Genomic DNA, 72,089 nt, shown 5'->3' with positions numbered 1-72,089 from the left:
AGATGATAGAGCTACAAATACAAGCCAACCAAGACAAGCAACAACATTACGGACAAAAATCAGTAGAAGAGCACAAAGCGTATGAATGAATGGGCTCTAGTCATCCACAACCCACATTACATGTGGAGTGCCTCGAGGCTCCATTCTATCCCCTGTCCTCTTTAAGATCTATATTGAGCCACTGGGTCCCATCATTGCAAGTCATGGTCTTAAGTATCACCAAACTGTAGATGTAGGTGACAATTAATCTGGGTATGTCATCTCACTCAGTTGATACTGAAGCTTGAATTGCAGATATAAGAACATGGATGGATGACAGTTGGGTAACTGGACAAGATGGAAACTATCATCATAGGACATCAGAATCAAATTGATAAACTGAAGGACCTGAAAAACAACCAAGCCCAAAGTCAATCCATAGCACCTTTCAAGACAGTTAATAACCTGGTTATCACAATTGATAGTAATCTCACAATGGAAGAACAAGTCCTACTTCTACCCCCTCTGCTCCATCAAGAGACTCAAGCCTCACCCTAATGAAAAAGACCTGCAGATGGTCACTCACTGTCATGTCCAAACTTGACTATAGCTACTCACTCCTTTTTAGATTGACAAACAACCAGATCAATTGTTTCCAGGCAATTTGAGTACTGCAGTTAGAACTAACAGAAACCTGCTCAGACACAACCACATCAGTTGTACCCTGAGAGAACTTCACTGGCTATCAATCAGATAGCAAATTAAGTTTAAAGTCCTCTCTACAATCTATAAGGCAACACACGTGCTAGTACTGTACCAATATACTATATACTATACCAGACTACTCAGATCAACCAATAACACACAGCTCAGTTGTCCTCTATTAAAATCCTCCAGGATTGGAAACATTTTCGGCAGAAGAGCCCAGACTTTGGAACAACCTCAATATCAACATCAGGAAAGCCCTCACCTTCAACGCTTTCAAGAAATCACTTAAGGCCCACCTCTTTTGTGAAGCATTTGGGCACTCGTCTCACATGCTTACCATATTGACCCCCGCTGGGAAACACTTAGGTAGTCAGCACACTAAAAAAAAACATTGAATAAATGAATATGAAAAATAAATGATGAATTATTTTATTTATTTATAAAATGTTTTACCGGAAAGTAATACATTGAGAGTTACTTCTCGTTTTCAGGTATGTCCTGGGCACAGAGTTATGATGACAAATACATGGTTACATTATATCCAAGACATTGCATGCACAGTTAGAGATAATATATATTATAGGCGTGTGTAACAGTTACTGACTCGATTAAAATGTGAGCCAGCTTTAGTTTTGAAAGAACTTAGACTGGTGGCGGCTGTGAGAGTCTCCGGTAGACTGTTCCAGTTGTGAGGTGCACGGTAAGACAAGGAGGAGCGGCTGGATACTTTGTTGAGTCAATTAGCTCTGGACTTCATAACCAATCTGATTCCATGTCAACCTGACACTTAAGTTCAGTCCTGGTTTTCTATCTGTAATTCCACACCATTCGAGTCCATATTATAATAGCAATAAATACCTGTGGAGTATTGGGGGAAAGGGGGGGTCAGAAAGCTCTGATAAGGGAAATCAGAGCTTGTTAGTGTCAAATGATATTTAAGTCAATGGCAATTAATGTCTATCAAGCTCCAAATCCCCTATCGGAGCTTCAGACACCCCCATGGAGTCTGAGAAAGCCCGAAACAGACTTTAATGACATCATGACATGGAGCCAGGTTACTTCTTCACATGGCTTTCTTTAACACACAGAGAGAGACACCTGTCTCCACTGCAGCCCAACACTTCTGGACCTGTTTGGACCAGGGGTGGTCAACTCCAGTCCTCAAGAGCTACCAGAGCTACAATCTACAAGAGCTATCAGGTTTTCAGGATATTCCTGCTTCAGCACAGGTGACTCAATCAATGGCTCAGCCGAAGACTGCACCACCTGTGCGGAAACTGGGATATCCTGAAAACCTGACCTGTTTGTAGCTCTTTTGAGGACTGGAGTGGGCCACCCCCTGGTCGGGATTGAGATATACGTGTATAAGTCTGACTTTTGTTTACAGGATTGGAACTGGGGGTCCCCCAGTGAAACCACGCTATATTCAGCTGGGGGAACCCCGCGGTTGCCGGGATACTCACCGGTGAAATAACCGGTATCGCTTATTCATTTTGAAAGGGGATTTGAATGTCCATCCAACAGGAAACGGCAACCTATGATGTTACGGCTACCTATTAGCTCCAGATTTATCGCCTGCTTTCTTTCCCTTGTAGGGGGATTGTTGCATTAAAGCCGGAACCACCCTTAACATGCAATCCTAATAAGGCATTAAAAAACTTGGGGAAGCTGAATTCAGTTTAGGGGATCAAGAGGCTGACGGTGACCCTGGTATCATCCAGCTGTTGTATCCCCCAAAATACAGGTGCTGAACGCTGGCTACTTTCCTAGCCCAGCTGCCAGTCTAACTCCATCGGAAGTCCCTGTAAAGTTAGCCCTATTCACGGCTGTACACACTACAAAGCACTGCTTTGCTTTGGGTTCATTCCTGGAATATCTCGCTTCCTGACACCTGTAAACCACACAGGAAGAATGGGAGCGACAGTAAACAAATAGGCAGGGGTGTGCGTTGGCTCCTGGTAAGGGGAGATGGCCTATGCAGATTAACCTCAAGAGTAACATGTTTTTAGGCAGAGATGTGCAAAGTTGAGGACGTTTGCTTTGCAAATGTCTGTGCGGATTTGTAAAAGAAATGTGCAAACGCTGGCTTTGCATTTCCTTCACCACAACGATCTTCCTCAATTACTTCATAAACTTCTTCAGAGTTTGGGGGGGAAAATCAATAAAATGTTGTGAACGTCGACCACCTCCCTCCCCCCCCCCCCGCCCCCGCCCCCTCTGCCCCCCAGGTTTATGAAATGTGGCTGGATTTTAAGCCCTGGAAAGGATGTGCCCACCTTGATAAAAGATGCTGAGACATCTTGAACATGCATCTCCTTATCAAGGGGCATTGTGTTGAAATGGAACTTCTCTAGTAACTTGTGTGTCTGTGCGCAACTTGGGGACTGTGCAAAGGGAGGGATTGTTTGCTGCATCAGAGGTGTCAGACAGGACGCATATTGTAAATACAATCTGTCGTCCCTTTACTGCCAAAGGGGAATGCAATGTGGCACCTATGGAGTGTGTAGTGCCCTCTGCCAGTAATAGCTGCTGCCCATGATGCCAGCACTACTCTTCAGCTCCACTGCACACATTCATTAACACACACTGATACACTTACAGATCCGCTGGTACACACTGATATACATACACAATGCCGCTGGTAAACACGGCCCAAACCTAGACACACTCTTATATACAATGATATACTGACAGGTTTGCAGATGTACAGAGATACACGTAGACACATTCTTATATCCCGAGGGAAATGTAAACCTAACATTTTTTGCTTATATAAGCTATTCTCCGGATTATAATGGAATGTACCAAATGTTGTACTTCTAACTGACAACTCTGACTGATATAAACATTTGTAAGAATTTGTGTCAAGTATAAGAACCTTTAACAAGCTACTAAGATCAGTGTTTTTAAACCTTTTTTTTGGTTCAGGAACCCTATAATTGTATTGTGAAATTATGGGGAACCCAAACCCTCTCTAATTGCGCGTCTGAGATCAGATGCATTGTAAGGAACCCCAACCCTCTCTAATATTGCGTCTGAGATCAGATGCATTGTAAGGAACCCTGACCCTCTCTAATAGCGCCTCTGAGATCAGATGCATTGTAAGGAACCCCAACCCTTTCTAATAGCGCGTCTGAGATCAGATGCATTGTAAGGAACCCCAACCCTCTCTAATAGCGCGTCTGAGATCAGATGCATTGTAAGGAACCCCAACCCTCTCTAATATCGCGTCTGAGATCAGATGCATTGTAAGGAACCCCAACCCTCTCTAATAGCTCCTCTGAGATCAGATGCATTGTAAGGAACCCCAACCCTCTCTAATATTGCGTCTGAGATCAGATGCATTGTAAGGAACCCTGACCCTCTCTAATAGCGCCTCTGAGATCAGATGCATTGTAAGGAACCCCAACCCTTTCTAATAGCGCGTCTGAGATCAGATGCATTGTAAGGAACCACAACCCTCTCTAATATCGCGTCTGAGATCAGATGCATTGTAAGGAACCCCCACCCTCTCTAATAGCGCCTCTGAGATCAGATGCATTGTAAGGAACCCCAACCCTCTCTAATAGCGCGTCTGAGATAAGATGCATTGTAAATTCTTCTGTATTTGGTGCAATTTTCAATTGCCTGAAACTTGCAGGGAACCCAAGGGTATTTCGGAACCTCTGTCGCAAAACACTGAGCTACTTGCATTTGACTCGGACAAAAGCAAATTTAATAAAATAAATTTGACTGAGCACCAAAATGTGAATGTTACATACTTCCTTCATCACCCTCAATATTTCAGGCTGGTTTAGGATACAGGACCTGTGTGTTTGCCCATTTACACAATTCCCCAAGCTACCTTTAGTGCTGGAACAGCAAGAAAAGCATTTGCTCATGCGTCTGCCTGTATGGGAGTTGAATGCCTTAGCAAATAATGGGTTAATTCCAACTGTGCTTGAAAATGCAGGATGGGGTAGGATTGAACTGAATGAATGTAAAGCTTCCTGTACACACAATTGCAGCAATTGGATACCCTGCCACAGCCTCTGAAGCAGTCCTAGTGATATGGGGTTTATTGGGGGCTGCTTTATGTCAATGTGATACATTGTAAACCTTGGAGCAGAGACCTTTTCACCTGTTGTACCAATGTTTGTATGTTACATTTTTTATCGGGAATAACTGATAATGCTATTGGGAGACACTGGAGAGATGGATCGTGTTCATTCCACTTCCCTTAAAATATTTATCAGATGCGTAAACCCTTGCCTGGTTTTCGGAGTTTGGAGGAAGGCTCCGTGTAATGAGGACCGAGGATTCCACAATGGAGTGTTTGCAGCTCTGCAGAAAAAAAAGTTAAGGTCTCAGATACTTACAGTATACTCAGCACTCCATAGTAAAAATGTCACCGTTTACAACAAACACACTGATGTTATGTGACCCCAGATAAGAAAATAAAAATGTGTCTCTGTCTCTATTTCTCCCCCAATATAGTGCAGAATAAATGAGTACTTCAGTATTAAGTGATGCCAGAAGAATTATCTCCATCTATAAAGGCATATACGTACATAAAGCTTGGCCCCCTGCAGATGCACTTACCAGTACACCCTCCTACTGTCTCTGTACGTTTTTCCTACCTACCAATTAGATTGTAAGCTCTTCGGGGCAGGGACTCCTTTTCCTAGATGTTACTTTTATATCTGAAGCACTTATTCCCATGATCTGTTATTTGTATTATTTCTCTCTCTCTCTCTCTCTCTCTCTCTCTCTCTCTCTCTCTCTCTCTCTCTCTCTCTCTCTCTCTCTCTCTCTCTCTCTCTCTCTCTCTCTCTCTCTCGCTCTATATATATATACTTAGATTGTACACTCTTCAGGGCAGGGACTCCCTTTCGTAATGTTTCATGTTATATTATTATGTCACGTGTATTACTGCTGGGAAGCGCTATGTACCTGGATGGCACTATATAAATAAACATATATATAGCAAAAAGTGGCACTGTGTGCTCATTTGCATTTTATTTCCCAGAATCCCTTGCTGCAGTGGAAGTGCTGTGTGCTGGGTGATAATGGGGAAAGGCGGGGTTGCAGACCTGCCTAAGACATGCAGATGAGTTGTATTTACATTTATATATATATATACAGTATATATACAAAACAAAACGTAAGTGCTCGTTTAGTGAATCCAATATGTTAAATCTTAGAGTGATGTATAGGCCCCAAAGTAAGGTATGGTATTATGATATACGTGCTACTAATAATGTAAAGACATAATAGACAAAAATGCAGATAGAAACAAATGTGAATGTGCTAAGATAACTAATAAAAAATGAGAAATGTATTAAAATAAAGTTAAAATGCCCACATAAATGTCCATAATAAAAATGAAAATAAAAGAATATACAGTACAGTGCCGTGACGTCTCCGCAGCGTCTCAGGGGGATGAACCGCACCCACAAAATGATCTAGCAGATAAAAGAGAAGTGCGTGCCACATAGCATAAATCTGTGCAGACATTTTATTCTCTTAAGAATAGGTGGTGTAAAATAGCACACTAACGCATGTAGCACTCCAGGATAGGAAAGAATAAAGATAAATGTATTACATCATAAGATACAAACAATAAAAAACATTGATCTAATTTAAAAAAAATATACATATATATTATTGTTTCTATCTTATGATGTAATAAATGTACCTTTATATTTTTCTACATACATACATACCAGCAATATTACACCGTTAGGAAGCAATGCCCTGCAAACTAGAGTTCGTTGAACGCTCATGAAGTTATGTGGGACTAGTTAGTTGCAGTGTGTCCCCCCCCCTTGTAGAATTAAACATATAACAGCATCCTGTCACCTGGGTTCCCCCCCACACCCACCCCACGACAGGCTGTTTGTTGTCTCCCTAACACCTCCCCCCTACACCTCCTCCTCACACAATACACACTTCCTCTGCTCAGTGCATTTTCTTTTTTTAGGGGGGGGGGGGGCTTTTGTTACCTTCGCAGCTTTTGATAGAACAGGGCAGCTGAATGGGACAGGAAGGAAAGTGTGAAGTGACACATTTTTTACAAGCGGAGGGAGGGCGGGATTAGGGGATCTGACTGCGCTGAGAGAGCTGGAAAAAAAGATGTCAACCTGGCAAAGAAATTATGCCGGGGAATTTGCAACATGAGACATTTCTTTCTCTCTTTTTTTTTTTTTTTTAAGCCACAATTTCACGTGCATCCGTCGCCCAAAGAATGAATATGATGTAATATAAAGTGGGTATGAGCGTATGACTACACACTTCAACGCCCCCATGCATCCTTTCGTTAACCCCTATCCTGCCTCCTTTTGATTTGCACAGGGGCTATAAAGATACAGTTCCACAGAGGACCAATAACTAATGACAGTTGGATGTTTAATCTTAATTGGTTTGACTATGGTCTGGAGCTTTTTTGTCTGTCACATTTTAGAAAGGTTTAGGCTGTTCAAAGCAAATTATTATTATTGTTATTTGTATTCTTGTTATCAGGATTTACTCGTCAAGCGCCAGCATATTCCACAGCGAGGTACAATGGGATAGGAGAGTTGCTCTTTTCAAAATTAAATTCATTCATTTTGACCAACAGAGTGGAACTGTATGTTTATAAATAAATAAAAAGTAGTGGTACTTCAGGTTTGTAAATAGAAAAGTGCTGGTTCTTCATAATCCCCAGTGCCCTCACTCGTAAAAGCCAATCCAATCGGCACTTTAAAAAAAAAAAAAAAATGTTTTCATACACGCAGCCTTTGATTACCTTTGTTGAAAACTAATTACCTAAACTGCCGATTGATTAGTTCTCACGTGATTGATCAGCAGAGATCCTGCTTCCCAGGGTTCACTAAATGGCTGTCTTTCAGTTTCAATGAATCCTTCAGTCAGTGCATCTCAGCAGCTACAATGTATCCTTATATTACTAAGGTAACATTATCTATTGTTACAGTTTGCAGCTCAAACGGCTGGGAATATTGGCAACAAATGATCAGAAACAGGAAAGTGTTACAAAGATCTTGCACCCACCGGGGAAGTGTTAAAACCTGCTATAGAAATCAAAGGATGCTCAGTATATTAAAACTCATTAAAAATGGTATTGAGAGTTGAATAAAAAATTTTTTTAGTAAGTATCTAATACTACAGAACTGATTTATTTAAAATCACGTAGAATATTGCATGGATTGCTCCTTTAAACACTGGTGTGAGTGCACCTACAATGTATACAGGGGACAGAGAGATGGGGATTAGAAGCTTAGAACATTTGTCATCAGTCTCACTCCTGTTTAGCATTGGATGTTTCATATACTTCAGTCTCACAGGTAGAAATCAGTGCTTTTCCATGACAAAATACCATTCTCTTGCACAGATCCCCACTGGTTCGGGTCCTGGAAAGCTGACACTAAGCATGATGTGGCGTGTGCATGAGGAGGACAATAACAGAGGGAAGGTTAATGAGGCATCACAGGGGCAATTGCTAGGAAATTGCTATACAGTACCTGGAATTTGAACATTTGCGATCAGTTAAATCAGAATGTACCATAAATCTTTAAGAGGTGGCTCAAGTGTCCTCAGGGGGGAGGGGGGAGACAATTACACAAGGCTGGGTGGAGCAAAGCAATCATTTCTATTGCTCTTCTATCTATCGCTCACACCCAGTTCTCAGGTGATATGTACAAGAAAACACTTGTGAAGGGTGGATAATCCTTTCCTAATTAAGACACTGCGCAATAATCACTGAATACACTTCTCTTTGCTTTTGTATCCTTGATTCTGAAATGCATTTCAGGCCCCTATTGCAGTGAATTGGTGGATATTACTAGTGGTTGACAAATCACCCAAAAATCTTCTCGCCGAACCAAAAAATCTACACGCCACCTAGTCCCGCCCCCAATCCCGCCCTGCTTGGTGTCGGCCATGAGGAGGTCGCCACTGGGTCAAATCCAGTTGCCACAGGCCTATATTTTAATGGATTTGTCGAACACTGGATATTACACATGAGGAAGCAGAACTGAAGATTCCCCCCCACAGTTCAGTTCAATTCAATTCAATTCAATTGCAGGTAGAATAACGTGCGCCACCTGCAGCAGCCAATCAGTGTGTGGAACACAGAGTGTCATAGCAACGCTCCCCTCATTCAGTGGCTCGCCTGTAATGATGCTGGATGGCAGCCATATTGATTTAATAGACGTGACCATGCACCCTTGCACACATTTTTTTCTTTCTCAGGAACCAGAGGCGGGGGACCCCAGCAGATAATAAAATAAAGCACATTTCGGTACTAAGGGATCCCTCAAGTCTGATTCTGAAAAAAAAACTCATTGAGTAGGGGGGACTGCTTAAAAAAAAACATTTTCTTACTGAAAAACATACTACTGTAACGAACAAGAAGTTTGTATGATTTCCAATAAGAAAACACCAGTTGCATACCAATGATGTAGAAAGATATAATGAAAAAAACACATAGAGAGTGTGCGGAAATTGCAGCTCCACTAAATGGTTCCATAGCCCCTCCATGCTGTGTCTGGTGGGTAAAATGTTTGTTAATATATTCTAAAGCCATGTTTACTAAGCAGCGCTGTTTGACGAGACACCTCCTGCCCGTTCACTTGAATGGGCCGTAATATGGGGCACTGGGAGGTGTATTGCGGAACAGCACTGTTTAGTATATATGGCGCATAGTGCTTTTTGGCTCTGTGTAAATCTGGTAAAGCTTATGTTGGCTCTTATATAATAGCTTGACATGAGTAACACATTCTCCTATCCTGTTTCAGAATGTAAGATAGGTGTTTAAAGTTAAACCCTTTGGTAATAATGACAAAATAACAGATACCTGGGATAACAAGCAAAGCCATAAGTCCCTATTTGTTTTCAGATGTTACCCACTGTTGCTGGGTAGACTATAAGGCCATATGTCCCTTCTGGGTCTGTCACTCTGGTTGGATGTGCCAGGTGGAATTACTTTCTTTCCCGTCTGTCTGTGTCTTTCAATTAGACCGACCCGAACCAGCAGCCTCATTGTGCCATAAAGGGCCCCTTCTGTCTCTATGTTACTATACCATGCTGCAATGGGAGGAACAGAATTGGGGGCAGGGGCCCATTCTGGTTCTGTGTCACTATAACACATTACAGTGGGAGGAACATTCTGGAGGGGCTGTGGAGCCATTCTGTCACTTTGTCATCATAACACACTGCAGTGGGAGGGACAATCTCAATGGGTCATGAGGACTCCCTTCTGGCGCTGTGATACTAAGTCACCTTAGTTGGTCGGAGGCACCGGCTAAATGGGTTATTTCTTAAACTGTGATAGTGCCAATCAGGAAAAGAAGAGATCCAGCGCTCCACGGATTTCTGATTTATTGTGCCACAATCTTTTTTATTCAGAAATCCGTGGATCGCTGGATCCCTTCTTTTCCTCAGTTTACTTTGGAGTTTATGGCAGGTACTTCCTTGAACCAGCAGCACCAGTAAATTGTATGCATCCTTCTCTTTTTTGTGGAGTGCAGCCTTAACCCCTCTTACAATAGTGCCAATCAGGGCACTATCCCACAGAAACTCACTCATTAACTTCATTAGGAGTTTCAGCGCGAATGTGCCCCGATTGGCACTATGACAGTTTTCTGAATAACCCCTAAAAGTGTTCTAGGTCTCTCTACTTTACTAGCTAACCAAGCAGTGGGAGGGTCAAAGTTCAGACTTAATCATCCAAAAGACCCTTCTGCTTCTGTGTTACTATATCCCTGTACAATTGGTTTACTATATCCCTGTACCATTGGTTTACTATATCCCTGTACCATTGGTTTACTATATCCCTGTACCATTGGTTTACTATATCCCTGTACCATTGGTTTACTGTATCCCTGTACCATTGGTTTACTGTATCCCTGTACCATTGGTTTACTGTATCCCTGTACCATTGGTTTACTATATCCCTGTACCATTGGTTTACTGTATCCCTGTACCATTGGTTTACTATATCCCTGTACCATTGGTTTACTATATCCCTGTACCATTGGTTTATTATATCCCTGTACCATTGGTTTACTATATCCCTGTACCATTGGTTTACTATATCCCTGTACCATTGGTTTACTATATCCCTGTACCATTGGTTTACTATATCCCTGTACCATTAGTTTACTATATCACTGTACCATTGGTTTACTGTATCCCTGTACCATTGGTTTACTATATCCTTGTACCATTGGTTTACTATATCCCTGTACCATTGGTTTACTGTATCCCTGTACCATTGGTTTACTATATCCCTGTACCATTGGCTTACTATATCCCTGTACCATTGGTTTACTATATCACTGTACCATTGGTTTACTATATCCCTGTACCATTGGTTTACTATATCCCTGTACCATTGGTTTACTGTATCCCTGTACCATTGGTTTACTGTATCCCTGTACCATTGGTTTACTATATCCCTGTACCATTGGTTTACTGTATCCCTGTACCATTGGTTTACTATATCACTGTACCATTGGTTTACTATATCCCTGTACCATTGGTTTACTATATCACTGTACCATTGGTTTACTATATCCCTGTACCATTGGTTTACTGTATCCCTGTACCATTGGTTTACTATATCCCTGTACCATTGGTTTACTATATCCCTGTACCATTGGTTTACTATATCCCTCTACCATTGGTTTACTATATCCCTGTACCATTGGTTTACTATATCATTGTACCATTGGTTTACTATATCATTGTACCATTGGTTTACTATATCCCTGTACCATTGGTTTACTATATCCCTGTACCATTGGTTTACTATATCCCTGTACCATTGGTGGGGCAGACCCAATGGGTCAATAATTCCTTCCGTTCCTGATGTGAAGGTCCATTCATGCTTACATATGCTATTTATATCTTCAATATGTGGCCTCTTACCTATAATCACTTAATGCTGTTGTTCAATAACAAATCTATATGTCATGATATTGGCAGTTTAAAGGGGCGATTCAAATTGTGTTACTTTTTTTTTAAATCACTTATTAGTGTAATTCGCTCCCTTAGAAAGATTCGAGCACCCTTAAAGTTACGGTTTTACTTATAGCTTATATCTTGTCAGAAATGAATATCATGATCAACTTATCTGCTGCTGTTTGACTAATGATGGCTCAGTGATTGTAAACAAAAGAACAAAGCTAAGCCAGCAATGTTAATGACTATATAATGTATTACTGTTATAAGACCATTTGCCAAACATCATAAAAGCATTTGTTTACCATGAAAAGGTTGAACACGTCTAAAATTATTTTCAAATACTCATACTTCATTATTTTAATTTTCCTTAAAAAAAACAAAAAAAAGGGGGGGGGAGGGTCTTGTCTCTTCTGTCACTGGCCTTATTTTACTTTTGTCCTAGCTTGCACTGGCCCTTTAATAAGTAATTAGTGATTCTAATCACACCTAATCCATGACTGAATCTCAGCGTGTTCAAACATCTTTAGCTGCCACCATTGATAACTTGGATTTAACGTTTCATATGTTGTTGAGTTATTTCTTCTTTTGTCGGTACCCAACAATAAATAAATGCTCAATAAAGAGTTTAAAAGAAAACAAAAAACAATGTCTCCCTAAAAAGGAGTACGTTTTGATCCGTGAACCTTTTTCTGGTAGCCAGTTTTATGACTGACGATTCCTTTGACTTCCTCATCATGACCGTGGTAACCTGTGTGGCTGCATGGGGTGTGGCTGAGAAACGTGGAAGAATTTGATGACTGTTGTGTCAAAAATGTTTTCTAAGGAGCAGGGTTTTCAGAGAACTGACTTCAAAGTGTGTGCCTGTGAGAGGAGGAAGTGTACGTAGTGAGCCTGGGAACAGAAGTGGACAGACTGCGCCCAAACACAGATATCCCAAAGTGTTTCACACCTGCCGAGAATGATCATCTATTTCTGTACTGACCCGATAGTTATAATACATCCTTCAGACCACACAGCTTCCCTTTCTATTTATGCCCTGACTCTACCCCACAAAGAATACCCCATTCAAATCAGGCGGCATCCCCAGATATTTCTGTACTGACCCGGCGCCCAGAGTTCTTCCGGTGCATCTGATTCTCGCGATGCACAAAGCCCCTCTCAGGCCGCGTTTATAGTAGCTGCACTCATGCAACGGAGCGCATGACATCACCTGCGAAACCTGCACTGAGGTCCGGGAGGCGCTGGTGGAGGCGTGGCCGTGATGTCACGTGAGCGGTTCACCCTCATTGGCTGAACCGCACACGGGACCCCGCCATTGCACGACAAAGACAAAATTGTTTGTCTTCCCGAGAATCGCACGGTCGCGCGCTCTATGGGCGGCCTCATAGCGAAGAGGTTTGTTGTTCGCGCTGCGCGCTGTCGCTGCCACTACAAACAGGGCCTTATCCCTGATCCCACACGAATAGACTTCCGAAGAGGCGAACACCTCAAAGCTATACTCATACGGCCCCGCTCCTCACGTGCAGGCCCTCATTCAATATGCTGGAGAAGATCTTACCCCCCCCATTCATTTTAAAAGAGATGACCTCTTCTCCGACGCTGGGAAGAGGCTTCACAACATATTGAAAAGGCTCCTCAGTCCCTTCGCTGTTTCATAGTTCCTGAGCGGCAATCACGGACAACTCTCACTGATTCCGAGTCAATGTCACTGATTGGTTTTGTGAGGTTGCCATTTCTGCAATGATATTGGCCAACTCTCCTAAGGGGACATTTACATGGAAAAAAAGAACCTCTTTCTCAATGAGGCAACACAGTTTCCTTGTTACAATGTAAGATGGAGGGTCTTGTTCTATTAAGTGCGATCGCGCTGATTCTGCGCTTTGACTTAACCAGGGCTTTCCGTGTGGTGATTGATCTAATCATTTTCAGCCCAAATCCTGCTCCAGTCAGGAGCTTACAATGTGCTGCTCTTTTGAATTTGATGTGCTCTATATTGTAGGAAGCTCCCCTCCCCCAGTTCCTGAGTTTAATCCCCCAAAGTTTATGCGTTGTCTGCGGGATATAACACGTCTGCCAGGTCAGCCTCACTCCACTGATCCAATAGATAAACTGTGATGTTATTGAGACCGTACCGGCCAACATGCTACAGCTCCCTGAAGGATGTGCAGGAAAGATCCGTGAGATTTCTACAGCCTTTTTTTTGCATTGGGATGAGCAAAATATTTTCAGGAAGGAATTAGATAAAGGATTGTTTTTTTTTTTTTTTAATTCAGGGAGTCCCCCTTATAAATAGGGAAGTTGGCCACTGTGATTCGTATGTGACATGGAGGATGTCTATTGAGGGACTGCAGAAGCTCTATTAGATTTTTAAGATCAGGGGACACAAGTGAAAAGAACTCTAGAACGTTGGGTTTCTGAGCCTGTATACTGCAGGGTTCCGCTCTGGGAGCCTTGCTTCAGATAACATTGGAGGTGAAGGCTGCTGCTAAACATGTTAAGCCTTCATAGATGGAAACCTCTGTGGTAGACATGCACCCTAACAAAAATGAAAGGATCCTTGGAATTGCAAGGGGCTAATGGTCAGAGAGAGCGCAGAGGTGCGAAAATATTCCAATTGCAGACGCCAACTTTTTCGCTTTTTTAAAATCTTTTCTTTCAACATACAGGTCGTTGCGAAACGTATCCCCGCACCTCAATGGGTTAATAATGACACCAGATTAGTAAGCGCTCAGTGAAATATCGCCAGACTGAGCGAAACGTGGCGTGTGCCCTTTTTGCAGCATCAGCAATAAGATTATTAGGCAAAATCGCCATGTACATTCCCCGTCAGGCTTGGCGAGTTTCTTGCGAACTCTGACGAGGTCACAATTTTTTCTTTTCGAGGTTTATAAAAGGGCACATTTCGCCTGGTTTGCGATTCTTGGCTGAAAGCACTTGCACATCTCTAGTAAATAAAGTTGTTTGACATGAGACACACATTCCACCCGATATTTAATCCTGTTTAGGGCCTTATTCTACAAAGTCCCATGCGGCTTTCTGGGTAGTTTTCTGACGAAAATCCCTAGTGAATGGGGATTTTCATACGAAAGCTGCCTCAACGGCCGCAGGGGACTTTGCAGAATCACCCTCTTACTGGTGGAAGAGCAAGCGGGGAATAGAAATCAAAATAAAACTCTTGCTAACTTAATTACAACACATTTCTAGAGATGGGCGAATGTTTTGGGCGGCTCTGGATCCGCAGCGGATCTGCCGGGTTCCTTTGGTTCGCGGATTTTCAGCGGATCAACGTCAAATAGGAGAGATTCGCGTTTGGCGGATGTTTAGTTATTATTACCAGGACACTCCGCGGATTCCGAAACCCGGGGACGGATTTGTAGAATCAGCCAACGAGCTGCTGAATCCGCGGATTGGATTCTACAAATCCGCCAACGGGATTGTATCCAACGGCGGATTTTAATGAATCCGGGCAGATTAAAACCGACCAAAATCCGTTTGCGGATTTTACACTGCAAAACGGATTGTGGGGGGGTGGGGGGGGTGCGAGAAAATCCGGGAAACGGATTCGGACGGATTCACCCACCTCTACACATTTCTATTATTTCCATCTATTGTTCCTGCTCCTTCTCATAGTAACTGATCCATTTCTCTTAAAAAAATTCTTCTGCAATTATAGAGGCAGCAATTGGGACCAAGAGGTGCTTATTTAACTTATGGAGAGCAGGTAATTGTGATATTTCTGTAAACACACGGAAATACAAAGGACGAATTCCATGCTATCCCTTCTGCCCTTTCCCCTTCGGAAACATACACGCTGCACTCCTGATAACCTCCACCCAGCCTTCCCGTGTATGTCAGCATGACACAAGATTCCTGTGCTCAAAAGGACCTGGACACCACAGGACACACCACGGGGTGTATGCAATGCTGAGTGACACAGGAAGATCTGTCATTCTGTCTCTGCAGGTCCTTCCACACGTTGAGGGACAGACATGAAAGGTACATCACGTACATTATCCATCTGTCACTTCTGTCCACGCACTCTGCACTCCGCAGTAAGCGTCTCGTGGAGCAGAAGAGACGACGGGAAACGAAATCACGGAAGTTAAGGTGACATTTGCCTTGTTGAGATCTACTGAAAAAATGACACACACGGCGACAACAAAATTCATCAAAATTCAAAATAAAATACACTTGAAAGATTTTGTCCAATTTTGCAGGAAAATTCACCCCCAAAATTGGATACGCCTACTTCAATTCTAAAAAGAATTGCAGAATAATGCAAAGAAAAAAAAAATTGGCATGGAGCATCAAAAAACTTACAGAAAAGCTGATTAAATCAACAATACTACATCCTCCCTTTTCTTTTCCTTATTTGTATATGTTAAGCAGGTGGCAATGTATAATTCTACATTCTTACCTTTACTGGCAATCCTTTGGTGCTCTTGATCTAAATCTGTAAAAATCCTGATTGTGTGACTAACATAATGGCTGCTTCAGTCAGTGTAACTCAGCATCTACAATGTGTCCTTATATTACTAAGGTAACATTATCTATTATTATTACGGTTTGCAGCTCAAACCGCTGGGAATATTGGCAACAAATTATCACAAACAGGAAAGTGTTGCAAAGATCTTGCACTGCTCGGGAGGTGGGCTAAAGCCTGCTGTAGAAATCAAAGGATGCTTTAAAACTCATTAAAAATTTAATAAAGATTTGAATAATAAAAAAATGAAAATGCAGTATTATCTAATACTATAGAATGGATTTATTAAAAAAAAAAAAAAAACACATATATACGATTTAATATGTTTTACTGCTTTAATGATATCCTGGTGGCAACTGTCCCTCTTTCTGGACACCAGGTAGGCCAATCTTATAAATATGTGCATGGAAATGTTTTTTTACGTTTTCATTATTATAAATGGACCCCCTTCACATGCTTGCTGTAATACACAGCTTTTCAGCACAGCACGGGTTAAAGAAGTGCATGAGAATGTGCTAACAGCCGATATTTCTATTTGCTGTACACTGTATGCTGGAGGGTTTTTGTCACTTTTTTTTAGCCACCACAACTTATGTAATGTGCGGTTGAAACCTATTCCAGCTTCATATTGCAAAGCCAGTGTAACCATTCTCACACTGATCAGACCCAGAAGGTCCAAATCACGGTCTGTGAGTAGGATAACTGGCTATGCAGAAGCTAGTGGCTCAGTGAGTCAAGACATTGATTCTGGCACTGAGTTTGAAGCAGGGGAGTCCAGTTCAATTCCTGGTGTTGGTGCCTTGTGTTAAAGACACTTTATCTCCCTGTGCCTCAGGCACCAAAAAACACAGATTCTACGGGACAGGGACCTGTGCCTGCAAAATGTCTCTGTAAAGCATTATGTAAAACTAGCAGCGCTATACAAGAACAAACTATATACATATATATATATATACTTCTATAATCCAATCTCCGCTAAAAATCTGTGTAATGCAGCAGGCATAAGTTTATAGGGGTCCATGTTAAAATGGAGATGAAGTAAAAGGTGACACTTTGTGACACATGTCCTTTCCCAGAATCCCTTGCTGCGGTGTATGCTGGGAGATAATGGGGAAAAGCAGGGTTGGAGACCTGTCTGAGATGTGAATGTGCTCACAACTGGTACTTTTATTTGCTGTACATAATAATTGGAAAAACATACACGTTTTCAACATATTCTAAAAGGAATATTTGAGAATATTTGGCACCTGTGTATGAGATTTAATGATTCATACGTTTTATTTTGAATGATTGAATTCCATTGTGTATTACTACTGGAGCCATTTATTTATGACCGTGGGGGTGGGAAGATTATCACAATAAAAGGACATCATTACCATACACTGGTACAGCTGTAAAAGAAGGTCCTGCACCAATGACCTTATAATCTAATAGGATGGAGAGAGTGAAAATGCAAGGTATATACAGTAAGTCCGTATTTGTATGCTGTGGTACAGTCTTCCCCATGCTGGGAAAGCATTTATTCCCACTCTTTTGAATGGGGCTGAAAGCTTCTCCAGTGCAGGAAAAACAGCTTCACTGCATTTTGAATAGGGACCATTGGAAGTTGGTGTATGTACTTATAAGATACCAATGTAGCTATGTCATGTACCCTGCTGTCATGGGAGATACTGCCCCATGACAAATGAATGACGATAGTAATAATGGCCTACAAATTTAGCAAAGCTACGCGGAAGTTGTAAAATTCCCTGATAATGTCATACCACTTGACATCCCGCTGGCATGAAGAGACGCGTTCAGGAATTCCATGCAGCATCAAGGCTGCAGCCGATAGGTTCTGAGTCAGTCTGTGAGGCTCCGGCTTTGTTAAACATTACATGGGAGAGTGAGAATGAGAAGGAGGAGGAGGGACACACAGTGGGCTGGATGGAGAGGGAGGATGAAGAGGATCTAAAGAGATGACCCCCCAGCTCCGGTCTACAAACCTCTGTGTAGTAAAGGTATACAGCAAATTAAAATATCACTTGTGAGCACATTCACATGTCTCTGGCAGCCCTGCTATTCCCCAGTATCTGCCAGCATACAGTGCTTCCACTGCAGCAAGGGATTCTGGGAAATGACAAGCGAATGTGTCACCTTTTACTTCCAAACCATTTTAGTAAAGTTGAAATTCGTGACACCTTCATTTGAAAAATACATTGGGGGTTGATGTACTCGGCACCGCAAACGTCATTCTTGCAGCAAAATTGGCACATGTAAACTCAATTTCAACTGCGCGTGTGCGCGCCGAGGTACAAAGCTCACATTTCTTCATGTGCACCAGCTGCATCAAATATATATATATTTTTTCATTTATTTTGGCGCACAGAAATGTATTGCGCTTGGCGTGCTGATGTAAATGGTAGGTACTTTAAAAAAAAAAAAAAAGACTATTTTGGTGAACCACAAAATCAATCGCAAGTGCGTCAGAATCGTCTCGCCAAGTACAACTTGGTGTAAACCCTAAAAAAAGACTTTTAAACACAAAGAATTTCTTCCAAAAAACGGAATTGGTTCATTAATTTATTATCCCCAAGAGTGAGATCAGAACAACTTGTTGCTAACACGACTCAGTGCTCTGCACTAGACAATGATTTAACTCACAACACGAGGCATAATCTCCGGGCAGAACATACTGGCAGCTGAAGTACAAGATATGTTAACCTTATACCAAGACTAAACACTGCATGGGTTAGATCTGGGGTAGCCAACTCCAGTCCTCAAGAGCTACCAACAGGTCAGGTTTTAAGGATATCCCTGCTTCAGCACAGGTGGCTCAGTCGACTGAGCCACTGATTGAGCCACCTGTGCTGACCAGGGACTGATTGAGCCACCTGTGCTGAAGCAGGGACTGATTGGGCCACCTGTGCTGAAGCAGGGACAGATTGAGCTACCTGTGCTGAAGCAGTATATCCTGAAAACCTGACCTGTTGGTAGCCCTTGAGGACTGGAGTTGGCTACTCCTGGGTTAGATTGTTTAGGCATTGAGTTTGTGGGGGTAGAAGTTTAAAGTTTAGAATGTAAGTAATCTAAAGTTAAATAAGGGGGGGGAGGAAGTAAATCTGATGATATATATATATTTCAATATATATAAAAGAACACACACAATCATATTGCGTGCAATGTTCAAATGATGTATTTTGATCTTTTTTCTGTTTAGACGCGATATATATTGTACACCAGGGAAAATATGATGTTGGAGCTTAAATACTGTATGTTACTGTAACTAGAATAGTGTATATCAAACCTATATAAAACTTCCAAATAAAAACATATTTTATAAAAAAAAAAAAAAAAAACTGTTAATAAGGTTAGCAGAGAAATACATTTCTATTACCCAAAAATGTATTTGACGCAGCAGGGATGTTTCATTATACAGGTTAACAAAATATGTTTTTAACGTAATTGTGTTTACATTTAAATTGTATTGAGCAGCTATTCAACACGAGGTATGAGTCAAAAGTAATTTCAAACAAGAAATGATGCGTCATACGGATGAAGTCTTCATACACACAACACACATTTTTTGGAAAGTTTATATTACTTAGCACTGATATTTTGACGCACAATATAATGTAAAATAAAATTGTACTACATACGTCATATTCTCTTCACGGTGCAATCCCTCTACGCTTTTTACGTTCACTTTAAACAAAAAGACCACAAAGTATTCAAAAAAATAATAATATATAACTTTCTTTATATTGTTAAATTGAAGCACAAAGTGACACTGCATGCTCATTTGCATGTCATTACCCAGAATCCCTGGCTGCAGCAGAAGCAGTGTATGCTGGGAGATAATGGTGGCAAGCAGGGTTGCAGACCTGTCTGAGACGTGAATGTGCTCACAATTAGCATTTGTATGTCTTGATATTCTAATTAAAACCAAAAAAAGTGATGATTCTTTCCAACAAACAGGACTACTTCCATGTTTGGCCAGCTTGGGGCACAGGGAACTATTGCGGACGCATTGATTTGTGCGTCTCAGACGTAGTCCCACGGCTCGTGGTCATGTCCTTCTAGCCCACGTCTCCTCATTTATAACGGAGGACACTTTCCTATTTGTCTCGCATCTTCGGGACATCAGCATAGGTTAACCACCTCTCAAACATGGCGGGTACTAGGAACACTTATCAATGGTGTCCATTGTGCGAGAGCATCTGTCTGGGTCTGACACAATGGTGGCGAGAGGCTGGCGCACGTCTTGCCGTCACCACTGAGCAACCTCTGTATACAATAGTGGCCAGGTGGCCGGCTTTCCACTCTGAAAATTACGTCTTCTTTTTTTTTAATTAATGTAATGGATTGCATCTTTAAAGACGCAGTAACACTAACCAACTTGTATTGGAACTACAATAGAGGGAAAGTACTCACACTTTATATACCATACAAAACATACTTCTTCTGTCATTGGAGGGAGCAATCTCCGCTGGTTGCAGTGACCAGGGATGAGGTGCTAAGTAGCATTAAAAAGTCCAAGGTGGCACGTCGCAGAATAACACATAAAACTATTCAGTGTCGGCATCTTGCTTCGTTTATTTATGTTTGATATTATGTTTATACACACGTGGCACTGCTGATGTATTTATATTTAAACTAGTAAAAATTCATTTTGATGGATTCTTCTTATACCTTTTTTATCTTTTGAGCTCCGGTAACATCCCGTTTTCGTTCAATTCATTGAGGGAAGTAGGGTTCCCTTTATCGCTCCCGTTGCACCACCCTCCTTGTGTTATCGTGATTGTGTATGTATATATGTATGTCTTTATTTATATAGCGCCATTAATGTACATAGCGCTTCACAGCAGTAATACACGTGACAATCATTCTATTAGGGGTGCCGTGTGACCTATATATAAAGGGTGTACAGTAAGAATTCCCATTCCTAAAAGTCCTATACAAAAATCCTCTTATAACAATGTTTTTTCCAAAACGTAAAACTAACGAAGAATGTCACAATCACGTGACGGACAGGAACGAAAAGAAGAAGGGGGAAAAAAAGAGAAGCAAAGACAAGTGGTAAAACAATAAAACAAAAATGGGCTGAATATAGCGTGGGTGAATAAAAGGTGGGAATAGCAGAGAAAAGCGATTTTAGCTTATGTTTCTAAGAGTGAATGCACCTTTAGAAAAGTGAAGGGAAATAGTCCCCCACCTTTGAAAAAACGAGAATAGCGTGTCCCCACCCCCCCTGGTCCCTCTCATTTTAAGCACTGTATTGTGTCTGTATTATGCTACCTTGTAAAGCGCTGACACTGTGGACAATGGCAGCTCTGCAGAATCATTATAACCAGAGTAGAAGGCTCTGTGGGAATGGGGCGAGAGGTGCAGCTCTCAGCTCCGTATGCCCCTGCTTTAGGGCTGCAGTTTATAGATGCTCTGCAAGAGATATTTGCTACAATTAATTTCCTGTGGGGAGAGGAGGGGGTGGGAGGTGGAGAGTTTTAGCTCACACCCGGCTCTTCATGATTTGTCCCAGGGGATAAGTTTGGTAAGAGTATATTTTACAGCAACATTGAAATATTACCTTTATCAACACTCACTTGGAGTAAGTGATTACGGATGGAGTTTCTGAATGTGACGCCCTGTGGTAACTTGGCGTGACCTGCGCCAATTGAAAATATTTCAATAATAAGTCGACGACAGCAAAACGGCAAACTCCTGCGGGTCGGAGCGCATTTTGTTGGCTGTGTTTGGAAAATATATGACATTGATCGCATTCCCGGCAAGAAAACTAAATACAGCTCAACCCCCTTATAACGCTGTGCTTGGGGTCCAAAGAATCACATTGCGTTATAAGCGCATCGCGTTAGAAATAATGTACAATTATAAACATTGTACAATAATGTTATTTAAGATACCAATAATCGTGTTGTAAAGTATTCATAAATACGAAAAATTGGGAGCCACGCTTGCATCGCGTTATAAGCGGATTCGCGTTGTAACGGATCGCGTTATAACGGGGTTGAGCTGTATTAGGAGGAGTGAATCTCTGCCCTCAATATCTTGCCAACTACTAACTGGAACCAAAACAGAGGCCTTTAGAACTATAATGTCTTAGATTGTAAGCTCTTCGGGGCAGGGGCTCCTTTTCCTAAATGTCACTTTTATGTCTGAAGCACTTCTTCCCATTATGTGTTATTTGTATTATTTGTTATTTATATGATGATGTCACGTGTATTACTGCTGTGAAGCGCTATGTACATTAATGGGGCGATATAAATAAAGACATACATACATACATACCTGTACATAAATACATACAACAGTTGCTCCCTCTGTCTGTGTAGGCGAGGGGTAGCCAGCCCAGTCCTCATGAGCTACTAACAGGTCAGGTTTTTAGGATATTTTCTGAAAACCTGACTTTTTGGTTGCTCTTGAAGACTGCAGTTGGATACCCCTGGTCTAGGCTCATTCAAAAGGTTTGCCCCTTTACTGTTCGAGAGGCTTGTCTCAAAGCTCTGCAGTGAAGGAAGGGGTTAATCTTGCATTGCCGACAGACATGAAGTTGAAGCTTTGTTTTGTGCACACAACGCGGGTAAATGCGTTTTCGCGTTGGTCACCTCTGGGAGAGAAGGGGTTAGTTAAGAAGGGATGAACAAACAGTGTAGGAGTGAAACAAATATGTGCGAGGAGAATGACACACCAGGAGTGGTGTAAAGGAATGGTGTGGCATAAGGTACGGTTAACACACAGAGGCCTATAAAAAAGGTGCGAGGGGCGTTATCAGAGTTTTACTCCAGGGGCAAGCAACCGTCGGATTTATCTATTATGTTTAATGGGGAAAAATCTCCAATGCACAACTGAAGTAAAACTTTCATAAGTTCCCCTCCGAACGGGTAACAAGAACCACATGTTGCTTCTGTGTGTTGCGAGAGTGCCCTGCGGGCAACGCTCCCACTCCAGTAAACTACAAATGGCTGTATTTTCTGTTCCTATCGCAAGTGCGGCCTCAGGGGGGGAAAAAATATTCAGAGGTGTTTATTTATACTTCAAATAACTCCCAGAGAGGTGTTCTGAGGCAGGCAGGCAGGCACGGTAAAGAGCAAGAGGTAATTGCTGTGTAAGGGATCCCAGGCAGTGCTAGTCACCATTAAAGGATGAAGCCGTCATCCTCACCTCTGAAAACTTTGTGCCGTCAGGATACGTGAGGAGGCCAGAGAAGATAGGAGCCTTAACATGTGGTGCTAGCTGTGTGAGAGGTTCTGTGCTGGGACATACGTGCTCCTCACCTCAGGCAGGGCTCCAGCCAGGGCAGGATAGCTAGGGCAGGATTACAGGGTTTGTGCATTTTACGCTGTAAGGAGGGGGATAGGATTTTGTGGCTCAAGGATGATAATACAGGGCAAGGCCGGTGTGTCACAGATGTGACTATGGCACACGTACATAGTTGTATACACACATTTGGGTGTGTGTGTTGTGTGTGTATGTTTCTGTCAGACATGTCAGCTCTCACTGATTTGGGGCGAATCTCGCTGATTTGAAGCAGTCACACTGATTTATTTTTTGTTTAGAACTGCCAAATCTCAGTGATTTTGGTCCCCGGAGGTTGAGATTTGTGTGTGTGTGTGTGTGTGTGTGTATGGGTATAACAAAACTGGCTGAGCTGGTTCCTGATAATCAGGCTATCCTGTGTGACCCTGATCCTTGTGTAATGACACAAGGAGTTACAGAATATCGCTACTTTATTTTTTATTCTTTTCAAACCAATGCTTACATTTCCTTTTTAGACGATAAGGGATCTGTCATCTTTTTTAAAAATACCTTAAGCCTATACTTTCTTGCAGCATAAAGACATCCTCTTGCGAGTAAGTTCTCAGGCGCAGGGCACTCATTACCTTCTGTATCTGTTGGCGCTTGTCTGTCCTTACGTGTATGTCATTCTGTTTATGTAATTAACGTGCCATTGTACCGCGCTGCGATATACGTTGGCGCTTTACAAATAGACGGTAATAATCGCAAAATGCTTAACATGGTATAATTTGTTCCCTGATTCAGAAAAATTGAACACTACTGCAGTCAAGCACAGTACTACTGCTTTTTAATGGTAACAACTAATAGGAAAAATGCTCGTGTTCTGCTGATCATGTGAAGCTTAACACACAATAGTTAACATAGACCTGCGACAATTCTGTACAGACACCTTCTGCATAGCAGTTTGTTCTCTGTTAACATTAAAAATAACCGCGCCACCATTTGCACACCAGAGGTGGCTTCACCTCGCGTCCTGGAAGGTATTTTCTGCTGCCTGTACCCTAAGCTTGTTGTCCTTTCCTCACACGTGAGTGTAGGTGCATTTTCTACAAATGCTCAGGAACACACACACACACACACACACACACACACACACACACACACACACACACACACACACACACACACACACACACACACACACACACACACACACACACACACACACACACACACACACACACACACACACCATCCCATCTACCATGAACATCAAAACAAGGGCTGCATTGAGTTTTCTAGGTGAAGTGTGTGTATGATCCGAGCAGAAGTTCTCAGGGAAGCAGGAGGAGGATCAAAGAGCTCACTGAATAACTCCAGGGCATCAAAGGGGGTTGGAGCTGAAAGCCTCAGAGGAGTCTCTGAAAGGGAGGCTCGGTTCTTATCCCATTCAGGTGCACTGTGCCTTTAAGTTGCCTGTGTGCAGGGGGCGGGGCCCGGCTGCTGTTAGCTCAGGGCATGAATGAGCAGGACTCAGGTTCCTGCAAACCCTCCTCTCACTCAGGAGTGTAGCGCTCACCCAGCCAAGACACGGGACAGAGAGAGGAGCCGCCGCCGCCAGCATGGGACCCCCGGGAGCCAGCACCCCAATATTCCTCACCCTATTTATTAGCAGCCTATTTATTTCTCTGCACACCAAGGAAGGTAAGAGAAGGTTTCCCGAAACTAAAAGTCCTGTCTCTTCCCGGCTGGGGGGCGGGGGGGGGGGTTCCTTTTTATTTTTAAAGTGAGTTTTTTTTGAGGGTGACCGGGAGGCGATTATACAGCGCCACAGGAGTTGGGTTACCATACATTGTTGGCTTCCGCTCTTATTAGAACTTCTAGGGGTCCTGTTGGAAACGGGGTTATGGAGATAGGATGGGGTGTCCTGGTCTATACAGGGGCAGAATATGCACTTTCCCAGTCTCTCTCTCTTCTCTCTCTCAAACACCCGCCCCCCCACCCGCAAAATATTAGGGGTCTTTATTTGGGGGTACAGCTTGGCAGCACGTGTCTGACCCACTGGATGTAATGAGTAAGGCCGAGGGATTGATGAGGATTCCCCAAAATGTCAAAGCGATATATAGGGTTTTGTTTTCTGATTGAAAGCGTTGTTACATTTTATATATTGTACTTCCATTGTTAACACGGATTAAGGGTGTGTATGTATATATATATGTATGTGTGTGTATATATATATATATATATATATATATATATATATATATATATATATTTTCTCACTACTTGTTATAAATATCTAGCACATTATACACACTTTTAAGGTATTTTAGTTGTGGAGCAAAATAAGTTATTTAATTTGTAATAAAAAGGTTGTCTGGTTTTATTAATGCACCAGGAGTGGGCTTTCTATAATTCTGCACTTCCCTGTTACCTGTGGGGAGCAGAGATTCCTGGTTGGCATAGGGTGGGGTGTTTAGTTTAGTCTCTGCTCTGTGTCTCTTTGGCCAGCATGTGTCCCACAAACTTTGCCAAACTGTTTCCGTGTAGCAGTTTCAGCCTCTTCTTCTGTCCCTAACCCCCTCCTTAAACCACAGCACTGCTGCCTATTTCCCCTGGAAGGGAAGACGCTGGGCCTCCGTCTGCATTTTGCTTATATGTGCCTCTTTAAAACCCTGTCTCTGAAAACCGGTCTGTTAGGTTGAGGCTGTGTTTGTCTTAATGTAAGCTTTGCTTCCCCCTTCCTATCTATAGGGTTATATGGCTATTGAAACATATCTTAACCCCTTCAATGCTCGCTTACAACGCATTTCCCACCAGGCAGTGTAGCGGTTAATCTCACCTGAGGCAAACGCCAAAGTTGTGTTTTTTGTTTTTTTTAAACATTGACTCACTACAAGTTACCTGAGCCAAACCCAGCTAGTCATATATTGTATGGAGCTCGCCACAGTTATATCTCTGGGATTACAAGCAGGAGCCCCTCTGGGAGTGCGGTTATGGCAATAAGGGACTTCCAAATGCTGTGACCAAGACTGTACTCACAATATTCAACATTGGGTTCCACAATATTTTGTTCGGTTTTCCTGTCGACTGGAAACCCTAAATTAAAGTCACTGCTAAACAAGGTGACCAAACTGCTCCAGATTATATGGACCGGTTCAACCAGTAGGCGTCATGTTGGTAGCCAGGATTTGCTGCTTATAGGATATATAAAGTAGTGCTGACTAGGTGTCCTCCCTATAATTTGGAGTCATCCGGGCAATAACTATATTATTGTTGTAATTAAACTTTGGACTGCTATAAATCATTGAGTGCTGTTCAATGGGTAGTTTATCATTCATGGTTATCTTGCTATAAATTGCTCTTAAAGCCTTGTGGGACCTTGAAAGCTCTTGTACACCGTGAAATGTTGCAAATCCTCTACAATTTCCTGTGAACAGTACAACTGCTACAATGCAGTGCCTAAGCACTGCTCACTGTATGGTAACCCAACACTTGCAGTGCTTTGTACAGTTTCTGCTAGCTCCAAGAGATTCCAAATACTCTCTTCTGTCTTGTGTGAAGGAGTTAATCTTGGCAGGTTGAATCATTAGCTCACCCTGTTGATTTTGTACACATATATTTCTTTCTTAATTAGGAATAGAACTTCACGGGGATGAGATCACATACGAGCTGTGATTAATGGAAAAAAAAAAGTGCTAGGTGTATTTTGGAATAGTGTTGAATATACAGGGTTCATAAATAGCATGCAAATTCCTTGGGGGGGAATGCTGCTTGCTTTTAAAAAGCTCAGTGTGCCAGCGGAATCCATGTGCCAACATTAAAACTCCTCTCCAGAAACACCACCAAAAATTCAGTGCTGAAGCGGCATTTAACCCATTTACTACCAGAGGCCTGTTTTTGTCCAGTGTTCCAGGTTCTCTGATCTAGTGAAAGGGCTAAACTCCATTTGTGCCATCCTCTCTGGGTGCTTCCACACAGACTAATGCAGTAATGTGGCACTCACACACTGTTTTTGGTGATGGACTCATTTTTATTTATTTTTTATATAATCTTTTTTCCTTTATTGGGTTCTTGCAAACAAAAAAGGTACAAATAGTAACCGTCACAGCAGTGCAGAGGATAATGAGTCAAAGGCACATGACTGCGAAACGTTATCAGATAACCAATAAACCATTTTCCCTTTTTGATGGACTCATTTTTGAAAACAGTACAGGCCCAAAAACCAGACATGATTTAATCTCCAACACGTACCAAATTATAGGTGTCTGTGAAATATGGTTATTATTTAGCCCTTGTCTAGCTTTGATACCATTTTTATTTTTTATTAACAATTTACGGCATGTCCTCTGTGAATAAGACACACACACACACACACACACACACACACACACACACACACACACACACACACACACACACACACACACACACACACACACACACACACACACACACACACACACACACACACACACGGTTCTCAACAGAAAGGGTTTGCTTTTCAAATAGCCTCTTGTATCCTCTTGGGTGCTTCATGCACATCAGCAATAGTCTTGTGGTGAATAATCTGGGATTTCCATACAGAGCAAAGCCATCGGAAATCTGCGTGTTCTTCTGAGCGCAATGTTCAGCGTTAATTAAACATGTCTCGTGTGTTGTGTTGTTTGTGTTGTGGTTTGTTGGTTTTTCGCAGGCGCGTAGGGCAATTTGAGCAATTCTTTAGTGTGTAAACTGTTTGAGTAATGTGGACACGAGGACCTTCGTGTTGCACAACATTGCTCCCGCAGAGCAGATCTCTGGGGTATAGTGTAAACTAGTTCTCCACTTTTTTGGGTGGCATGTGCATGGATTAATATTAACGTTTTGCAAAACGGGAGTTTTTACCTTTTAGGCCCATCGTTGCCAGAGGCCTCCAACTTCTTTACATTCCTAGTACAGAAAACCAAACGAGTAATAATACTGCTCCCATTGGTAGTACTGTTCTGTATAAGAATAAAGTATCAACTGATGCAATGTGTCCTAGTCCAAAAAAAATAAATAAGTTTATTGTCTAAGCCAGGTGTGGGCAACTCCAGTCTTCTGGGGTCACCAACTGGTCAGGTTTTAAGGATATCCCTGCTTTAGCACAGCTCAATCAAAGATTGAGCCACTGATTCAACCACCTGTGCTGAAGCAGGGATAACTTTAAAATATGACCTGTTGGTGACCCCAGAGCACTGGAGTTGCCCACACCTGGTCTAAGGTACTGAGACTGGCCCAAGGTCACACTTGGATACTGGCACCAGAACAAGCATCTTATAGCCCAGTTCTTGACCACAAGCACCTTTTTTATATACTATCAAAGTATCATAAAGTAGAGTTTTGTGACCAGGTCACACTTTATTTTTCTGGTCACTTTAGTGTAGCTCTTAATCACTTCACGCTGCTTTTCTAAACCCTTTGTTCTAATCCAAACACAAACCATTTCAGGATGCGCTGCTGTTTTTTTTTGATGCACAAAATGTTAAAAAAAAAAAAAAAAAAATTACCCTCGGGTGAAAACTCCCCAAAATTTTGAGAAGACTTTTTGATTTGAAGGGAAAAGTCACATGTTAAAAAATTGTCAAGTTAAAAAAAAAAAAAAAAAAATGTATCCTAAAAGATAAGGCATATCAATGCTTTAAGCTTGATATAAATGCCCTAGTTACAGTGGCATTAATTCCCTGTTCTCATGTGCCAAGGCAGGCAGACAGGGGCAATAGTTTGTTAGTGCTCTCAACCCCTTCCCTGTCAGAGGAACCAGCAACGCATTTCTGTCATTAATCACTGCTGAGCTCTAATGCCAGAACCAGTGTATAAAACTGGTAACATACATTGATACATAGATAGGCAAACCATACCCACAGACATACTAATAACACATGGACCCACACATGCTTATTACTGCCCTCATTACCACTTTTGTATCTGCTTGGCCATATTTGTATGTAATTATCAAGTCTATGCTGCGGAATATGTTGTTGCTTTGCTAATAATAATAATAATAATATATTGTAAACTTATTCTACTTTTTTTTGTTTTGATTTTATTTTTTTTTGGAAGGATCACTTTATTTCTGACTGAAATCATCGGGCATGCTTTGCATTACTATGGATGTGGGGGGCAGGTCAGTGATCCCACTAGAAAGGTATTATCGGGGAAACGGCTCATAAAATCAGTATGGAGAGCAGGGGAGGGGCTGAGCACTGCTTGATTCACGCTGAGGAATGCTGGTACTCTGAGTAATTCCTCATATGACGTCTCGTTCGTTTCAGGATTGTAAAACACAAACCTTCTATCCAGAGTACTGCGTTTAAAAAAAAAAAAAAACCCCAAAAAACCCACCCAAAACCTTGGCATATTATAAATGGTTCTCGCCGCCCTGCTTAGGGTCTGTGGGAATTATCTGTAAGCGATTAATGTGTTCCTCCCATACTAGTCATCCTATAATGAGTTACCCGAAAGGTTTAGTATAGCAACAGCTCCCGTTCTATCCATTCTTACAACAGAATCTATCCCTTATGGGAACACAACATTTTTGGCAGCTTATGATTTTTTTTTTTTTTTTTTTGGAACAGCATGAAAGCTATTCATACATGTTGTAATACAAGATCCTTCAAAGTCACTTCTTTTGAGAAACCAGTCTGCCAAGTACAATCAAGGCCTTTTTTTCTTCTATTGGTAGAATTGTACGTTCGTAGAAAAATATCTGTTGCTGAATTTGCTGATCAAAAATTCTGTTTCACCACTGCTCACACTCACTTCTATATCTCTTTTACTAAAGGCTCCACGTAACTGTGTGGTTGTGGTTCATGAGATGGTTTTCTATAAGAAGCGCACTATCTAGGCCTTTTAAAGCATGGGTCTACATTTGGTGCTGATGGAGTTAAAACTTTGTAGGGAAGTATTTGGTGTTTCCTGAGTATTAGGAAGACTCTCTTTGTTGGCCAGTTGAGAAATCTTTCTCGCCTCTAGTAGGGGGCATTGTCTCTTTCGATGAGTCGATAATGAGTTGCTTTCACGTTCCTGATGGCAGCACTCACGAATAAGAAAAGGGTGTTACAAGTCTTTGCAAATGGTTTTGTCACCTTTTTGGGAGATGTGGTGGTCAAACGTCTTTTCATATTCCTGGCTGACTGTCAGGATCTGATATTTTTGTATATATGTTCTTCAAATACACTTTAATAATTTTTTTTAGCAGAGGCCTCACTTGTATTTTAAATTACAGGACTTTTGATTGGGCTCTTTATTTATTTTTTAATAATGATGACCAAGATGCCTAGAATGCATATTTAATACCAACTCAAAGTGAGGAATTTCTCAATGTATGCAATTCAACTCGCACATCATGTGACAAACTGCAATACTATTTCTGGAAGGGACAGGCCGTGTTGGGTTCCTTATGTTGTACATGTTGGTACATTTACCCTAATTGCCCTCAAATAATTGGTTGCTTGTGAGTCAGATTACTGTTGTGCTGTATATGAAGACTCCCCTCACTAAACCTATTCAGTTTTAGACCCAGCCTATAGATGACTGGTTCCATAAACTCTGATGTGTCAAGGGGTGGGACCCGACACTGTGTCTGTCGGGTGGCACATGACGGAACAGTAGAGGTGGCAAGCGACAGGGAAGTTGTAAAATATGAAAACAGAGGAATGTGTGTGATCTCAGTGTAGATAAGACAGGGGGCGGCGGGCGCGAGGAAAAATAAATGAATGAAGAAACAGTGATGGTATATGCTGGAAAAAATGTTTTAATCTTCTACATGAGTAGACTTGTTTGGTGAGAACGGAGGTGGTTAGAAGTTTGTCTTTCTTGACAGGGGAAAAAAGATAAATTGTCCCTGGATTAGATAAAGGTCCCACCCTTTTCTTTTTCCTAGCGTTTGCTTACTGTTTGTAGGGTGTACTGGTAGCTAGTGGTGTTTTTTGACCTCCTTTAATGGCTTGGGATGGTATGGTTGCTACTCCACGTGACATCTGCATGGCTAGATTTGAAGAACATTCACATGGCTCACAGGCTGTTTTAAACTGCAAGGTTGACCAGTGTTAATCTAGTGCCCTGAACCGTCACGAGGCCCCCGACGATGTTCAGGTACAAGGGCCTGTTACATGGGATATACGAAGGACCATGTGCTGAAGCGGGGATTGGTGAAAATGCATCTTATGACAACATACATGGATTGGCATCCCGGGAAAGATGGCAGATGGGGAACAATAAGCGGATTTAAATATGTTTGGCATAGACACACGGGATGCCTATGACAGATTTGAAATAGGCCTGGGGTTTACAGTAGGTACAGAGCAACGTGGGCCAAGTGATTGTCTCCAGTTTCTATAGGGCTGCTGCAGTTCTCTTTTCATTCAAGGGGAAATTCCAGCACAGGAAGCCTGAGCGAGTTATCCTGTTTGTATTCCAACTCTTTCCCACTGCACATGCCCGAGTCTCCCCTTCCTTCCCCGTGGCAGATTGTGGCTTGCCTGCTGCCCCTCCCCCCCCCTTATTTATTTTTTACATACTGTAACCTCCGGAGGAAGGATGGAGGCAAATGCCTCATTAACCTCTCCACTGCCAGCCAGGTCGTCTGAGCTTCAGCTGGAAAAACAGGGCTTTTGCACTGAACATGTAAAAAATCCCAATTGCTACAATGTGTTGTAGCCATAAATGGGTTAATATAAAGGGTGATTAACTGGGTTTGTTTTGGATGAGCAGGGACCTCCTTTTGTTACTCTAATATAGTAATAAGGATCCCAGCCTAATGAGCACCTGATAATCTGCAATCATGACTGCACCTACACGGTTGCTGCCTAAGCCTCAGTATGTTGTAGGTCGTGTATGAGCAACTTGTGGGACGTTTTGTATGGGATTCTCTGCTATTAGTAAGTAGGGTTGGGCAGATTTGCGAGTCCGAAAAACAAGACTTATTCATTTCGAAGCTCGTTTGGAAGTTCGGGTTGAATTGTGTAACTTGATTTCTGCGTGAATATGAAGCCAAACCCCCCTAAAAAGGCTCATCCTCTGATTTTTTTTTTTTAGTTTTTTTTTTTTTTAAAGTTGCAAGCATTAACAAATACAAAAAATAATCTTCAGAATGGGATTTCCCCAACCCCTCCATAAAAAAGAAATTGGTGTAATATCAAAACACGACACATTTTTTAAACCCAAACACCTGTGACCGTCCCTTCTCTTCTGTAATGTGTACAAAATCCTGGCTGTAAAACCTTAAGTTCATTATTGCTAATTATTGGTGGATAACTCTACTAATTACCACTGTAAAAGGTGATGATGACACCTGCGTAAAACAGTTTGAATATCAAGAGGACACACACACTATATTAAGGTCAACACGTAGAGTTTATTGGTGAAACAAGACAAGTGCACTCTAACGAAATGCGTAAAACAATTGGGCACCTGATCTGGAGCTCATCTTCTGCCCAGGGTAGACCAGGCATTGAAGGGTTAATACATAGCTGGGTTTTGTGTGTGTGCAGTTCAGTCTCTGACACTTTTACTTTTACCCCTGTATCCCAGAGGAGGCAGCATGGAAATCTGGTGCATCCTTTCATGGGAAACGCCGTGTCCCCCTCGCCGCTCCCTGCAGGTGCGGAAGGATTTTCTGCTAACGCAGGGATACTCTGCTTCCTCCGACTCTATTATAAGGCAGCAGAATGCCCTCTGAGCCCAGCCTGGTCATGCGCTCAGCACAGTACTGTTTGCTTTTCGACTGTTGATCCAGGGAGGGGGCACTCGGTACAAGGACGTGGTTACACGCTCTTCTAGGATTCAAAGGCTTTGGCACATCAACTTCATGGTAGAAAGCCACACCTTGGGGAAGCTTGCCCTGCTGCTTCTACTTTCTCCTGTAGCCTACTGTGAAAATTCCATATGAGGGGTGGCGGGGTGTTGGCCACGCCACTGGCCACGTGTGCCTTGGTTGGAAGTGAAACAAACACCATCTTCATAATTGGAAAGGCTGATGGCACTTCATCAAACTAGAGCACAATTGCTTTGAACCCTTTGGCTCCCAAAAGGGCTGAACATGGGGACCACACTCTTAAGATATAAAAGTGCAGCACATTTAACAAATTGTAAGGATAGTAATAGAAGGACGTTATCAAATCTATTTTGGGGTAAAAAAAAAAAGAATTTAATGGACTTCATACTGTAACTTCACGACTGTTGAGATATATGTATTATAACGAGGGGTCTGTCTGTTGTTCTGGGGTAGTGAAGGTTGCCTTGCTTGGATTTGCATGTGGGGACTGGGTGACGCTCTTATACTGCCTGCTTAGCTTCTGCTTTTGTGTATATGGATAGTGGGGAGGGGTGGTTGAAGGGTATTGCCCACACAAGTTGTTTTTAAGGGTCCTGTAATGGGTCTTTTAAGGCCTCCAGTGACTCGCCGCTCTGAAAGTCCCCAGAACTTTTATGCCATGTCTCTCACCGATTCACTCAGACGGGCCGGGCTGATCTGCTCTGCCCAAAGAGTGGGTTTTGGCTCTGTACAGCAAGGCATGCCTGGGCATGTGCTAAGAATCGTTCTCCATTCATGGAAAGTTCAGCTCACATTTGCATTTCAAATAAGCAAATTTTTGTCTTTCATAAAAATAAAAAAAACGCAATCGCATGTTCTTCTTTTTAAGCCAGTAAGGTTAATGCCAGCGGCACTACACAAAGGTGGTTCATAGGATTCCTAGAAGTCCAAACGGGTCAAGTCCTCGAAGCCCTCCTCGCTAGGGAGTGAAGCACCTAATGGCTGAAACCCCTAACCATGTTAACGCACTACAAAAGTTTGCCAAGTCTAACCCGCTTTCCCTCATTGTCTTTCAGTTGTCCTGCTGGATTTTGAGAAGGCGCAAGGAGAACTCGGCTGGCTCACTCATCCTTACGGCAAAGGGGTAAGTGATCCCATGGCCAGCATCAATAGGCCATGTTTTGTTCAAACTGCATAAAAGGAGGGACACAACAACATTTAGAAGGACTGCATTTGAACCTTCCACATCTCTAGCTCTGTCCCGACATGTTGTATTGGAAGGATTTTAAAGGGTGTCATTGGAATGCGTTTGCAACTACCATCTCGTGCGTGCCCTTTACTATGAGATGCTACAGGGGGCAGAGGAGGCTGTTGGAAGCGTCGCCCTATTCTGGGACCACACGTGAGCCATCCGCTGGCACGTATTGTAGACTCCGTTTCATTCCGATTCCACAAAGTCCCAAGTCTAACCTGGATTCCTTCCAATGAGGTTATGAAAGTGAAGTCCTTTCTATTTACCCTTTGGCTGCCAGGGTGGTCAGTTACACCGTGCTCACATGTGTTATGCACCGAATAGGCCGCTGGTAAGCGCAGTGCTATGAGACCCCATTTAATTTAGCAAGGAAGACGCACTAGTGATGTTAGATTTGGGATCTTCCTCCTAAAAATGAAGACTATGTAAAAGGGGGAAAAAAGTGTGATTTTGAAATGCGTCTTTGACCTCCCGAAAGGGCAGTTATTGGCTCCTTCCAGTGATTGCAGCTGCTGACCTATTGCATGACCCTAATATTTTCCCTATTCAAATACAACAGTAGACAAAGGCTCTAATTTGACACATATGAGAAATTTAGTTTTAATCTTATACTATATTAGTGAAAGCACTGTATGTTTGCCTGCCTGCCTGCCTGCATGCATGCCTGCCTGCTGGATGTCCGGTGTCCCTAGCGGCAATCTCATTGGTCCCTTGGCCCGCCCGCCCCCGCACACCTCTCATTGGCCTCACACACTCACACCACCCCCTTGGCCCGCCCCCCACACCTCTCATTGGCCTGAGGCGGAGTGACGGGCCAAAGGTCCAAAAAAATAAATAAAACACACACACACACACACACACACACACACACACACACACACACACACACACACACACACACACACACACCTCTTCCCCCTCCCCAGCGGCATCACCTCTTCCCCCTCCCCAGCGGCATCACCTCTTCCCCCTCCCCAGCGGCATCACCTCTTCCCCCTCCCCAGCGGCATCACCTCTCCCCCCTCCCCAGCGGCATCACCTCTCCCCCCTCACCGCTCCAAATCACCTCTCCCCGCTCCAAATCACCTCTCCACGCTCCAAATCACCTCTCCCCCCTCCCCGCTCCAAATCACCTCGCTTCCCGCAGCTGCCACGCGGCGCGTAAGATGGCGGCTCCCCTTCCTCCCTCGCGGCGCCGAGTCAGACGGTGGCGGCGCCCGGAAGTACAGGTAGGTGTCGCTCCCCACCTCCGGCGCCAAACGGAACTGAGAAAGGGCGCATCAACTGAGGTGTGTGTGTGTGTGTGTGTGTGTGTGTGTGTGTGTGTGTGTCACTGTCCACTGCCCCCCCCTCCTGTCCACTGCCCCCCCCTCCTGTCCACTGCGTCCCCCCTCCTGTCCACTGCGTCCCCCCTCCTGTCCCCCTCCTGTCCCCCTCCTGTCCACTGCCGTCCCCCTCCTGTCCACTGCCGTCCCCCTCCTGTCCACTGCCGTCCCCCTCCTGTCCACTGCCCCCCCCTCCTGTCCACTTCCCCCCCCTCCTGTCCACTGCCCCCCCCTCCTGTCCACTGCCCCCCCCCTCCTGTCCACTGCCCCCCCTCCTGTCCACTGCCCCCCCCTCCTGTCCACTGCCCCCCCTCCTGTCCACTGCCCCCCCTCCTGTCCACTGCCCCCCCTCCTGTCCACTGCCCCCCCCTCCTGTCCACTGCCCCCCCTCCTGTCCACTGCCCCCCCCTCCTGTCCACTGCCCCCCCTCCTGTCCACTGCCCCCCCTCCTGTCCACTGCCCCCCCCCTCCTGTCCACTGCCCCCCCCCTCCTGTCCACTGCCCCCCCCTCCTGTCCACTGCCCCCCCCTCCTGTCCACTGCCCCCCCCCTCCTGTCCACTGCCCCCCCCCTCCTGTCCACTGCCCCCCCCTCCTGTCCACTGCCCCCCCCTCCTGTCCACTGCCCCCCCCTCCTGTCCACTGCCCCCCCCTCCTGTCCACTGCCCCCCCCCTCCTGTCCACTGCCCCCCCCTCCTGTCCACTGCCCCCCCCTCCTGTCCACTGCCCCCCCCCTCCTGTCCACTGCCCCCCCCCCCTCCTGTCCACTGCCCCCCCCCCTCCTGTCCACTGCCCCCCCCTCCTGTCCACTGCCCCCCCCCCTCCTGTCCACTGCCCCCCCCCCCTCCTGTCCACAGCCCCCCCCCCCTCCTGTCCACTGCCCCCCCCCCTCCTGTCCACTGCCCCCCCCCCCTCCTGTCCACTGCCCCCCCCCCCTCCTGTCCACTGCCCCCCCCCCCCTCCTGTCCACTGCCCCCCCCCCCCTCCTGTCCACTGCCCCCCCCCCTCCTGTCCACTGCCCCCCCCCCCTCCTGTCCACTGCCCCCCCCCCCTCCTGTCCACTGCCCCCCCCCCTCCTGTCCACTGCCCCCCCCCCCTCCTGTCCACTGCCCCCCCCCCTCCTGTCCACTGCCCCCCCCCCTCCTGTCCACTGCCCCCCCCCTCCTGTCCACTGCCCCCCCCCCTCCTGTCCACTGCCCCCCCCCCTCCTGTCCACTGCCCCCCCCCTCCTGTCCACTGCCCCCCCCCTCCTGTCCACTGCCCCCCCCCCTCCTGTCCACTGCCCCCTCCCTCCTGTCCACTGCCCCCTCCCTCCTGTCCACTGCCCCCCCCCTCCTGTCCACTGCAGGAAATGCAGGGGGAGGAATCCATGCCTTTGAGGCGCCCCCCCCCTCCCTTTGACGCCCCCCCCCCTCCCTTTGACGCCCCCCCCCCTCCCTTTGACGCCCCCCCTCCCTTTGACGCCCCCCCCCTCCCTTTGACGCCCCCCCCCCTCCCTTTGACGCCCCCCCCTCCCTTTGACGCCCCCCCCTCCCTTTGACGCCCCCCCCTCCCTTTGACGCCCCCCCCCTCCCTTTGACGCCCCCCCCCCTCCCTTTGACGCCCCCCCCCTCCCTTTGACGCCCCCCCCTCCCTTTGACGCCCCCCCCCCTCCCTTTGACGCGCCCCCCCCTCCCTTTGACGCCCCCCCCCTCCCTTTGACGCCCCCCCCCCTCCCTTTGACGCCCCCCCCCCTCCCTTTGACGCCCCCCCCCTCCCTTTGACGCCCCCCCCCCCTCTTTTTGACGCCCCCCCCCTCCCTTTGACGCCCCCCCCTCCCTTTGACGCCCCCCCCCTCCCTTTGACGCCCCCCCCTGCCTTTGACGCCCCGCGCGCACACACTGACTGACTGCCGCACGCACGCACACACTGACTGACGCGCACACAAAGCCTGACTGACGCACGCACACACTGACTGAGGCACACACTGACTGTGTGTGCGTCAGTCAGTCTGTGTGTGTTTGTGTTTCTGCCTCAGACTCACTGACGCGCGAGCAAACACACAGTGACTGACGCACACACGCTACATGAAGCTGTAAAGGAGGGAGGGAGGGGGGGGACTGGATTGATGTGAATGGGGGACAAACAGAGAGAGGGGGGAGGAGAGAGAGGAACGGGAACATTACATCCCGGGCAACGCCGGGTCTCTCAGCTAGTACTATATATTTTTTTTCTTGGCAGTATGACTCTTATGAGAAGAAAAAAGCTAGTATTGAACCAATAATTTGTCATGTTGGATGTACTATTGGAGCCTTTTTTTGTTTATGGTATACTTGAGGTCACTATCCCAATAGCAGTCTAATCAACACAAATAAATCTACATAATGCAGTGGGTTTGGGTTTTGAGCTTGCGAAGACTGTATGCCAATTCAAATCGTAACTGGAAAACCTATGAGTGTAGGGTCTCCCCAGCTGGTTATTACTGAGGGCAGCAAAAGATCATGGACTGGCACAAAGTCTGTTTTTTTGGACTGGTGTTCTTTCCTTAAGATCCACCAAACATTGCTTGTAACCCCATTCCAAACCATGGGTAGGAAACCCTTTGCAATGCATTGCTGGCCCTTGTAGCAAAGTTTTTGGATAGCTAACATAGAAAGGTATGGGAATGGAGGGATGAAAAGCGGGTGAGTGAGAAGTAGTGGGGTCGACCTAAAGGTCAGGCAGCTGTGTATCCTGTTGATCTTTTTGCGTGTAACACGGAAGCCCGCTCTCTCATTCCTCCTGTCCCCCAGGGAACGAGGGGCGATGAGAGCTGAGGGGGAGGGAGCGGGAGCAAGTGCATGTTCGGTTGTGGGTTTACTCTGTCTTGCTTTTTGCTAAATGAAGAGGTTAATTGATGTTTGTTCTGCTGGTGCAGGTCCTGCTGACAGCTGTAATCCTGGGTCCTCATACTAATCGGCAGCCACTTAGCTGGGGCTCTGAGCTCCTGCTCCAATGTGTTCCCTTACTACACGTAAACAGACACGATCATGCACATGTAAAGCTGCATTCCTCTCTTACACACGACCGAATGACTTAATGGAGTTTGGGGGAGTAAAGGGAATATAGCCATGGATCATGTCTAGTTTTGGACATGCAGACCAACCTAGCGTCATGTATTGGACTTGACCCGCTGTCACAATTATTCAGCAATTGTATGCTTTAGCAGCTAGTGACATTGCACCAACAGTAAATTATGACAATGTTAAACCCTTCTCTCAAAGGGCCTGTAACTTGCTACATAGAGCTGTGAAATGAATGACTTTTGAATATCACAATGGTCTTCTCCTCTCCCTTCCTACTCCAGTGGGACCTGCTCCAGAACGTGATGAACGGCAGCCTGATCTACATTTACTCCGTGTGCAGTGTGCAGGAAGGTGAGCAGGACAACTGGCTGCGCACCAATTGGATCTACCGCAGCGAGGCTCAGCGCATTTTCATCGAGCTCCGGTTCACCGTGCGTGACTGCAACAGCTTTCCTGGGGTCTCTGGGGCCTGCAAGGAGACCTTCAACCTGTACTATGCAGAGTCCGACGTGGATTACGGCACCAACTTCCAGAAGCGTCAGTTCCGCAAGATCGACACCATCGCGCCTGATGAGATCACCGTGCGGGATGACTTCGCCTCGCGTAGCGTCAAGCTCAACACTGAGGTGCGCTCTGTGCGGTCGCTCAATCGCAAAGGGTTCTACCTGGCATTCCAGGACATAGGCGCCTGTGTGGCGCTGCTGTCGGTCCGCATCTACTATAAAAAGTGCCCGGCCGTGGTGCAGGGGATGGCGCTGTTCCCAGAGACTGTGGCTGGTGCTGACTCCCAGCCCTTGGCGAAGGTTTCAGGGACATGCGTGGAGAAAGCGGTGTCCGTCGGAGGGGAGGAGCCGACCATGCATTGCAACACGGATGGGGAGTGGCTGGTGCCCATTGGGCAGTGTCTGTGCCAGGCTGGCTATGAGAAAGTGGGGGACAAGTGCCAAGGTAAGAAGCGGGCAAACAGTAGGTATGGAGGGGATCAATCAAGGGTGCACAGAAAGATGCTGATTTTTAGGAAACCAGGGGAGGGTGCGTAGGGTACAAGGAATCATAGTGAGAATGGCTATTGGGGAACTCTCATATCTGTCTACATTGGCAGAGGGCAGTACTGGGATGAAGAGGCTGGTGATGTAGTAACAGCTTTGTTCTCATCTCAATTCCTTAAGGTTTCCACAGACATTGTGTGAACCCCACGCAGTGCTGTTATTCACCCCCCCCCCCTGCAGATACCACAGGGACATTGGACTTCTGGATCGTTCATGTGGAGAATGGAATTTAGGTTAATTCTTTTCTCCGCTAGAGAGATCAGTACTTCAATATCATCTCTGTCAGTGAAGCGTTTCATTGTTTTGCCAGCACACGGGGAGGTATGGTGGTGCAAGGAACTTCTGTGTCTGGAAGCTTGGATGGGATGGAATAAATGCTGTTCTTGGGATATTCAGCAGAAGAGGTTGGCATTGGCTCTACTCTAGGAGTTAATGTGCTTGTTGAAGTGGGAAGTTTTTTTATTTTTTCAGTTTCGATAGCCCAACCTTTTTTGTTTTAAAAGAGATCTTTGGAACTCTGCCTTTATGAAGGTCTCTTGTAGACTGAGAGGTTGGCCTGTGGAACAATCTGGACTTGTTTTTCACCAGAGATTTCCCATGGCCTTCACATTTCTGCTGCAGCATTTTTCCCGGTTGTGTGTATGAGATCTTAACCGTCTCATAAGGAAAGCGCAATGAATTCACGTGTATTGCTGAGAATTTAGCAGTCTGGTTCAAAAGCTGAAACTTGCAAACCCATTCAACGTATATGTTGCATCTTAAGTGCAATATGTGCTGCTAAAATGTGATGTTTCAAGAGTTAAAAAAGGCAGATTATTTTGAACAGAACTAGTCTTTAAAAAAAAAAAAAAAAAAAAGTTACCAAGGATTATTATTATTATTATTATTATTATTATTTTTTTTTAATGTTTCTCCCCCCTTCCCCCCCCAAATCAAATAAAGGAGGCTGCCGCTTCTTCAACCTTCCCATCCTCCCCCTTAACTCATGCTGGTCCCCCTCCTGGCTGCATGCGAGTGCCACTGGCGCAGACTCCATGCCTCGGTGGCAGGTTCACTTTCAGTCTGCCAGCGAACAATAGTTGTCAGTGTTCCCAGGCACCTCTCGCTGAAGGAGCAGAGGGGGCCAACTCCCAGCTTACAGCAGGTCTAAGGAATGCAGAGCGAGAGGGGTGGTGCATCGAAACCAATGGTAACAGCAGGGACAAGGAGCTGTGCCTAGGGAACGGGCACAATCCCGGTCACACTTCCACCCCACTTCACTTCATATTTATTGGAGCGGGGATACATTGGAAATACTAAGACCACCTCTGCCATTTGGAAGCTGCAGCTTGACGTGACCCAAGATTATTATTTGTTGGTAGCAAATTTATTTTCATTTCTTCGTCCCCACAATTTAGTGAAATCACTCTGCTTTCTTGTTATAAAACCTGATCTTCAAAGGTGTTTCTTTTCTCCCCCCCCCCCCCCCAATTGACTTTCAAGTGACCCTATTGGGCTTTTCTAAAATAAACTGCTTTCTAACTCTAATCACTGAATCTGTGGAATATTCCTCCGCAGTATACAAACGTCCTGGCGATCTGGTAACGAAAGCAGGATGCATTGTATACCCCCATTGTGTTTGCAGTTCTGACTTTGGGCAGAAATGTGCAAAGCTTTTAAACCCTCCCTTATCTTTCCTATCATGTCCTATTGGTTTAGAATGGCTGCGGCCGAACGCATTGACCTCATTGCAACTTCTTAATCCATCGGGTTAGTGGAACTGCACCCTATTTTTTTTTTTTGTAAAGATTGTTTTGACAGAGTGGAGGTGTCACAGGGATTATGTCAGGGGTCCGTGTCCTGACACAGATCTGGTGGAGATGAAATAAGTGGGGAGGTGGGGTGTCTGTGCAGGTGTGTGGTGAGGGATAGGTTACTGAGAGATAATGGCTCTCTGTAATTGATCGCCTAGGATTAAGGGCTTACTTTTCACTCCTGGTTTCACTCGCAGGCTGTGAAGGGGCGAGATGGAGCGTGAGCCGATTTTAATTGGGGGGATACAGGGAGTTTGTAACTTCGGTTTTCCCACAGTGCACCTGCTGCCTTGACTATATGGTTCTAGGAGGCTTTTAATATGCAGAACTTATTTCTGGGAGATGTCCACCCACCCATTCGCAGATTAACCTCCTACGCTGCCAAAGCTCTGGGACTGACCCTTCTGTCTCCTTGCTTAATGTTGCATATGGGGTGTGTGTTGGAGAGGAATTCTAGGTTTGACTGTGGCACTGAGCAAGGACGACGAGCCCTTTGCTGGTAGACACATTTAGCTGAACCTATTGGGCCTGCCCCTGACCCAGAACTTCAAAATGATTTTCCTTTTTTTCCCATTTGGAACCAGTTGAAATTTACTCACTGAAAGGGGGAGGGAGGATCTCCTTTCTTTCTACACCCTCCCCCCCCCCCCCCCCCCAAGCTAATCCAGTATTCCCGACCCAACCACGAACTCCCGCTGAGACCTGAGATATTTCTAGTTTCTTCTCTTTGCTAATACGGCAACTAGGTCACCAGTGAAAAGTCACAACTCTCTTATTGGTAACGTTGGAAGTTCGGGTAAAACGGTGGACTGTGTCCCTGGGACCCTGTTGCGCAGACAATCCTAAAAAAAAATAAAAGCAGCTGTAAATGTAAGATTAAGGGTATAAAAGTAGAATAAAGCATCACTCTGGTGGTGGATCACAATTAAAAAGGACTTATTGGCAGTGATTTGGCATATTGACGTTGCTTGCGAACATTTATCAAGCGGATCGAAATGACGATCACTGCCAGCAAGTCCTTTTTATTGTGGAAGATCACGGAGTGCCATTTTATTTGACGGTTGTACCCATTGATTGTCGGCGGCTCCTGATCGCTGGTGCTGAGCACCTGGGGCAGTTCTTTCTATACGGTGCCCCCTCCCCCCCCCCCCCCCACCAACCCCCTCCTGGATCTTTCAGTCAAGATTACCGTCACCTTTCCAGGAAAACTGGTACAATGTGGCATCTTGCCCGTATTCCGACATGCACGTAGCTGGCTGCCAACGGGATACGTGGAGGAGGTTTTGATATTGTGTCTACGGTGTTTGTCTTGAATACACAAAAACTGAAATAATTGCCTGAGACACTTACACCCCATGTGATTTTAGGCAAATCATTTTATTTCCCTAGGCTGTCCCAGGACATGCTCGAGAACGTATTTCTTAATGTATCTTTTTCCCAGTAAAAAATATCAATAAGACGCTCTGTATTTCCTATTACATGCAGGGAACACTGTGGGAGTGGAGGGAGATGTGTCTACTTCATCTTTCACAAGTCTAAAATTGACGGTGGGGTTTTTATTGGATCCAGATTTATTCTGTCTGAATCCTCCAACGCAGACAGAATACACTGTGTATTGAGAGAAGGGGACGGATCAAATCTGCCAGCTAATATATAACTGGAAGGACAGACAGGTCTTTTAAAAATAGAAGAAGAAAAATAAAATCCCTGCAGGTGTCCTTAAACCCCGAGCCTGTGGGAGCCGGAGTGAAATATGCGAGGAATGAGTAACTGTAACATAAATGCTTCCCCTGAGCAGGGGGGCAAGAAGAATTTGGAATGGGGGTGGGAGGCTGATGAGAGGTCCTATTGCAGAGCGATAAAGGGGGAGGGAGGACTTTAAAATTGTGCTTTAATTTTTTTTTTTAAACTTATTTTTTGGGTAAAATGATGACACCGGTCGGTATACTTGCCCAAAAGTCGCCCTCAAAATTATGTTTTTATTGGTGGGTGGGGGAGAGGGGAGAGCGCTTAAGGGTATTTTTATGAATGGGAGTTTAAAGAAAAATATACTTTCTGAAGCATGAAAAGAACCTTTTTTTCAGATAAATGGCATGTTTCGTAATCTTTTATAATTGCTCAAAGTTGGGGGTTCATGTTTCCCACTTACACCCCTCTGATCTTTGCACCTGTGCCCTAGAGATGTCTCTGTGCCACCCCAACTCCTCTTGCCCCTCCTCCCCCCCCCATTTACACACACACTCACACACTCACTCTTCGGCATGACCTGTCTCTAGAGAGCCCCGGGGCTTTCTAACACGCAGCTCTGCTTCCGGTGCTCTGGGATGGGCTGGATTAGTAATCAGAATGTGGCTAATTAGAGGTTTGCTGGCGCGTTAAACGGGTTGGAATTGTCTGTTGGCAGGAAGGAACTTGAATGAGCAGGTGATTTGGGGGAGGGAGATGAGCCTGTGAATCTGGCTGTAATTTCTTGGTTGAAGACCCCTCGGGCCCTCCTGGAAAATTAGTTGGGGTACATGTCCCAAAAATTAAATGGCTTGTTACAACTTTTGAATGAATGTTAGAAACGCTTGATTCTTTCACAGACCGCTAGTTGCCTGGGACCTTCTGGCCTTGACGTGACATGCTTTGTCCTGGGATCCCCTACACCTCAAGGGCTCGCTCCCTAAAAACGTGGTAGCGCTGCTGCAGTTTAGTGAACAAGGCCCTCTGACACTAGTGCTGAAGACATCAGGGGCAAACGTGGTGTTCACAAGCCTTTTAGTCCCAGAAGGGAATGAATTGTAGGTGTTTGACCCCATTCAAACCATTTGAGGTAACCCCTGTGTCCTTGACATTTCCAGTCCAGAAGGTGATGGGCCTGGGGTCTCTGCACCCATTGCTGTAGTATTCCTAACCTGTTATCTCTTCTAAATACTCCCCCCCACCCCTCCTTCCATCTAAACTTTCTATTCCGGCCCCATAAATAATGAGAATGTCTAAATAAAGGAGTTTCTTGTGAGGCCACTGTAAGGATCCCCTGCTCTCTGTGCTTGGTACGTGCTGACACAATCAGCGGGGAGCTGACCCCAGGGTTCTGGGAAAGGGACACTGAGCTATTTTTGAGCTTATTTTTGTATGATCCAGTGGAAATTCTGCCAGAATCCTCATCCCAATACAAGCAGCTGGGGAGCGGCTGTTATGCCTGTCTTGGAGTTCATCTTTATGGTATAGAGCATCTTTGCTCTATTTATTTATTCTTTGATTTACAAACCTACTGTATACGTGTATGCAATGTGAATAAATATGTCCTATCTTGTAGCTTTGCACAATTGTATTAAAGCATTATATTTGACGGAGGTTGTGCACTGAAGAAAAAAAAAAGGTAGTTTTAATTGCCCTTCAAACAGCAGTTGGCTTTTTTTTGGCACTCTCTCCTATATATAATTTGGCACAATGTAATTCCTGGGTGTTTGTAAAAAAACAAACATTGGGGATGTTGTGTTTAAATCGTTGAATACAGAGTGAGGCTTTCTCACTTATCTGATAAGTAAAGAAAGTTCAGAATTGAAAGGCACATACTTTATCCCAACATAAATAAAGGTCAGAGACGAGCAATACATTTGGGTTTCCTTTGCACTAAAGCGAGCAAGTAAACTCTCCTTCATTCTACCTGTCCTATGGCGGGACCTTTTTCTGTCACTTTGTTTTTCCATGCTATGGATGTAGCTTGTCATTGAGCCGATGGTGTTATAGGCTGGATTTGTACATGCAGGAGACCATAGCAAAGGCTTGAGGGTTTTCTGAAACTCAAGGAGTCTTGGCATCTATTTGGGGTTTTGCCCAAAACACTCAACCACAACTTCAGATTTCAATGCAACCCGGATGTTCAAAAGGGGTCCCACAAAATCCTGAAGCCATTGATGCCTTCAATCCCTCCGAAAGATTACAGGACGAGTTACAATAGTAAGCAGATAACATTTGCTAGAATAGGTGTAGCCCTCATCACTGGGCATATAACGGGCAGTCTGAGACCTACCCTCACTCGTAGAGTAACATAGGCACCCTGCCTCACACACTACCCTTTGCCACTCTCTTACCACTGTATCGGAAGCTTGCGGGCGTCAGGAATCTGCAGTTGGTGAGCGCAGGCTGCTTCCCCTCCCTGTTTGGCAGGATGTGAATCAGCGTGGACAGGTGAGCTTGTTATAGGCTTTTATTAAGCTTGGAGATCCGTGGGAACTGGGAGGTGCTGTCGCCGGTAATGCAATTCGTCAGAAGGGCAGGGAGCAGGTGACTACAGTGCCTCCTCTGTACTAACCGACTTTGCCCCTCTAAAGGTGGTGCTTTTATCTCTGGGGATCTTTATTGCATCCCTACAACACACTTAGGGCAGGATTCCCTAAGTGCCGATGCTGGGAGTCTCGCTCTGATCCACTGTGTGTTGCAGTGGGACTGCTCCTTTGGGGTTTCCTAGAATTCTCAATACATGAAAATGTACATGCTAGAACAGTGAGGGTGTCTTTTACCTATAGAATAGAGCACTCTGCACATTATACAGCTCGGTACCCTGCCGTGTAGGAGGCAGGCACTTTGCAGCAGTAACGTGAGATGTGCCAAAGGTCGGTGAGAATGGGTCCATTAATGTTGAAGACTGTTTTAGGGGTGTAAACACACTCATTGTTTAGTGCAGCGAGCACATAATCATACTGGTTTGACAAGGGAGGGTTGGTACAACATGTATCATATACAGTGATTTTATATGCAAGCGGAAACGTCATTTCCACCCCCCCGCTACCCCCCCACCGTGTCGAGGTCTAAAAGTTCATGGCAATTCTCGGCCATGTAAAGGGAAGATCGGGAACAGGAACTCAGCCGGGGCCGCAAACAGGAAAGCGTGAATTGTGTGGGATATCCGATGTGGATATGATGGAATTTGTACCGGATAATAAAGCTTGAGGAACAGAGATCCCTGATCAGGACAGAATCGGGCTGAATGCTCCGAGGCGGTGGGTGAGAGTAACACTGTAGAGTAGGATGGCGGCGCTTATAGTGCCGGTGACGCGGCCGATGACGTCGCCATTGCGATAGTTAAATTTCAATTTTAAGCGACGTCGCTGGCTACAAGGCCAGTGACGTCAGAAAAGGGGGAGGGCAGAGGCACGGAGAAGCTCCTGATTGGCTGCAAGGGGAGACAGTCGCCGAAAAAAGAATCAAATAACTGACTACCAGATTTTTGGTAGCACTGTCGCTTCGTTGCTTTGTCGCCGTCGCGTGCACTATAAGTGCCGACGACGGTGACAATGCATTTGTTTTGACGCTACGGTTGTGTCGCCGGCTCGATATGGCCGCGTCCCCGCTAGCACGGAGCGCACTTGCGGCGGTTACTTACATATATAGATATATGTAAGTCCCCGCTCACGGTGTGCAGGACACCCGGCGCTCCTGCTTGGAGCGCTCTCCAAGCATGAGCGCGCTCGGCGCCAGCGGGGACTCCGCCTAATAGTGCCGGCGCCGTCACGGCAAAACAAAGCGCACGCGATGGAGCGAAAGTGCGTGCAGAAATCTGGTGGTCACTGATATTTGATTGTTTTCGGCAAATGCGTGGCGCACCTTGGCAGCGCTGTGGCCACCACGTGAGCCTCGGGTGAGGTAAGTTCCCGCGGGGGTCACAGATTTGTGTTCGCCGTTTGCACACACAGCAGGCGGGTGCGACATGGAGACGCCTGGAAAGAGCTCCCTTTTTGGCGGAACGTATATATGTATTTGTCCCCTCGGCTTGCACGCTTTGCTCGGCAAATATCACCGACCGGAAGGAGGGGGGTGGGTGGTTCCTCGCACTATTTACTTATTAAATGCGTGTTGTGTAATGTGTCAGCGCGTCCAGCAAGGAAACCTTTATTTGTTCAGCGAGGGAAGGGATTTTTGTTGCCAGAATGGAAAAAGCTTTAACACCAAGGGAGATTTGCAAGGGCATTTCACAGATTAAACTGGGCTCAGCCACGGATCTGGCAGATAAGGGGGTTAGAGAGTTGTCAGGAGGAGGAGTCTTCCTAACAGGATCCCTCCAGGAATAACATCACCCTCTAAGCTTCAAGACCCATGGGGTTCTCAAATCTAGTCCTCAACAAACCTCCCCCCCGCCACCCCAACAAGTCAGGTTCTCAGGATATCCCTGCTGCAGCACGGGGTAGCTCAGTCAAACACTGAGCCACTGATTGAGCCACCTGTGCTGAAGCAGGGATATCCTGAAAACCTGCCGGGGGGGGGGGGGGGTGGTATGTGTCTTGAGGCCTGGAGCCAAGAACCCCTGTTCTAGATTGTTTAACTCTTTAATAAGTTCTAACCGTCCATAATAAGTGGGACTTTCTCTCCCTCCGCCCACCCCCCTCTCGATATGGTGCTGGAGCGTTCCTCTTGGCAGCGAAAGAGGTTTACTCTGCTCCCCAGAAGGGCCTGCGACACATTGTTAAAGGGTTTCCCCCCCCCCCCCCACCGAATCTCTATCCTAAAAAAAATTCTGTTTTCAGTTCCTTTCATTTCCATGAATGCAACATTGCAATCAAATGATACTTTGTATTCCTATCAAGCCTGCATGTTCTAGGAAGGGATGGCCAGCCACGTACCTGTCTCCGCAGCTGTATGCGTGGGATGCTGTTGGTGGGGGGGGGGGGGGATATCAGTATTCTTGACCTTGATGACTACATGCTCCTGTTTTTTTGGCCAGCAGCACAAATTCCATCTCCCTTCGGCCGCCCACTCCCCCACTTTGCATGCAAACTCTCCGCATGCATTTAATTTTGTCATGCTCTTTGTGGATTATTTGAAGGTAAAAGTTTCCTTTTGACTTGACTAGAACTTTTTTTTTCTTTATTTCTTATCCTTCTAACATTTTCTTGTCATCCCCCCCCCCCCCATTTTGAACTCTACATATGGTGGTGTTCCTTGATTTTTGTCACTTTTTCTCTTTTGTTACATTGTATATTCGTCACTAGGACGGCAGCATGTTGGTGTTGCGAAAAAGTAACCCTTTTATATTTTTAATTTTGAGCCGTTCTTAAATAAGTGCAGATTTGTATAAAAATTGGCGTGCCGGACAGGTCATGTATAATCTATGTTGGTCCAGTAAAAGGCATCATGGACGTTCATAACGGTTGGTTCCCCCCTGGCACCCAGTGTAGGGGTGTTGGATCAGGTTGGAAAGAAAGTTTGTTATTCTGTATAACAAATTGGAGTCAGAGGTCATTGTGGGGAGGGGGGGGGGGAAGGGGAACTGGAGCCCGAGCCTCAGGGCAAGGGGTGTTCCCTCTCCTGCCACCAGCTGCTCCACAGACCATTACTCTGTTCTTGCCAGCATGTCTGAGCCTGGAGGCAGGGAGGGGGCTTTTCTCTCCTGTGGGATTACAGGGGGGGGGGGGGTGTAATAGAATAGTGGAAAATGTTAAAGTTGGGGGGACAGGGGATTATCCCAAACAATGATAACATTAGGAAAGCAGCAGTGCAAGGCACAATGTGCCCCTGTCCTAAAGGTCTTGCACATTTAATTTTGATACAAGGCATAGAACGTTTTGGCTTAATTTTCAGTATTTTAATCTTGCCATGACATACCTGGTCAGGCCGCTCCACTCTGCAGCCCTCTGATTTGAGGCAGTCTCTGGGGTTTTGCTTTTTTTTTTAAGGAGCGATGACAAATTAAAAATGTGACCAGGGGTCTTTACTTGTTTTAAAATTAATCTTTTATAATGTTATAATCTATATCTCCAGGAAAAGCCATGTGGCCTTGGAAAAATAACGAGTAGTGGTGGTCTTTAAAAAAAAAAAAAAAAAAAAAAATGTCCATTTTGAAGCCGAAATACCATTTACTTCTATTGCTGGAAAGGACCCCTCGTTGCTAAAAATGAAAAGAATAAGTACAATAGGATTTTGTAATACAAATCTCTTAACGTTGGTTGGGTTGTGGGCTGCGGGTTTTTATAGACACACCAGGAAGGAATGTGGTGTCAGTGGAGACACTCCGGAGCCTGGGTGTGAAGCCGGCGATACGGGTGAAAGGAATGAGACTCGGCAAGGCGTTGCTAGCCCAACATTACTCGGGAGCCTCCATGAGTTTTTGTTTGTTCACCACGTTGCAAGTGGTTCCCGCATCCTGTTTTGGGCCCGTTGCTATAGTTACAGCTGTCACTGTCACTCCCTGCACTGGGGGGAAACTCGGACCTCCATCTGATGATGGATGAGGAGAGGATGGCACACAAGCTGCCCACGAGCTCCCACTTAACTCCTTCCTGGCTGAGTCGGAGGGGAATGAGTCACTTCTTCCAGCCCAGTGCTCTTAATCATTGTATCCATTGTCCACACACTGCACGGAACTTGGGGTGAACAGTGTAAGAGTCTTGGACAGTAGAGAAACGCACTGTCCAAGCTTCTAACGAGAACAATTTACCTTGGAGTCAATGATGCCGTTACACGGTAGAATCTGGGGACAGATGACCGGAGTGAAATTACAGAACGTGATGGTCTTGCGCTCAACCCAAGATTGTCACATCTTTGCACCTTTTACTTCTTCACCCCTCTCTGGTCTTAAACCTTTGTCATGAATCTCTCCCTAACTATGGGCCGCTCTTCCACTCAGTATTCGCCAAGCACCCCCACTTCCCACATTTAAAGCCCAGCTGAAACCCACCTCTTTAAAGAAGCTTCTCATTAACCGGTTTACGCCTCTGCTATGAGCGCCAGATGCTTTTGACCTCCCCCCGTCTGCACTTCTAACAATGCACTTTTACTCCTAATGTGTCTGTGCGCCTCCCAGCATAACACTTAGATTGTAAGCTCTGTGGGGCAGGGTCTCCTTCAGCCTTATGTTGACATTTACCTGTTGCACGTATCCCCATTGTTTTGTAATGTGTTTACCTTCTATTATAATTTTGTAAAGCGCGGTGTATATTGTTGGCGCTATATAAATACAAATATACATGGTCGGCACAGAAATGAGATCTGATGCTGGCGCATTCAGTAAAATAAATCTGCAGGTTTCGATTTTGTACACTTCGTGAATGTAATTTGCTTTAACGTCCTATTATAATGCTCATCATGGGGGTTAACGTCGCACAATTGCTCAGGATCACACCAAATAACCCCCTTCTGGCAGTGACCGGGTTAATCAAGTCGTGCCACGGGTCCAATGCATTGAGATGTCAAATTCACAACATTTGCCTGTCTTTTGCATTTCTGTGCCCGCAACGACATATTTTGCCTGCGCAGGGCACCCAGTGACTATAACTGAGATGCACCCTGAGTTTCTTCCTTGATGACATTTCTGGACAATGCACCCCCTCTCTGCCGTTCATTCCCACGGATACGACCAGGCCGGTATTCCAATGCTCTTGGGCAGCTGTGCCAGACGAGTCACGAGGGGCTCCCTGCTGTTGGCAGATGCTCCTAGCCCTTTTCTTCCCCCTCCCTTGTCCTGCAATCAATTCATCCGATTACAATGACTCGCACTTGAGGTCTGGTGTGTGGACTGTGCTTTATATCTCTTCTCCCGACAAGTCGGGTCAAGAGTTTCTATTGACCTCCCCTCAATCTGCCCTGGGAAAGCCCTCTCCTCCAGAACCAAGCCGTGTTTGGGTGGGGAGGAGGGAGTTGGATGTGTCCGATGTCTCCACTTCTGGAGCTTTAAACTAAAGGTTTATTACCTATAACTTTTTTTTCATTTCACATGCTTCAGAACTTATGATATGTTGGATATCTAGCCACATTTAGACCCCCCCCCCCCAACCCTTATTCCACCACAGCACAATAAATGAACAACAAAATTGTGTGTGTGCTATTAAAATATTGGGGCAACGTTACTTCTATAGATGCATAGGAGGCAAGGTTTTAGTATATTGAAGAGCAGTGGTGCTCTGTTCGAAGATGGCACAAACATGTACTTTGAGCATCAGTCAAGGGCCACTAACAGGTCCAGGTTTTCAGGATATCCCTGCTTCAGCACAGGTTGCTCAGTCTTTGGAAATCTTACCTGCTGGTAGCCATAGCGGACTGCAGTTGGCTACCCCTGCCTAGATGTACCTGCAATGCATTGTAAGCCCCTCTGCCAGCAAATGAGGTTAAACAAACTATGCTTGCTCTCAATCTTTCATGGGGGGAGGATTGTCCCAGGGGTCTACAGAGACCCTCATGGATTGTATTATATCCCGCTGGCTGCCTTTGTGTTCCAGACCTCTGCCCCAGGCAGGAAACCAGAGTTTATCTTTGGGGATAAACACTTGTTTTATTCTGCAAAGCTCCATGCCTGCTCCTCCCTTTTACCCCTCACACACGCCTCTCCTGGTGCTCAGAAGAGACGGGGGTTCTTTAATCCGTTGTCCTCCCCGTCCCCTGCCTCTGATCTCCCTTTTTTTTAAATACTGCTCCTCTAGGCACCCCCTAACTTAATCCCCCTCCCCCCCTTCAGTTTGTATGGACATGTCCAGGTTTTCAATCCTCTCTTTATACCCCTGCTCGTTAGTAGCTGACCGCAATGCTGGAATGCGGGTGCTGGGTACAATTTGAGTACACGTCAAAGATGCTACAGAGCTGTGTCTTTACACTGCGGGAATCTAACTCCATGTACCATCGGGGGGTTTTGCATCTGAGTGCTTTATTGCCTTGTATTTCACAAACCATGGCTTGGTGCTCTGAGTGCCTGCATAGAATCCCATTTGAACCTATGATCTAATCAGCTTGGTGGAGGAGAACTTGTGAGTGGGGTGTTTTTTTTTGTTTTTTTTTCCGGCTTGGTCTTTTCCATGCGTTTCCCTTGCACGGTCCTGGGAATGAGGTCACAGCGGCGAAGAAGCGAGCAGCGACTTTACTTCTGCTGTTTGCAAATGCTCAGTGTGTTCTTTGCAAGCGGCGAAACTGGTTCCACTAGCTAAGGGGTTGGTGCGCTGCACCTTTCTGCTTGGGGAGGCCTCGTGTGAGGGGGCAGCTCAGTAGATGGTGTAAAGGTAAAGCTAGTAATCTCTGAAGGGCAGAGAGGTAACAAAGCTGTGGTTAAATAGGAAGGGCTGCCGGCTCTCGGCCCGTTCCTGGGGTGTGGACAGAGGGTCAGCGCTTTGCTGTAAATCAATGTTTCCCAACTCCAGTCCTCTGGGAACCCCAACAGGTCAGGTTAAGGATATCCCTGCTCTAGCACAGGTGGGTCAATCAGCGGCTCAGTCATTTTGACTGAGCCACCTGTGCTGGAGCAGGGATATCCTGAAGACCTGACCGGTTGGGGTTCCCTGAGGACTGGAGTTGAGAAACACTGATGTAGATGTTCCCCTATTCTGCTGTTGGGTCAGTGGGATGTACTGTTTGGTGGCTGCACCCAGCTGCTACTATAGGAAAAAATAGGTGCAAAAAGCCCTTTTAATAAGGGCTGAGGCAAAGCTTCCTACGCGGCATGTCCTATAAACTTCCCCAAGAAGATCAGTATAGACTTTGTTTTTATTACATACAGCTATAAACGTGTAGTATACACACTAGTTTCTATTTATTGTTCATCGTAAGGTACAGATATGTAATTATTGTGGCTTTGCAGCAGTGAATGGGGTTAAGTTCCATAAGTCACATTTTATATAGGATTCGTCTGTCCTTTCTCACAGAACACATTAAACCTCCGTAAGTAGGATCAGGCCCCTGTAAAAGCGCCATATAAAACAAGTCGAACAGAAGCTTTTGTGCTCAAGAAAAGATTCCCCACCCCCTTGCAGCCTCCACCGCATGTTATCTGCTTCTAACACTGATGGGGTGCTCTGTGCTGTACATGCCGAGTGCCGGAAGCACAGAAGGCAGCTGTGGGGGGCAGCGTTGTGTATATTTATAGTATGAGAGGGGCTGCTCAGTTTCTGGTGCCACGCTGTGCATTACCTGCTCTTGTCTGTCACATGCTGTACTCTGAGCTCCTATGTCTCTGTGCAAAACAGATGCATCTTTTTGTAGATGTCAGCAAACGTGTGTGATGAGGGTGAAACGTGTTTCCCAGGGAGGGGGGCGGACAGGGTGCGTTTTCCTTACTCCATTTAAAAACAAAAAAAAACAACTTTCCATTTTATTGATATGCAGGAACATATTAGCTGCTTGCATGTAACTAAATTTTATATATATTGTACATTTATATTTAAAGTGTGTGTGTGTGTGTGTGTGTATGTGTGAATAAATGCCAGGTGTGGGATGGGCACAAAGATATCTCTCTATCAGCTTTAAGCTACAATTTCCCACATCTCTACTAGAGATATGGCATTAATACAGGACTCCTGTAAGCTGCATTGACAGAGTGCAACTGGCAGAACTAAAGAGCTCATTGTGTGCTTGTCTTGTTGGGCGCATGTGTAGGTTTGTTTTTTGAATGGGAAACGGCGGTCGTACTTTCTTTAGATTTGCGGCCCCTACGTGCAGTTATCCAGCATGGCCGTGTGGCTTGCGTGGCGCACGAGGAAGTTACCATGGATTAGCCTGATCAGTGGGGGTCTCCTTTTTATGGGGCATGCTTTTGATAGCTAACCAGTCTTTTTTTCCTCTGCAGCTTGTCAGCCAGGATTCTTCAAAGCGGACAAGTCGGACAGCCCCTGCTTGCCGTGCCCGGAGCACACCGAGCCATCCTCCGAAGGGTCCATCTCTTGCCCTTGCCAGGAGGAATACTTCCGTGCAGCCGATGACTCTATTGCTGCTGCCTGCACCCGTAAGTCGCAGTACATGGGTTTTAGTACAAGAATCTGAGGGCACAATCTCTTTTACAGGATAAGGGGGCAGTCACATTTAATCTCTCCCAACCTTCTTTATGATTCGTAAACCGTTTTTATTTTTGTCTCCGTACATCTGCATGAGTTTGCAGTTAATTCTCTTTGTGAAAAATGTTGCTGCAATACAGTGGCCTGGGACTTTTCTAATAAACAGCCCAAACCCTGCAGTTTCGAAGATCTGATTGGTAGCTCTGATCACTGGAGCTTTAAACTTGCTGAAGCATATGTCCGCCAGTTAAATAGAAGCCTCTAATTAGTCCAGTTGCACTGATGCAACTTGATGATCATTACATAACGTGCTAGAGTTTAATATATTAAATTATGAGCAGTGATGAATAATTTTTTGTTTTTCCTCTGTCATTTGCCTAGATTCCCCCTCCGCTCCTCTTGACCTCACCGCTGTAGCTTTGGGCTCCAAGTTGATGCTGCACTGGTCTCCTCCCATTAACACAGGGGGCCGCAGCGACGTCACCTACATAGTGACTTGTAAGCAGTGCTGGCCGGACCCGGTCGAGTGCCACACCTGTGATGCAAACGTGCGCTACTCGGAAAACCCTCATGAGCTGAAAGGGACCACCCTCACCATCACTGATCTGGAGCCTCACTTGAATTACACCTTCTCTGTGGAGGCGAGGAACGGGGTGTCCAGTTCCACCTCGGATCGCAGCTACACTTCCCTGCGTATCAGTGTGAATCAGACTGGTAAGGATGTGACGCTTGGATTTTGTCCCTGCATGGGTCCCTCCAGTCCTCAAGGGCCCCCAACAGGTCGGGTTTTAAGGCTATCCCTGCCTTAAGGTGGCTCAGTCAACCTGAAGTAGGGATATCCTGAAAACTCGACCTGCTGGTGTCCCATGAGGACTGGAGTTAACCCCCCCCCCTGGTGAAGTGTCTGTTTTGCTGTGCTTGGATCTTTTGGCCAAAGTGAAGGTTTCTTCTGTTTGACCGCACTGCAAGTTTAGATAGGAACGCTGAGTACCTAACCTGGTCTGTTCTCCCGCAGAACCACCAAAAGTGACCTCTGTGAATCTGGAAAATCGAAGTATGAATTCTCTCAGCCTGTCGTGGTCCATTCCGGCGCGCCAGCAGAACCGGGTCTGGAAGTTTGAGGTCACCTACAATAAAAAGGTATTCCACAGAGACCCAATGCCTCCTTTTTGCTCCAAACACTCCTGCTTGCTGAAGAGCAAATCATCAAGCAATAGGGTTAATCGAGCCGCACGCGCTTCCATGGAAGGGAGGGACACACGTGTAGCTGCTGATACCAGCCTTAACACATTTAGACCCTGGAGAATTAACCCGTTTGCATCCAGAGCCCTTAAGGCACTGAGAGGGTTAACTTACTTGTCCCGCATTTTAAAATGAAGCGTCCCCCAGATCATTAGTATTAACCTCACGATGAGAACCGTTCCTGCAGTGCGTTCCCATTCCTAAAAGTCCTATTTTGGTTTAAGGTTTCCACAACCCTATGGGATGTGTTCAAGACATGACGAAAAGAGTGTAGTAAGCTGATTTTTTTTTTGGTTGAGACCAAGGTACTACAAAAAAAGGAGCGACTTGCAGCCACCTCCCCAAATTCTGCATGTTCATGAATGTGAAGAATATCCATTTTTATGCCAAATGGGCTACTTTGCAAAATACTATTGTGATGCACTAACCTTTGTGTGCCATGTGTTTTGTTTCTCAGAACGATGAGAACAGTTACTCCGTTCACCGCTGTGAGGGGAACGCTGTCACCATCCTGAAACTGGTTCCAGCCACCACCTACGTGGTGCGGGTCCAGGCTCTGACCCAGGAGGGCGCCGGGGCTTACAGCATGGAATATGAATTTGACACTCTCCCTGAAGGTGAGGAGAGGAGGACTTCAGGGTAGTGGTCCTCTGCATAGCCGCGAGTGTGCGGCTTCAGAGCTTGTCAGTGTGTGAGGGGTCCCAATGCCCAGGCATGTTGATTCTGCTTTGGGGGCATAAAAACCCTGTGCGAGATCTATTGAAAGATGGAAATCTAGTTGGAAGCAAGAATTTTTTTTTCTTTTGGATTGGTTGCCGGTTCAGCCCTGTTTGTGCACTAATCTTTGGCACCTGCTCCCTATAGGGTATCCCAAATGTGATTTTATAAAGGGCAGGGGCAGGAAATCTGACGTTCTTAAATCTAATTTACCTCCCTGCTTTCTGTTTTCAAACATTCAAGTCATTTGACATCTTCATCGCTGCCGGGGTTAATAAGCATTTAATCAAGGGATAGCAGAACAGTCGCATTAATTAAAACGGCAGCCATATGTTACACTGTCTAAATATCGAAACCATATAACGCAAGCGGGACATCTGTAGGGCCGCAGTGTATGAAGATGGAATTTCTGCACAGAATCTAAAGCTGCTTTATGAAGAAGCAGGGGCCCGTACATGTTAATGCTCTGTACACACGATCCTGGTCCATTAAAGGTGTCCCAATCAAAGACTGACTTCTCTTGGATCAGTGTGGCCTCTTTATAAACTTTTCCATTGCTCTTTAGTTGTTTTTATTTCACACGTTTTCTTCTGCTCTTCCCGCAGCCACGGAGGCGGTGAGTCAGGCAGTGGCTATCGGAGGGACGGTAGCGGGAGCTTTACTAATCATCGTCATGATCATTGCTGTTGTCTTTTGGCACCGAAGGTAAATACGTGGCCTCGGCAAAATAAGCGGCTTTCCTTCACTTCTCCACTCTTGCACTATACCCAGTTATCCTTTATTGCCTCTCTATAAGATACACAGCTGTCCCTTACAGCTTCTCCCTAAAGCAGGAGTGACCAACTGCAGTCCTCAAGGGCCACCAACAGCTCAGGTTTTAAGGATGTCCCTGCTTCGGCACAGGTGGCTGTTGAAGACTGAGCCACCTGTGCTGAAGCAGGAATATCCTAAAAACCTGACCTGTTGGTGGCCCTTGAGGACTGAAGGTGGCTACCGCTGCACAGCTATTACTTGATCCTTCTTTTATAAAGTAGCAGCTCCTGTTCCTGTGGGGGAAAACTGTGATCTTCTGACTATAAAGAGCATACACGGTTTGTGATGCTGGGGTCTTGTATACACATTCTGTTTATCATAAAATAACACCAGGCCGCAGTGGAGCCTTTTCCATGGAAGGAAATAATTTTCTGGTGCTCTTTTGAAGGGGTTTAGAGGACATTGGGAGTGGCCAGTGTGGTGTTGCCTAGGATGTCCGCTCCAACTTTAGTATAGACACAGTTGTCGGTCATTGCTCCTACAGACGCCTCTGTAATACTGGATGCTGTTCTCTCTGCTCAGCCGTAAAGCTTTCTATCCTTTCTCTCTCAGAAAGAGGAATCTCCGCGGCCGCCAGAGCGCTGAGGATGTCTACTTTTCCAAATCAGGTAAAGATGGATTTCACCGAATTTTGTCTTTATGTTGTATTTGTTTCCCCCCTGCCTGCGTCTCTCTCTCTATCCACCGTCTCACCTCTTTCACCTGCCTTCACAGAGCAACTCAAACCTCTGAAGACCTATGTGGACCCACACACCTATGAGGACCCCAACCAGGCTGTGCTGAAATTCACCACTGAAATTGCCCCCAATGCCGTCACCCGGCAGAAAGTTATTGGAGCAGGTAAGGCACCAAATGCCTAATCTCCTTTCAAAATTACCTCCTTGGCAAAGGGGTTACAGGCACCTCCGGCACATGGGGTTAAGTTTTTTTGCAAAGCCTTTAAATCTTGGCCAGACTGGAGAATTGCATGCTGGTTCCATAGACCATTAGGGAGAGCTGCAGAGCATTGGTCTAGTGGCCGGTATAGAGCAGGGGTTCCCTCAACTGCAGACCAATCTTAGAAACTTCCCATAGGAGTCTTGGCCGATGGCCGCATGGTTGGCTGCTTAGAGTTTGTAGACTTGGCCCCTTTGTGTTAATCGTTGGGAAAACTACCATCCTTCCACTTTGCAAAAATCAGTCTTTGAGTAGAGTTGGAATTTGCTCTACCCCAAAGGAGATGGCTGCGTGACCCTGATATTTTGGAAGGCTTTTCTATCCATTTAAATCACCACCAGTGTTCCAGGGCCCACAGTTTGAGAACCATTGTTGTAGAACATTAACCTTGTTGGCCCCCCCAGTCACAGAGCTCTCTTGCTGAAGTTAACAGTGAACATGCTGTGTTATCACAGGGGAGTTTGGCGAGGTGTACAAAGGGATCCTAAAGCTGCCGGGGAAAAAGGAGATTCCGGTGGCCGTCAAGACTCTGAAGGCCGGATACACGGACAAGCAGCGCATAGACTTCCTGAGTGAGGCCAGCATCATGGGACAGTTCTGTCACCACAACATCATCCACCTGGAGGGGGTCATCTCTAAATGTAAGGAAAATCAAAAAGCTTTGTGAATACTTTAAAAAACAAAAACAAAATGAGAATAAAATTGAATGTCTCCTCCTTCCTCTTCTTTAATTGGTTCATTCACATTTAACACCTTGTTCTCTCATTTTTCCCTCATACAGATAAGCCCATGATGATCATAACCGAGCACATGGAAAATGGAGCCCTGGACAAGTTCCTAAAGGTGAGTGTGTTGGATCTGAAGTGCTGGTGAAAGGGGGGGTCTTGCTGGATGTCACTTCATCCCTCTGCAAAAGTACCAGGGCACAATTTCTGCCCCAAAATGTGCTCAATTTAAACGGGTACCACAGTAACAGAGTCCATCTTCACATGTGTGACCACATGAGCAGAACTGTTTTGGAAGAAGTTCACTATAAGGTGTCTGTCTACTAAATGCATTTGTTTATTTGAGTTTTTTTGATGGATTAGAGTATAAAAATGGGCCAATATTTGGGCCCATGTTGGCTTTCGATCCTATTGGTTTGGCATGAGCTCGCATTCCTAAGCACCCACCTCACTGCCCTCTCCTCCCGCCCACAGGATAACGATGGTGAGTTCAGTGCGATACAGCTGGTGGGGATGCTGCGCGGCATCGCCGCCGGCATGAAATATCTCTCCGAGATGAACTACGTGCACCGTGACCTAGCCGCTCGAAACATCCTGGTGAACAGCCAGCTGGTCTGCAAAGTCTCAGATTTCGGGCTGTCAAGAGTGCTGGAGGATGACCCAGAGGCTACGTATACAACCAGTGTGAGTACCAAGTCAAGAAGCACGGAGGGAGTAATCAAACTGCTTCAGAGTATGTGCTACTATGCAGATCTGGTACTAAAAAAAATAATACTGCCAAGTATTGGGAGAGTTGGTATGTACCTGTGTTTTAGGCACTTAATTTTTCAGAAGGAAAAAAAATTGGCCTTGTACAAAAATGTATAGTACTGCATAACATTCTTCAGTTAATAAGAAAGTCTGATGATTATTGGAGCAGGGTGCTCATGCTGCTTTTAGCGTCTGATAAGAACGTGTAATGGGTTTGTCTCACACTGTGCTCTCTCTCTCTCTCCCGCTACAGGGTGGTAAGATCCCAATCCGCTGGACGGCCCCCGAAGCCATCTCTTACAGGAAATTCACCTCTGCCAGTGACGTGTGGAGCTACGGCATCGTCATGTGGGAAGTGATGTCGTACGGCGAGCGGCCCTACTGGGAGATGTCCAATCAGGAGGTGAGGGTTCCCTATGCTAGCAGTCATTCCCACCCCTGTACCAGAGTAGCGATAACCCGTCTCTAATAGAAGTCATTGACCAGATTAGGACCTTGGGCAAGTCCCTTTAATGTGGGTTGCGGTGCAATAAATGAGTTGGTTTGTACAGAAGTCATTGCTGTACCACACACGTGATTTCTACACAGTCTGTATTATTCCTTTCCTTATTTATGATGTATCCACCTGAGGTGAATTAGAGGGCTCCACTGTTAACCTGCAACCTCTGTTTCTTTTGCAGGTGATGAAGGCCATTAACGAGGGTTTCCGTCTCCCGGCTCCCATGGACTGTCCCTCTGCCATATACCAGCTAATGATGCAGTGCTGGCAGCAAGAACGCAGCCGCAGGCCCAAATTCCCAGACATTGTCAGCATCCTGGACAAGCTGATCCGAGCCCCTGACTCCCTGAAGACGTTGGCTGACTTTGACCCAAGGTGGGTGAACTAATGGGCACACTGATCAATAATGTCATACAGTAGCACAGAGAGGCCCCTTATCACTGGAGGATCTATGGAGAAGGGGTGAATAACGATTTAAACTCCTGACGCGAGCTGTAGATCTCGTTCATGAACAATATCATTCAATAGTACATGTGACAGAACTATAGGTCTCTGCATTTTTTTTTAGTTCATGATTTTGCTCCAAAAGAAAGCTGGGCAATCCTGTATTATATGAACATATGAATCCTAGGGGAAACTTTGCAACAATTCTCTTAACCCAAACGCGGTGTAAGGTATTAGTTGGTAAAGAATCTTGACATAACTTACAGATCCATATAAAATGTGTCTTCAGTTTAGTACAGTATGCCTGTTTTATCTCCTACTTGTACTGCATTCATCTGGAAGCAAATTAAAATACATTTTATTTGAACATTTTTAATTACAATTCTGGGCTGGTTTCAGCTTTATTGTTGAGACACATGGGTTCTTATAAAAGTGTTGGGCATTTGTGTGAATTGTTTTAATGGTACCAGTGACCATGCTAATTTGGATCTTTTTAAGGTGCAAAATAGCACAGAAGGTACAGTGTAATGGCTGGATTCACTACTGAACAATAGGCAGGGTACATAACGCTCTCGCACCCTGTTTCTGACCGGTTGTGTCGGAATAATCCAACCTCGTGTGCTTTTTCTGCCACTGGTGAACATGAGCAGTCATGAGGTTATGTGACTCCAGCTTCTTTTTGTATCCTCGTAGGATCTCCATCCGACTGCCCAGCACCAGTGGCTCAGAAGGCATGCCGTTCCGGAGCATTGCGGAGTGGTTAGATTCCATCAAGATGCAGCAGTACACCGAGAGCTTCATGTCTTCCCCATTCAACTCTATGGACAAGATCATCCTGATGAACCAAGAGTGAGTATCCTCATACACATTCAGGCAGCTATTTATTCACGGCTGTGTGTTTTATAAAAGGGCTTATCATTATATTTTACAGTTAATGACTAATTTAAGCAGATAATGCACTAGCAGACTGTTACTTCATACAGTACCTTTGAATTGTGCTAGAGAATCTGAAGTCTGGTTTACCCATTTGCTACCAAAAGGGCCTGCACAGAATTGAGGTCTCTTCTGGGCAGCAAAGGGGTTACTATATTCTGTTCCAAAAGGTCTAGGTTTTGGATCGGGGTCATTGCTGCTGCTTTAACCGGTTTGGTTTGTCTTCCAGGGACATTAAGCTGCTTGGTATCCGTCTTCCAGGACACCAGAAACGTGTAGCCTTCAGCATCCTAGGACTCAAAGAACAGGCCAGCACCATGGGTATTCCCATTTAAGGACCAATGGGACGCTGCTTTACTGTCAACCACAGGAAATCCCATCCATCCAAGGACCAATGAGGTGCAGCTTTATTACTCGGAGCTCTCCGCACGAGCATCCGTCATCACCTGTGACCAAAAACAAGAATCTCTTGCGTGGATCCGGCCTAGAAACTTAAACAGAACATACTTGAAGTAAAAAAATAAAATAAAATATGGTTATTCCAAAACCATAAGGCATCAGCAGGGGAACCAGACAGGGTGAAAAAATGAAAACCGCATAGCAGTGTCTTCCCCCCCCTCATGTCTTGCACATGGACTCTCCCAGTTGTGGGTTGTGTGGTTCTTGTTTTAAGTTGTGTGCACCTTGTGCTGATCTGCCAGTGGGGAGTCCACTGCATCGAAATGCTGTATACAAAGAGGTGCTGTTGGCCCCAGGACATCCCACTACTCTTCTAAAAAGGGGGGGGGGGGGGCAGAATTGTATAAAAGCCTGTGAAGAAAAAGGCTTAAGTGTGGACGTGAAAGCAACACTGCATTTCAGGAGCTGGGCTTCCGCATTCTCCACTCTCGGGCTGAGGTGACCCGGCTCCTGCGGTCTTTGTGTAAATATCAACTCTGAGCAGGTTCATTGGAAGTAGCGCCTGTCTCTGTAGCATGCAACATGTTTGCTGGACTTTGGAGAGCACTTTGGATCTCTTTCAACATGCTGACTTTCATGAAGGCCAGGCAGCAGTCGCCCCAAATGGGTCCCTGTTACCCTCTTGGCTCCAAAGCTGTGGGAGATCTGAAACAGCTGGCCAGTTACTACAGACTGTGGGAATTCCCAGCAAGTTACGAGCTCGGCAATGACTGTAATTGACTTTTTATTTGTTTGGACTTTTCATTACGGCCGCAGTTATTTTGCAATGGTACAAGAGAATACAGTGCGGCATTTTGAGAATATATCTTTTGTTTTAAACACTGAACTATCTGTGAAAGCAGCATTGCATGTTTTAACAGACTGCGTTATAAGCAGGCATAATCAGTTTCAAATCTTTCTTCCTTCTACAGTTAGACAAATATAGTATCAAATATCCGAAATATTGATCTCCAAAATGCACAAGTCTTTCAATAGGTCTTCCATCTTTTTCTCCCGAGCCTGGCCACCCTCCTTGCATAACGAATTGCAAAGGGAGGGTGGAATAGTTGTGGTGCAGCCATAAAAATGCCGGCCAGGAATAGAATTGTGGTCCCCCGGTAGCGTTCTACATCCTGACCATAATTCTATTCCTGGCCCATCCCGTGCAGGAGACTGGCTGGTGACTTGTCCATACCAGGTTCTCTTCCCTGCCCAGAGAAGTGCAGAGCGAGTGCTTCTGTTTTGCCCACTATACTACAGAAAGGGAGATGGGGTTTTGTCTTTTTGTGATTGGCAATCTCCCGTTTCTGTAATGTTTTACAAGTCGCTTATATTGAACTTGAAATCCCAAGAAAGATCACAAAACTTTGCAAAAAAAAATAACTTTTATATGTCTATCGCTTTTGGGTTAAACGTGATGCACATGCAATTTGGCCTTAAACTCCCTGACAAGTGCCTTTTACTCATCTTGGGACGCCCCCGCATCCTTGTTTTAATTTGTTATTTTCTAATTTATTCCTTGGTGCCTTTTTATTTTGTATTTACAACCGTGCTCTGCTGTCAGTGTTAATGCTGTACTTGTACTAATTATTTATTTTTTTATATTTATTAATAGACATTGGAAAGCTGGTTTTACATTTTTCTCAGAAATAAACCTGCAGATTAGTTTTTCAAAGGAATAAAGTCTGTGTTTATTTATTTTATTACGCTAACCTTGCAGTCTCTGTACCGGTTACCCTTTCCTTCAATAATTAACTCTTATTGCCAGCACTGTACACCACTCTGAATACGGTAACCCCGACAGAAGTCCCGCTTCTAGGATTCTACCATCCTACTTTTGGGGTATTGTTCAAGGAGATTAGGCAAATCACAATGTCACAAGTTGCTGGGACTCCCCTTCCCACTTCAAAGACAAACACCCTTATTACTAGGACATAGGTCAACCCTCCAATGTTTAGAAAAAGGATTTGTTTTATTTAATCCTTTTACACACTTTAAAAAACATACATACATACATACATACATACCACACTCCACACTGGCCAACTCCAGTCCAAGGGCCACCAACAGGTCAGGTTTTAAGGCTATAGAAATGATGGCTCGGTCAATGACAGCCACTGAGCCACCTGTGCTGAATCAGGGATAACCTGACTGTTGGTAGCCCTTGAACTGGAGTTTGCCACCCCCTACTCCAGTGGTGCGCAAACTGTGGGGGGGGCCCGAGACTTTTCTGGGGGGCGCAGCGTTTAAAAAGGCCCCGCACTGAGTGCGAGGCCTCTAAACCTAATTACCATGCTCTGGTCACGCGTCTCTGACAACGCGGCGTCAAATGACACCCGTTGCCATGGAGACGTAGCGTCCCATGATCCCGCAGCGTCATTTGACGCATAATTTTAGTCGCGAGGATAGAGCAGGTAGCGGGGGTGCAGGCACGGGACTTTGCGCACCGCTGCCCAACTCTATTACCTTTTTCACGTAACAAAAAAAATTCTCTAGCTAACCTCTTCTCTTCCTGAACACACTATTTAAATTTTTTTTATATACTGGTCTATATTCTCTCCTTTCGCCACCATTCTTGTTCCCCTTCTCTTTAAAAAAAAAAAAAAAAATTCCTTCTCCTATTCCCTTTTTTGTTGTATTTTCCTCGCAGTTGGCAGCTGCGATCTGCCTGTCTAAGTAACCACACGAATAATATTGTATTGTGCAGGAGGTGATGGAGAGGGTTTGATGGGAACAGAGTAATTCACTCTTCTTTGCTTTGCTTTCCCCGTTCAGTTTTTCTTTTCCCCTCCACCTTTAAATTGATTTCCCCCGTCCCTCCTTTTCTTTCCCACACACTGACGGGTAACTTGACCTGCACAGCTGGAATGTGGCGTGGGCCAGTCCTTGGCTCTCCTAACATTATGGGTGAGACCAGTGTTTAAGTTGCAAAGGAAGATCACACACACACACTTGCATGAAAAGGGTCCTCGGACCATTTATGAAATATACATATTACCAAAGAACGTACAGCGTTTCGGGGGAAGAGTCTCTGCACCACCGGAAATCAAGTTTTGTTATAAGACTACTTGCCAACGGAGAGCAGGGAAAGTATATGCAACGCTCCCTGCCCGGCTTCTAGGGAGATTACATTGGGGTGTATTATATGGCTGCTCGGGCTGGATCCAGGCGGCTGGGCAATGAGGCAGCAAGGATGTACAATAATGGGCGCCAGGAACGTCTACAGTACAACTCCTCATTTATTTGTACCCCATGGACAGGGACCGCTCGTACACATTGTAACGCTGTACTGTATTTTATAACAGAAACAACAAGCCCGCAGCACTCTCCAAACGATAATAATAATTTATTGAAGAATCGGGTAACCAGAGCAACGTTTCAAACCTAGCACGGTCCTGTTTCAAGCTCTGAGCTTGAGAAAGGACCGGGCTACGTCCGAAACGTCGCTCTGGTTATATCGGTTGCCTGATGCTTCAATAAATTATAATCGTTTGGAGAGTGCTGCGGGCTTCTTGTTGCTGTATATCTATTGGGCTGGCTAGGTGTTCCCTGTCTTCCTGCGCGCACCTCGGCTCCTGTTAAGTATTCATCTTTCCTGAGGCCCTCCCACTTTGTATTCCTTTCGGGGATCCCAGCTTAACGGCACTGTCCCTTTCTACAACATAATAAACAAAACGGCCTGGTCTATACTATTACTTTAGAAACATTAATGATCTACTCTCCCGAGGTTCCTCTCCTCTGGTCCTCCTGGAACCTAACCTGCTAGAATAGTCCCTCCTTAAATACCCCTGCGTGATGTCTGTATTTCCATTGCAACCCAGGGTGGGAACTAGCATACACGAGCCATGTTAGTAACCCTTTAGGAGGGTTGCATATATATTTATTTATATTTGTGTCTCAAACTGTGGGCCACAGACCACTCATCAGCGGCGTTGAGCGTTCTCCTTATTACTACATACGCCTGGGCCTAGGGTGGCAAAAATGTCCGCCCCATATACATATGACGGGCTATCGGGCCTGATGGGAAGGCACTTGCATGTGTCATCCGCCACCCTCCCTCTGAATCGCGGCGGGATGTCACGCGGCGTCTCGTTGCCATGGCAATGTGAAGTTGCGCCGTCAAATGATGTCTTGTCACATTACCGTGGCACTGTGCGACGTCATGTTGGTGCCGTCAATTATGCCACAATAAAGGAGGGCAGCAGCCACATGTAAGTGCCTAGGGGTGGTCCACCTGGAAATCTGCGGAACCTGAGTTCTCTATAGCAGAGGTCCTCAAGGACCGCTAACAGTGCAGGATTTAAGGATGGCCTCTCCTTAGCACAGGGCCCAATCATTGTGACTGAACCACCTGTACTCTAGCAGGGGTATCCGTAAAACCTGCACTGTTAGTCGTCCTTGAGGACTGGGGCTCGGGACCTCTGCTCTATAGGTTATGTTGGAGGGTATGCCACTTTGGCTTACATAGAATAAAAATAGTTCTTTTAAAAATGGTCATTAATGCGTGGTGTGGCAAATTATTAAAATACTGAAAATACTATTAAAATAATCATGACACTACCTTTTTAAAGAGAATGTATTTTCCTCCACATTTCCTGAAAACACCTACTGCAACATTACCTACCTTTCAATTCGCTTATTTTTAAACTACTGTTTATTGTTTTATTCATCTTTAAATAGGGCTGTGAAAGTAAGCACAATGTTTCTCCACAAGAAAACAGAGCGATCAAGAGATCTGTCTTAATGTCCACGTTTGAATTTTTTTTTTTTAAATCCAGGGTTAGACCAAAATGGCTGCCGGAGAATTTTTTCTGCGGAACTCCATAGACCTATATGTTGTAGCCTCTGCTTTGTGCGTTGGAAGGCAGGAAGTAGCACATACAGGCATGTACAGCACACTGGTGTCGCGCAGGAGTACCTTGGGGGCCATTTTGCATTTTTACAGGATCAAAGACGATCAGATATTTCAACATTTTGCACGTGAGAATAGTTTAAATTTAGTTCTGCCCATTTATGGATGGAAACGCTTCCAAACAAGTGAGTTCTACAGAGGCCCATTGATATGTGCAGGTTACTTAAACACAAGTAACTTTTTCCTAATAGAAGTTATTATGCATTTATATGATGAACATATGAACATGGGAGTGTACAGAGTGTACACAGCGAAGGACTATGATACCTCATTGATGTCCTCAATCCCTAGCTGATCTAATAAAATAAATGTACAAGATTTAGAAAACGGTTGCAGTACCTACTAATTAAGCTCAGTTGGAGGGTATTGAAGATGTATTGTTTCAATAAAACCAAGTAAAATGTTTTAAATGTATTGCTTTAATTTTTGGAACAGAGTACCATTTGGAAGTCTTAGATGTTAGTTATTCAGAAGCTACAAACATGTCTGGTTTGGAATTAGTCTCATTGATTTTGTCATTTGCAGTCTCAGACTTCAATGGAGTTTCACTGATAGGAATAATGAATTCCCACTAATATTAAATTTTTGGGCCTTGCGCCCCCAACCCAACTGATTTGGGTCCTGAGAGGTTGGTGTCTGTAGCAGTAGACCACCACCTTGGACTTGTGATGTCATTTATTATGTTGGAAGTGGTGGTCTTGCTGCTTATCCCCCTGGCTCCTGATTCTTGTGGATCAGCACAAACCTGTCCACATATTCCTTCTTTACCTGTTGTTTTGTGGAGCAGCAGTGCGAGAGAACAGTTTGGTGCTGTTCCAGGAGAAGCAGAACTCAGAGAAAAACAAATATCAAGGGAAAGTGCTATACACTGCATACAGCATACATCAATATACAGAACATATATATTTAATTTGAAATCATTTCAAATCTTTACTTTTAGATATCCTAAATCCACAATAATCCAGCATTTAAAAAAAATTAGACCAAGCCACTCTGTGTAGCCATGCCACCTTTGGCTACTAACCTGCCCTACACCTGGCAGTAAGCCCTGCTAGAATCAGGCTGCCAGTAGTCAACATGGGGTTTTCCCTATTCTTGGAGCTGCACTTGAGTGACAGTGGGAGGCGGTGACATCAGGCCTGAGCATGTCCAATCATGAGATAGACCTGATGCCCTCCTCCTAGCTGTACTTAAGGGCAGTGCCACCCCAAATTTAGTAGTGCCTCTACCCCCTTGAGAGAGGCAGGTCACACAGCCAAGAGCCTGACTATTGGGCCTTCTCTGGTCCTCTTCCCTTCAGGGGAGAGTGAGTGTGCACCATACCTCTGCCTCTCCTAGAGGGGCAGGTAAGAGCTGGGACTGCTGTGGGTGCCCTTGGCCTGTAGTGAAGGTCCAGGGACATCCTTCAGTGAGTAGCTGACAGTTGCTGCATTGGGCAGAACCCTGCCGTGACCTGTGCTGCACAGAGTGAGAGAATAAACCGTTCCTGTTGTTATACTCCCGCCTAGTGTGTGATCTTACTGGGGGGGAGAGGTGATAGTTCTTCTGAAGGAGATCATCTTCACCTATCTGGAGCCTACAGCAGATGGAGGCGCTGCACTGCTAGAGAACCATGTGGGTAATGTACCCCAGAAACCTGATCCTGTGTCCCCACTACCACTGGCGGACAGCTCAACCCTCCTGTTACCAGCAGGTATCATGCACCACACAACCAGTAATGGCAGAATCTCCCAGGGTGGGGAAAACACCGCTACATCCGTATAGAGATATGATCAAACTGGTATTGAGTTATTAAAAAGAGCTTCTAGTTTCGCCCGGAAGTTTGTATCATATTATTAGGACAGCTGACAGAAAGACTTATGGTGAAACACCGGTGACTGTACAGGTGTAACATGCTGCTAAATAGAATGGACAATCAATAAACCAGGCTGTAAACCTGCTGTATTTCCTGCATACATTAGGCAAATAGAATTGGTGTCTTGATTCAAACATGAATGCTGGTAGTGTGCAATATCTCAACAAAGCGTTATGCAGACAGTCACTGATGAATCTCAATGCTCTGCATCCTCTCTCAGGCCCTTACCCAACATGCTGTGAAGCTGCTCCCCTGTGTTGGAAAATATTTTACTCCCATTCATTTGAATGGAACATGCATTTGAAAACAGATCTGAGCCTCTGAGAGCCCAGAGTCTGACCATTTCCCTCTGTGCTGTAAAACCTCAGACGCTGTTTGATCCGGGGCTTTATTTGGTATTTAGGATCGCCTTGTGGCCATCCCAAGCATTTGTTCATTCCCTTACTGTGTTAAGTCTCTACCGCCTCTGCTGGATGGCTATTCCACGTAACCACCACCCTTTCCGTGTAGAAGTACATCCTCACATGTCCCCTGAGTCTGGCATCCTTGCAGGGGCGGCCAACTCCAGTCCTCAAGGGCCACCAACAGGTCAGGTTTTAAGTATATCCCTGCTTCAGCCACCGATTGAGTCACCTGTGCTGAAGCTGGGATATCCTGAAAACCTGGCCTCTTGGTGGGCCTTGAGGACTGGTTTGGCCACCCCTGCTTTGCAGCACATTGTATAATAGCCTGAGTCAGTGACCTAAGGATCCGAAATGAAACAAAAGTCTGATTCCGGTCACAAACATCATCATTGTAGTGTAGGTTTCAGTAGTGCATTCTGCGGCTAGGTTTTCCAAAGGGTGTAGCTGGCTTCTTTTAATGAATCACGCTCATATAAGTTAATATTTCTCCAAAGTAGAAAACTGCAAGCGGATTTCACAATGAACGAAACGATCTAATTCCGGATGATAATGGCAACACGAGCTCTGAGTAAACAAGAATGGGGGCATTAACCCCTTCCCTGCCAGAGGGGCTAACAAACATTGCAGTACGTGGCAGGCCCCCCCTCTCACCCCCCCCTCCCCTGGCAGCAAAAGGTTGCATCTTCTTTACGGGTTTACAAGGGCCAGTAATGCGTTAGTCATCTGGCATTAGGCTTGCTGCCATTGATCCCTGTCTGCCCAACTTCCCCACGCCTAATTTTTGGTCACTTCCGTTTCCTGAACTGGTTAATGATTTGAGCACTTTCCCCTGAGCTCTTCCGTGCGGGTTCAAAGCCACAAGCAGGCAGCCACGCTGTGCGCACCACAGGTGGCTGCACGCATCATTGGCGAAGGGCCGCCTACGTTGCAAATACAGCGTCTGGTCAGAATAAAGACTTATGACATACTTTTATATTACGCAATAGGGGGACCAATTTCGAGGGCGAAGAGAGGCGTTTATATTTTTATCCAGGCCAGGTTCATTATGTGTATGGTGAATTTTATAGTCGAGGAGGGAGCATAGTGTTTTGAAAGTTGTTGCCCAGACATCCAGATCCGAGCAGATAAAGAAACTGGTTCAGATAAAGAAACTGGTTCAGATAAAGAAACTGGTTCAGATAAAGAAACTGGTTCAGATAAAGTCTTCTCAGTGTCTACTCATCTGAAACATTTAGGGTCAGAGTGCCAATAAATAACTTGTCTTATATGGTTTGCTAGGAAGTATCTTCTTATATCAGGCGCAAGACCACCACCTGACCGTGGCACTAATAAAACTGCTCTGGCTATTCTGGGCCTCTTACCGTGCCAAACACATTTGAAAAACCTATTTTGGAGATCTCTGATCATCTTAACGGTGGATTGAAATCGTGAGGGTCTCGAAAAACTAGATGTCTAGGGAGAATATTCATTTTTATGGATCCGATTCTGCCAAACCACGTGATCTGATATTTCCCCAATTCCAAAAGATCTTTTCTAATTTGTGAAACTAGGCTAGAGGTAGTTATATAATTCATATTTTTGATAGAACTTAGTCTAATAAATTCCCAAATATCTTAGGTGAGTTTCCCTCCACTTACTAGTTGAAATTCGACTAGAGGAGCTAAACCTCGTGGTGTGGGAAAGTCAGATTGAGAGCCTCCGATTTAGCGGAGTTTATCTTATGCACCTAAAGTGAACTGAATTCTCAGGACCTATGGTGTCGATTTCAGACAGAAGTCAATGGTTTTGCTACGGTCAGGATAATGTCATCTGCGAACAGTGGGATTTTGTAAGGGTCCTCTGCCCTTTATTTGTTTTTGAACAAACTTCTTTTATCTTCTTAAAATAAATTGGAGCGGGCATGTGGGAGGTCTTGTGCATTTCTACATTGGAGAATTATTTTATGCTGACAGCTTTAGTAAAAGTATTGGTCATAAAGAATTCTATATATTTTGTGGGTTTGGACCAACATAACAGTTCCCTTTTCTCTGCCCCTCTCATCTCTGAAGTTTGAAAGTCTTTCAAGTGTTGTTACCTATTACACATACCCTATTGGACCACCAAGTTGGAAAAGAACTCCTTCTGGTTAAGGACTCGTTTCTGAAGTGGAATGCTGAGTAGATGTCTTTGCAACCCTAGGAAAGTCAAGCGACCGCCCAGTGCCTCGTGAACTCAAACGGCATGACTTGGTGGATGGAGCACAGAAATACAAGGCTTGGCACCACTAGGACTGAGCCGTTCAGTAAGCAGGGATACAGAACCTGTCTTAGGAAATATACACCTCTAGGGCTGGATAGCTGAGGCCGTGTACACAGGTAGCCAGAGCCTTTAATGTCCAAGACTGAAGTCTAGTACCAGTTGGAGACTGGAACAGGTTAATCTAAGACTAAGAGCCCACATTGTGACTTGTGAGGTAATTATAGCGCAGTCTAAACTGCAGCTTCCTGTGACAAACAAGAGGAATGTAAATTAGAAGGGAGAAGCTGTGCTCTGCCTCAGATCCTCTTACAATTTTAACAATTATTTTCAGGATACATTTTCAAAACTGATCTAAAAATATTTATATTCAATATACTTCTATTAAAAGAAAGGCATCAATTGTGTGGTTTTTCCTTTGTATCGTATCACTGGGATTATCTTAGTTAGGTACCACATGAGACTGCTTTGCTGAATTTGAGGCCTGCTAAAGAGGCTGGGATAGGCCTGGGGGGGGGGGGAGGGGCTGAAATCGTACACACCAGTATTTGTGACTTTCCTGCTCTCTGGCACAGGGCCTCTTTCGGGGATGAGTCGTGTCTAAACAGATCTCTTTAAAAGGTTCCTACACGTCTGTCATAAATGCTTTTCTCTCGCTCTGCTGACAGTTATACCCCCCTGGCTGGGATCACACACATATGGGTAACAGACCTGCCTCACAGGCGCCTATCAACCTCTCTGACTATGGTTCCCCAGTAACCCTTTCCCTACCAGAACGGCCAGTAATGCAGTGAACATAACCTGCTAATTCCCCCCTCAGCTATTTTTTGTTGTTGATGAACGGACGCAGGGTGTCACATCTCATTCAT

The 72,089-nt window shown here is 45.3% G+C and overlaps 1 protein-coding gene across 1 annotated transcript; it reads left to right on the top strand.

The window, feature by feature from the left end:
* The first annotated feature begins 24,875 nt into the window (after window positions 1-24,875).
* On the top strand, window positions 24,876-63,489 carry EPHA2 (EPH receptor A2). Its single transcript, XM_075605942.1, has 17 exons — window positions 24,876-25,051; window positions 34,202-34,269; window positions 39,026-39,692; window positions 54,113-54,268; window positions 54,699-55,031; window positions 55,333-55,457; window positions 56,017-56,176; window positions 56,882-56,981; window positions 57,642-57,697; window positions 57,804-57,929; window positions 58,481-58,666; window positions 58,807-58,868; window positions 59,225-59,434; window positions 59,754-59,903; window positions 60,181-60,374; window positions 61,137-61,292; window positions 61,606-63,489. Exons 1-17 carry the CDS (start codon window positions 24,970-24,972, stop codon window positions 61,709-61,711), a joined length of 2,937 nt encoding a protein of 978 aa, XP_075462057.1. The 5' UTR covers window positions 24,876-24,969; the 3' UTR covers window positions 61,712-63,489.
* Window positions 63,490-72,089: the final 8,600 nt, after the last annotated feature.

This window comes from Ascaphus truei, chromosome 6, assembly GCF_040206685.1.
Source record: "Ascaphus truei isolate aAscTru1 chromosome 6, aAscTru1.hap1, whole genome shotgun sequence".
In the NCBI taxonomy this organism is placed as follows: domain Eukaryota; kingdom Metazoa; phylum Chordata; class Amphibia; order Anura; family Ascaphidae; genus Ascaphus; species Ascaphus truei.
Note: the sequence above shows the minus strand (reverse complement) of the source record. Positions and strands in the feature narration are given on the sequence as shown.

Bases quoted from the DNA above. Each gene is read 5' to 3' on its own strand.
- EPHA2 (XM_075605942.1), top strand. From the start codon at position 24,970: ATGGGACCCCCGGGAGCCAGCACCCCAATATTCCTCACCCTATTTATT. The intron at 58,869-59,224 runs GTGAGTGTGTTG...TCCCGCCCACAG, and splicing joins CCCTGGACAAGTTCCTAAAG to GATAACGATGGTGAGTTCAG. The intron at 61,293-61,605 runs GTGAGTATCCTC...TTTGTCTTCCAG, and splicing joins ATCATCCTGATGAACCAAGA to GGACATTAAGCTGCTTGGTA.